General features: G+C 34.8%; 4 protein-coding genes across 4 annotated transcripts; all 4 read left to right on the top strand.

Moving 5' to 3' along the window:
- Positions 1-7,333: 7,333 nt before the first annotated feature.
- Positions 7,334-17,565, top strand: LOC130801055 (germacrene A synthase-like). The gene is made up of 7 exons (XM_057664816.1): positions 7,334-7,538; positions 7,623-7,954; positions 9,534-9,559; positions 10,062-10,280; positions 10,379-10,481; positions 16,576-16,688; positions 17,389-17,565. Exons 1-6 carry the CDS (start codon positions 7,334-7,336, stop codon positions 16,666-16,668), a joined length of 978 nt encoding a protein of 325 aa, XP_057520799.1. The 3' UTR covers positions 16,669-16,688; positions 17,389-17,565.
- A 1,356-nt stretch (positions 17,566-18,921) lies between these two features.
- On the top strand, positions 18,922-19,992 carry LOC130801054 (uncharacterized). The gene has a single exon (XM_057664814.1). It carries the CDS (start codon positions 18,922-18,924, stop codon positions 19,990-19,992), a length of 1,071 nt encoding a protein of 356 aa, XP_057520797.1.
- A 3,189-nt stretch (positions 19,993-23,181) lies between these two features.
- On the top strand, positions 23,182-34,791 carry LOC130800696 (rhodanese-like domain-containing protein 7). Its single transcript, XM_057664291.1, has 5 exons — positions 23,182-23,702; positions 32,370-32,621; positions 32,724-32,822; positions 33,645-33,932; positions 34,119-34,791. The coding sequence occupies exons 1-5, from the start codon at positions 23,274-23,276 to the stop codon at positions 34,497-34,499; spliced, it is 1,449 nt and encodes a 482-aa protein (XP_057520274.1). The 5' UTR covers positions 23,182-23,273; the 3' UTR covers positions 34,500-34,791.
- A 7,868-nt stretch (positions 34,792-42,659) lies between these two features.
- LOC130800695 (uncharacterized) lies at positions 42,660-47,261 on the top strand. Its single transcript, XM_057664290.1, has 2 exons — positions 42,660-42,992; positions 46,123-47,261. The coding sequence occupies exons 1-2, from the start codon at positions 42,940-42,942 to the stop codon at positions 46,853-46,855; spliced, it is 786 nt and encodes a 261-aa protein (XP_057520273.1). The 5' UTR covers positions 42,660-42,939; the 3' UTR covers positions 46,856-47,261.
- Positions 47,262-64,930: the final 17,669 nt, after the last annotated feature.

Here is a 64,930-nt window from a genome sequence, read left to right as displayed (position 1 = left end):
ATTAAACCTGCTTTGCTTTCTGTGTGAAGTAGAAATTCGAAAGTAGGATAGTGGCTTTTGCTGATCGAAAATAGGCTAAAAAACTGAAGAGATTTAAAAAACCTCAAAATGAAATGAGATTTATATACAATACTTATCAAATACAAGAAGATATCTTTTAGCTAATGAACAATTCTTTTAGCTTCAATCAGGTTCAAAAGGTTTGTTGCTTTTGTGTCATTATTTTTATGTTTATAAAGATTTAAGATTGAACGCAATGTTTGTGAATGATCAAGTTCTTTGGTGATTGATTGTTGATAATGTATTATTCATTTTCTATTTTTGGGATTAAGTTGGTATTCTAATGTACTTCTAGGATGTTAATTAATTATGTTCTTGGATGAGTTTAATGCTTATTTGTGTTTCGTTGGATTTGCAGATTGATAGTTTGCCATGTCGATATTTATTCGAAAGACAAAAATTCTCAACTCAAATCCACTATTCACTTTCGCAAGCTGCTTTCTATATGAAACATGTAGGATTGAATCTCAAAAACCGAGAGCTTTTGATGTGTGACACTCTTTTTGGAGTCAAGTATTCATTATTTTTATGACTAGAGTAAGTTTAAAAGTAATTGTGTCAAGTTTAAAAGCACCTTTTGATTTATTAGGACTTTAATTTGTATATGTAAATATTATTATATTATATATACGATCGAGAGTTTACAAAGAGATTATTGGTGATTATTAGAGTTAATTGGTGATTATCATTGGATTAATCATTGTTTATTACATTGTACATTATTGGATTATTTAATACTATTAAACGAAAAAAGCAAAAAAAAAAAAAGTGAAGAATAAATTTGAAGGCAGACAGACCAACCTCCGCGCCTCGCCCAAATCTCCGCGGCATGCGGAGAGCCTCCTGACCTAGCAAAAAAAAAATTAACTATTTGCTGCGGTTTTGAGGCTAACCGCAGCAAATACTCCTCTTAATTTGCTGCGGTTATGGGATGATCGCAGCAAGTAATGACCATTTTTAACCGCAGCATTTAAAATAGGTCATTTGCTGCCATCACTATTGTTTGGGGCCAAAACCGCAGCAAATAATGGCCAAAAAACCGCAGCAAATGAGATTTTTTCCACTAGTGTAAGCACTAATCTTTAATAGGTTAGGTTTGAGATACGTCTCTCAAAGAGACTAGCTGAAATTTAAACAACCCTTTTTTAAACAAAATTGAAATAAAAATAATAATCATACAATACTATAAAAATGTTGGACAATAATTCATCTTTGCTAATAATGTACTCATTAACCCCTATATTTTCTTCCCTAATCCTGCAATAGTAACCCCTCCTTCGATCTATAAAGTATATGTCTTCTAGTAAAATTTGTGCCCAAGCACGTATCATGGCAGCATGATCACCCCTTCAACAAAGAAGTGAAAACGTTTGCCAAAACTGTTACGATGCTAAGAACAATACAAACAACAATGAACAAAACAATGTTTGACAATGTAAGCTAATCAAAAGGACACAAGGATTTAAGGAGTTTCACCCAATGATGGCTACGTCCTCTGTGGTGTGTAGTTTCTGTTTATATTATATCAAAAATAAGTATAAACAACACTTCTAAATGAAGAATTACAATTGAGTAAGAGATAAAAACAAAAGGCTATGTGTTTGGCTTAGGGGTTGTGTTTGATGTGTGAGTATGAGAGCCCTATATATAGTACTAGATACTAGAATATCAATAGCTCACTTGAATACATAGTTAATATTGAGAAATGAATAATATGAAATAACTCCAAGAACTTGAAAGGTCGAAAAACAGCATCCCATGCATATCAGAAGATCCGCTCGACCGAAAGAGGGAGCTCGCTCGGTCGAGCGAACATGAGCTACATTCTGGAGCATTCTGTCTGACCGCTCGACCTACCAATATTACCCGCTCGGTCGAGCGGGTTGGTCGAGCGACCTTTCTGATCCTTCTGTTAGAATTCTGATCGAGCTACCATAAATTAAGCCCCTTCTTCTTCTTCATTAATCTTCATTAACACCCATAATTCATCATGAATACTCACCACATAATTACATCCATTTGCATTCCACAAACCAAGAGTCACACACATGATTACACACTTTAACTTGTGCACTCAAGTCACACATACCATTCATAACAAGAAGCCTAAAGCTTCTTGGTAGGATTTTGGAGATCCTCCGGCGGAACCTCCACAAAATCACGGTGTCCTTTTTAATCGGGTATGGTCACCACCATAAAAGCGTTTTGTCGCCTATTTTTCCGCTAAACGATGTTTTGTGACGACGTAAGCAACAAAAAACCTTTGTCCCCATATTGCTTTATATTTGCTGTGCATGAGTTTTCCCATCCCTTTTGGGGCGTAAATATAAGATACTCAGCATTCTCAGCCAACTCTTCTTCCATTCAAAGGATTCTTTACTTGTACCATTTTTATAAGGGAATGTTTCACACACAGCTTGAAAGAAAATTATACGATAGGATAAGTCTAAACTCCAAGAATATGTGCAGAAGCTTGAACAATCATATCCCAGTATGCGTCAAGCCAAACATGTCATGTGTAAGCTTGGCGCAAAATGTCCAAAATGGGTTAATAGCGTGTATCATGAGTCATTTGGAGCTTGAGCTTGGACCATATAATATGATATTCTCAAGCAGTCTAGGTACTACCACCTATATAAATACTGACTTGTAAGTTCGAAGACGAGTCCCAGAGATACCCTCTGAGCCCCTGAAGTTTTGTTACTTACAAAATCATCATGATCTTATGTGATACTCTGTGAAGAACGATTTAATGATTATTGTAACATCCGTTTTTTTAAAATAATAATAATAATAATAATATTAATAATAATAATAATAATAATAATAATAATAATAATAATAATAATAATAATAAATAAATAAATTTCAGAAATTAAAAAAAAAAATATAACTCTCCATTAACAAATAACTTCTCACTTCTCCCTCTAAATCTTATAACTAACCTCACTTACCTACTATAAATTAAACCAATTACCCTTAATTCATTCACATTATTACTCACACTTCATTTTTCTCCTACAAAATACTTCCTCCATCTCCCATTTTCTTAAAATTCCGTCAAAAAACGCAAAATTTCGATATTAAAGACAGCGGATTCGTAAACAGAGATTATTAGGAGCGTACGTTGTTTAGGATCGCGTGACAAGGTAATTCTCAATGTCCATCTAATTAGGACTATCCCGTTAGTATTATATGCTAAGTGATAATTAATGTGTTTAAATGAGTGCATGATTTGATATGACATATTTTGTATGATATTATGTTTTATATATTCTCAAATTATATTTACTATTATTTTTGTCAAACTTGAATTTATAATTACTATTTTTGATGAAATTTATATTATTATTTTGAAAACAAAATTAGATACGGTTAAATTTAAAGGAGAAATACTTATAATATTACTATTTTGATGAAAGTTATATTATTATTTTAATGATGTTTTTAAATGCGATTGAATTTGGGAGAAAAATATTATGATATTAATATTGCAATTGAATATTATTGAGATATATTTATTGGGAAAACCTATGATCATAAATAAAATGTATAATGTATGTTTGATTATATGTTTGTGTGCACGTGACTAATTATTAAAATATATTAAATCACGTAAAGTGTAACACGAGGGAAATGAAGCGCTTATATTTGTTGTGATCCAAGTATAAGGGTGATGAACAGGTTGTCCTGTTTGGTTAGTATAGCTGCCGACACGTATTATTATTTCTGCTACTTGATACGATGTTTGGTCTTCCTTCTATTTGTTGTGATCCAAGTAGAAGGGGTGTGCACACTAGAGTTTCCTGACACTACTCTGCTGGCCTTAAATTATTTGGAGTGACGAAATCTTGATGAAGTAGGTATAGGTGTAAAGCCTCGGCCTACTTGCGTTCTCCTTCCCTCAAATTAAAAATTGATTATGTGGTTGCCATTATTAAATATCAAATTAATAAATTGGTTTATGTGATATTATATATATTGTTTTCTCAAATTGTTTTTCTTTTAAACTCAGCAATATATTATTTTCTAAAATTATTTTCAATTTGATTATATTTTATTTTCTTAAATCATTTTCAAACTTAATCATTTTACGGGATGGAGTTGGAATTACTCAATTTCTTAATTTTGGGAGTTTTTCCCCCTGTTTTTCTTGCATTCTTATGTTGCAGGTTATTGATTGCGTGGGAATCGTGGAGTGAGGATCACCTAGAAACATAGCTTTTATTAGAGTCGTATTTCAATATAAATTTTACCTTAAGTTGTTTAAATTTTATATGGATACAGATTACGTTTCAGTCTTTTCTTATGTTGTAAGATCCTTTGTTGGATTTAAAGTTATTAAGTTATTTCTTAGTCGTTAAGCCTTACATTTATTTTATTAGAAATAGATGTGGCGGTAACACTCTCATGAGTAGGTTTTGGCTCATGTTTTTCATAAAGGGTGTTTCAAAAGTTCGACCTATTATGAGGGTGTTACAAAGTGGTATCAGAGTTTATGTTTGTTTTTGTCAAATCTTAGGGTTGTTTAGAAATTAAAGTTGCTAAAAGCGTAAATTAAAAATAGGTTAGATGGTACAAGGTAAAATCATTTTAAATAATTTAAGTAAGTTACAAAAAAAAAATTAAAACAAAATAAATTATGAGAGTGGGGACGAATGGGTTTATTGTTTTGAAGTACTTTTAAGTACTTAGTAGTAGTGTGTTATTTCTTTAATTATATTTTCATTGTCTTTCGTTTTTTTTGTTAGTTGCCTCGATTTCGTTTTTGGCGATGGATTGGTTAATGAAGTATCAGGCTAAAATCCATTGCGCTAAAAAGAGAATTATCTTTAGAGGCCCTAAGGGAAATTAACTAACCTACCAAGAAACTACTTCCGAGCCACCAAAGACCAAGCTTATCTCCGCCCTAAATCTCCAGACCCATCTTAGGAAAGGCTACCCCGTATATTTATGCTATGTAAAGGACACGAGCATGAAAGAGGACGAGTTAGGAGAGATACCTGTAGTTAAGGAGTTTGTTGATGTGTTCCCAGATAAGATTCCAAAGATGCCACCTGTGAGAGAGTTAGACTTCAAGATTGACTTAGTTTCGGGAACAAGACCCGTTTCAAAGGCACCTTATAGGATGGCACCTGCCGAGTTGCAAGATTGAAAGTACAAGTTGAGGACTTGTTGGATAAAGGATATATAAGACCAAGTGTATCACCTTGGGGAGCCCCAGTATTATTTGTTAGGAAGAAAGATGGAACATTGAGACTATGTATTGATTATAGGGATTTAAATAGTGTGATGGTAAAGAATAAGTATCCACTTCCTAGAATTAAGGATCTATTCGATCAACTTAGGGGTGCAGGAGTATTTTCAAAGATTGCTTTGAGATCAGATTATCATCAATTACGAATTGCAGAAGAGGATATAGCCAAAACAGCTTTTCGAATGAGGTATGGCCATTATGAGGTCACAGTCATGCCCTTTGGACTCACTAATGCGCCTGCTGTCTTTATGGACCTTATGAATATGACTTTTCAGCCTTACATGGATAAGTTTGTAGTTTTTTTTATTGATGATATTTTAGTATACTCTATGAATCGAGAAGAGCATGAGGCTCATTTGAGAAAAGTTTTAGAGATTTTAAGAGAGAATAAGTTATATGCCATGTTTTCAAAATGTGAATTCTGGTTGGAAAAGGTAGCATTTTTGGGGCATGTAATTACAAAGGATGGGAGTAACGGTAGATCCCTCGAAGGTTCAAGCAGTAATGAACTGGCCTACACCCACTAATGTGACAAAAGTGAGAAGTTTTTTAGGTCTAGCCGGATACTATGGGAGATTTGTGAAAAATTTCTCGAGAATCGCTCAACCTATCACAAATTTGATGAAGAAGACCACTAAGTTTCAATGGGATGAGAAGTGTGAAGCGGCATTCCGAGAGTTGAAATCAAGGCTTACCTCTGCTCCTGTGCTGACCTTACCGAATGAAAGTGGACAATATGAGGTTTATACAGACGCATCTAAGAACAAATACGTTGTGTGTTGATGCAAGATGGGAAAGTAGTAGCATATGCTTCACGACAACTTAAGCCGCATGAGAAGAATTACCCCACACATGACTTAGAATTGGGAGCTGTAGTCTTTGCATTTAAAATTTAGAGACATTATTTATTCGAAGTAAGGTGCAAGATTTATACTGATCATAAGAGTTTGAGGTTCTTGTACACTCAAAAGGAGTTGAATATGAGACAAACACGATGGTTAGAACTCATTAAGGATTATGATCTGGATTTGAAGTATTATGAGGGAAAGGCAAACAAAGTAGCTGATGCTCTGAGTAGGAAGTAAAGTCATACAATGAATGCATTAATTTTAGCAGATGAGTTGTGTGAAGAGATTCGTAGGATGAACTTAGAAGTGGTAGAGTATGGATATGTGGGTACTCAATTGAATGGAATGACGATTGAATCCGATATTTTTGAGGAAATTAGAGTGAAGCAAGTTACGGATAACAGGTTAACTAAATTGAAGAAGTTGAAGGAGAATGGTCAAGCACCTGAGTGCGAAAGTGATGAAAATGGCGTAATGAAGTATAAAGGAAGATGGTGCAAACCGTATGATGAGGAGCTTAAGACTAAGATTATGACTGAAGCCCATAATTCCCCATACTCAATACATCCTGGAGGTGATAAGATGTACAAGGATCTTAAGAAACTTTTGGTGGCCCAACATGAAGCGTGAAATTACAGGCTTCGTGGCGAAGTGTCTAACGTGTCACAAGGTGAAAATTCAAGATATGAAGCCAGGGGGAAAAATTGCAACCATTAGAAGTACCTGGATGAAAATGGGAGTCGATTTCAATGAACTTTGTAGTAGGATTGCCAAAGTCAAAAACAGGGAAGAATGCCATATGGGTGATAGTGGATTAATTAACAAAAATAGCAAGGTTCATAGCGATGAAGAATACTTAGACGATGCAACAGATGGTAGACGTGTATTTTCAGGAGATAGGGAGATTTTATGGTGTGCCTAAGGACATTGTATCAGATAGAGATTCGAGGTTGCTGTCCAAATTTTAGAGGATGTTACAAGAATCAGTGGGCACAATACTAAAGTTCAGTACTGCATTCCACCCAGCAACAGATGGTCAAACAGAGAGAACGATTCAGACTCTTGAGGATTTGTTAAGAGCATGTGTTATGGATTTTGGTGGATCTTGGGAGGATATTTGACGTATGTAGAGTTTTCTTACAATAATAGTTTTCATTATAGCAAAGGAATGGCTCCTTACGAAGCCCTATATGGGAGGAAGTGTAGGAGTCCTATATGTTGGAACTATCTTAATGAGTCGTTGGGATTAGGACCAGACATGATTGAGGAGACTACAAAGAAGGTAAGGATGATCCAAGAACGTATGAGGGGTGCGCAAGATCATCAGAAGTCGTATGCAGACAAAAGGAGGAGAGCATTAGAGTTTGAAGTAGGTGAAAAAGTTTTGCTCAAAGTGTCACCAACCAAGGGTGTCATGTGATTTGGTTGGAAGGGTAAATTGAGTCCTCGTTTTATAGGTTCTTATGAAGTATTGGAACGAATTGGGGAAGTAGCCTATAGATTAGTCCTACCTATGAACCTAGCCAAAGTCCACAATGTCTTCCATGTATCCCAACTCCGAAAATATGTCCATGACCCTTCCCATATCACACAACATGAAACCATTGAACTTGATGAAACCCTTACCTTTGAAGAAAAGCCAATAAAAATCCTTGATACCAAAACAAGATGTACCCGGAACAAGGAAATTATGTTGGTCAAGATATTATGGATGAACCAAGAAATCGAAGAAGCCACATGGAAAACCGAAGTTGACATTATAAAGCGATACCCCGAACTGTTCGAACAGGTACGTTGAGTTTCGAGGACGAAACTTTTTAAAATAGGGGGGGTGATGCGAGTCTATCAAAACCGTCCAATCTTCTTTTTCTTTTAAAACTTCAATAGTTAAACTTAAGTTCGAGGACGAAAATTTTGTTTTAAGGGGGAGTGTATGTAACATCCGTTTTTTTTAAATAATAATAATAATAATAATAATAATAATAATAATAATAATAATAATAATAATAATAATAATAATTAATAAATAAATCAATAAATAAATAAATAAATTTCAGAAATTAAAAAAATATATATAAATATAACTCTCCATTAACTAATAACTTCTCACTTCTCCCTCTAAATCTTATAACTAACCTCACTTACCTACTATAAATTAAAACAATTACCCTTAATTTATTCACATTATTATTAAAACTTCCTTTTTCTCTTACAAACTACTTCCTCCATCTCCCATTTGCTTAAAATTCCGTCAAGAAAACGCAAGATTTCGATATTAAAGACAGCGAAGTCGTAGACAGAGATTATTAGGAGCGTACGTTGTCTAGGATCGCGTGATAAGGTAATTCTCAATGTCCATCTAATTAGGACTATCCCGTTATTATTACGCGCTAAGTGATAATTAATGTGTTTAAATGAGTGCATGATTTAATATGACATTCTTTTGTATGATATTATGTTTTATATATTCTCAAATTATATTTACTATTATTTTTGTCAAACTTGAATTTATAATTACTATTTTTGATGAAATTTATATTATTATTTTGATAACGAAATTAGATACAGTTAAATTTGAAGGAGAAATACTTATAATATTACTATTTTGATGAAAGTTATATTATTATTTTAATGATGTTTTTAAATGCGATTGAATTTGGGAGAAAATTATTATGATATTAATATTGCAATTGAATGTTATTGAGATATATTTATTGGGAAAACCTATGATCATAAATAAAATGTATAATGTATGTTTGATTATATGTTTGTGTGCACGTGACTAATTATTAAAATATATTAAATCACGTAAAGTGTAACACGAGGGAAATGAAGCTCTTATATTTGTTGTGATCCAAGTATAAGGGTGATGAACATGTTGTCTTGTTCGGTTAGTATAGCTGCCGACAGATATTATCATTTCTGCTACTTGATACGATGTTTGGTCTTCCTTCTATTTTTTGTGATCCATGTAGAAGGGGTGTGCAAACTAGGGTTACCTGAGACTACTCTGCTGGCCTTGAATTATTTGGGGTGATGATCTCTTGATGAAGTAGGTATAGGGGTAAAGCCTCGGCCTACTGGCGTTGTTGTTCCCTCAAATTAAAAATTGATTATGTGGTTGCCATTATTATATATCAAATTAATAAATTGGTTTATGTGATATATATATATATATATTTTTTCTCAAATTGTTTTTCTTTTAAACTCAGCTATATATTATTTTCTAAAATTATTTTCAATTTGATTATATTTTATTTTCTTATATCATTTTCAAACTTAATCGTTTTACAGGATAGAGTTGGAATTACTCAATTTACTGATTTTGAGTGTTTTTCACTTGTTTTTCTTGCATTCTTATGTTGCAGGTTATTGATTGCGTGGGAGTCATGGAGTGAGGATTACCTAGAAATATAGCTTTTATTAGAGTCATATTTCAGTTTAAATTTTACCTTAAGTTGTTTAAATTTTATATGGATACAGATTACGTTTCAGTCTTTTCTTATGTTGTAAGACCCTTTGTTGGATTTAAAGTTATTAAATTATTTCTTAGTCGTTAAGCCTTACATTTATTTTATTAGAAATAGATGTGGCAGTAACACTCCCATGAGTAGATTTTGGCTCATGTTTTTCATAAAGGGTGTTTCAAAAGTTCGACCTATTCTGAGGGTGTTATAATTATGTAACAAATCTCTCACGAGCATTACATCCAACCCTATTTGGATTTGATTATCATTGATTTAAATTGTGTCAATCATCAAACAAGAATAAAAATAAACACATAATGATTGACAACAACCATTATATAAGAGTATAAATCACAGAATAAATGCGAATAATTGCACTTATTAAAGTTAAGAAATTTTGTATATTTAAATAAAAAAAATCTGGAGCAGGTGGACAAGAAGCCTCGAATATGAAAGAAAATTCCCCTTTGCAAGGGAAAGAGCAGCAGAGAACTACTATTGGGCATTGGGAGCGTGCTATGAACCCAAGTATTCATATGCTCGTATACTCCTAGCAAAATTCTCGATACTTATAACTGTTGTGGACAACATCTTTGATTCATATGGCACCATCGACGGATTGGATCTTTTCACTGATGCCATCCATAGGTTAGTAAAATAAAATTTGCATGAATTTAATCTTGTCTCATTTATAAGAAATTGCATATTAGTTATACGAGTATAATTTGCTATACATATAAATTCAGATGGAATAGTAGCTGTATGAATCTTGATATATTCCAAGAGCTTGAACAAGAGTTGGCTCATGAAGGAAGAACATATGCTGTTTCTTATCTTAATAAAAAGGAGGTAGGTTCATCAACTTTACCGTACCAAATAAATAGTTAAATTAAAAGTTTAAAATGATGTTTAAATTAAGAATAAGTTATATAATATATCATGTTCTTAATTTATACGAGAATCTTTCAGACTAAAAGTATAGATGCAACACATGTTCTCATCATACAAAAGGCTTAATATTTCACTTGAAATTATTGGTGAATGAGATTCAAACTCCTAACTACACTTTATATTAGTTGGAGACTAAATTCTTTGAGAGAGGTAAAGTTTCTCTGAAATAAAAAAGGAAAAATTATTTAGAATAATCTAATATTTTTATGATTTTCCTACAATAATTTCACCGATTGATTAACTATGAATAATCCCAACTTTGGGGAGTATTTGCGTTAAGTAAACTTGGTAACCGGATCACTTGCTATAGCAAGTTTTATTTTTTAAAAAAAAAGATAAATTAAAATAAAATGTCCAAAAACTATTTTTAAAATGTGAATTTTTTTTTTAATTATTCTGAGTTTTTATGTAAATTTTTATAATTTTTCTCTAATCTTACATTTAACTTTTTTTTTAAATTACCTACTATAGCAGGTCATAGGGTTACCAAAGTTTACTCAAGAAAATTACCTCTAAAATTGGGATTATTTATGGTCAATCAATAGGTGAGATGATTATAGAAAAATCATGTAAAAGTTGAATTATTTTAGGTAAATTTTACAATTAAAAAAAAAATTTGTTTATCTCCCTTTACGAATAAGATCAAATGCAATAAAAAAAATAGTTTGTTGTATAAACCAAGTTAAATTTAGTAAAAGTAAGTGTAGTTAAATGTAGTAAACACAAGTTAACTAGACAAGACTTTAGCGAATGGATAATAATTAACGAAATATTTTTTAATAACTTATATTATATAATATGATTGAGCTTTATTTTGTGTTTAGTTGCATATTCAATGCTAGGCTTATCTTCAAGAAGCTACATGGCTTCACCAAAAGTTGATTCCAACTTACGAAGAGTCCAACTTACAAAGAATATATAGAGAACGGGCGTATTTGAAGAATCAGTTTTTGGGAATTCGAATGTGCCGTGTATTCTCATTGAGCAGCCATAAATAGTTACAAAGTTATCTTCTCCTAATTTCAATCAATTTTGGCCTAAAATTAAGGAGAAGATATTGCAAAAGATATTACCTAAAATAAAGATAAATCAATTAATTAGATGTGGAATATGTCCTAAGAATATTTTCTAACAATATATTCTAACACCCCCCTCAAGTTGGAGCATGGGAAGGGACAATGCCCAACTTGCTTAATAAATTATCGAACTGCGTTTTTTCAAGAGCCTTGGTGAATATATTAGCAAGTTGCATTTGAGTAGGAATATAGGAGGGAGCGATTAGGCCATCAGTAATTGCATCACGGACAAAATGACAGTCCACTTCGATATGTTTTGTCCATTCATGGAAAACTGGATTTTTTGCAATATGTAAAGCTGACTGACTGTCACAAAATAAACTGATCGCCTTAGGGTGATGTATCCCCAAACTCAAAAGCAAGCCTTTTAACCATTTCAACTCACAAGTGATGGCAGCCATTGACCGCTACTCGGCTTCTGCGGAGCTACGGGAAACAGTATTCTTGTTTCTTTGTTTTCCATGATATAGGGGACTGACCTAGAAAAATGAGCCAACCAGTCAAAGATCTACATGTAATAGAACATGCAGCCCAATCAGAATCACACCATCCTTGAAGTGTCAATTCACTGTCTGATCGTAGCAAAATACCTTGTCCGGGAGTACCTTTCAAGTATCGTACAACCCGCAATGCTGCTTCCCAATGTTCTGTCCTGGGTTCATGCATGAACTGTGAAAGTATGTGAACAGAATAAGCCAAATCTGGCCTGGTGACTGCAAGATAGATCAACCTGCCAACAAGTCTACGATATGATTCAGGATCAACTAGTAATTCACCCGATGCTTGACCAAGTTTGTGATTTTGTTCAATCGGAAAACCAACTGGTTTAGACCCTAAGAGACCTGTATCAAAGATGATATCAAGTGTGTACTTTCTTTGACAAAGAAATAGACCGGACTCACTACGAGCTACCTCTATGCCAAGAAAATATTTCAGAGTTCCAAGATCTTTCATATGAAAACAGTCACTGAGATATGTTTTGAAAGTATGTAAAGCAGCGGAATTATTCCTAGATATGATCAAGTCATCAACATAAACAAGAACATTGATTTGCACCGAGTCACTAGTATAAGTAAACAATGAGTAGTCTGAATAGGATTGAAGAAAACCATATTCTTTCAAGGTTGATACAAGCTTGGCAAACCAACATCTAGGAGCCTGTTTTAATCCATAAAGAGATTTGCGTAGGCAACATACCTTATTTGGGTGAGTTGAATCAAACCCTGGAGGAAGTTTTATGTACACTTTCTCTTCAAGATCTCCATGTAAAAAGGCATTATGAACATCCATTTGATGCAACTCCCAGTTTTTGGATGCTGTAATTGCTAAGAAAGCCCGAATAGTGACCATTTTAGCCACATGAGCAAATGTTTCATTATAGTCAATGCCTTCCTTTTGATGATTGCCAAGCACAATAAGCCGGGATTTGAGTCGCTCCACACTTCCATCAGATTTATATTTGAGACGGTAGACCCATTGACTCCCAAGAGCACGCTTGCCACGAGGAAGATCTTCCAAGGTCCATGTACCATTATTTTCCAAGGCTCAAATTTCTTCTTGCATAGACTTTCTCCATCCTTCATCTGTCATGGCTTCCTTAAATGAACGTGGCTCTTTGTCTGAAATTATGGCTGCAATAAAAGTCTGATATCGCAAAGAAAAACTATTACAATTAATGTAATGTGCTATAGGATAAGGAGTACCTGAGGGATGCTTAGGAGACAAAGTGTTAGAAGATGTAGGAGATGGACTTCTCGTAAAGATGGTGTGTGTTACATAGTCACGATGCCGAACATTAGGAAATTTCTCCCTAAAACCACGTCCCAAATTATTATTTTGGGTCTCACTATGCTGCTGGGCTTGTTCATGATTCCAAAAAGGCTGATTTGTTGGAGTAGGAGACGTGGGAGGGCTTTGCTGGGCCTGATCCAGCCCATCTGGCGCTGTTAATCCAGGGAACAAACTAGTGGACTCCTACTGCCCAGCTGGTGCTGGCACGTTGTTGGTCTGGACCTGACGTCCAGTTGGCGCTGGCAGCCCACTTGTTTGGGCTTCTACTTGTGGGATGGTATTGTTATTTTCATTTTGATCCAAACTTTGCACCTCAATATGGTCATAAATTCCACACAAATCATCTTCACATGCAGTAAAATCATGATGAATATTATCAAACATAGGCACAATATTTTCCGGATCAATATTTGATGCAATAGGGTCAACAAACGGGTACTCGTCTTCAAAGAACTTCACATCACGGGACACCAAAAAAACATTTGAGTCCAAATCAAAAAGTTTCCACCCCTTTTGACCAAATGGGTATCCAACAAAAATACATTTACGAATTTTACTTGCAAATTTATCCCCTCCGGTTTTTTGATTTTGGGCAAAACAAAGGCAACCAAAGGTTCTGATGGTGTTGTATGAAGGTGGTTTATTAAAGAGAATTTTGTATGGACTTTTGTTTTGTAGAAGAGGTGAAGGGGTACGGTTTATTAAGTGAGCGGCTGCTAAAACACTCTCTCCCCAAAAATATATCTGTAAGTATGCTTGAAATCTCAAGGCTCTCACTACATTTAATATGTGTTTATGTTTTCGCTCAACCCTCCCATTTTGTTGTGGCGTCCCAACACAAGAGGTTTGAAACAAAATACCAGTAGCATTAAAATAATCAAGTAAACAATTGAATTCAGTCCCATTATCACTTTGAACCACCTTAATATTCTAGGAAAATTGTCTGTCAATCATAGTAACAAAAGACATAAACATTTGAAAAACTTCTGTTTTTATCATCCATCAAATAAAGCCAAACAGCTCGAGAATAATCATCAACAATGTTTAAAAAATATCTTGCACCACAAGAGGATTTATGTCTACAAGGTCCCCAAAGATCACAATGAATTTTTTCAAAAATTCTAGAAGCCTTATTCTCACTTAAAGAAAATTTATCCCTGGAATGTTTCGCACGGAAACAAATTTCACATGCTTTATTTAAACTACCCGTACTACTACTAATAGGGGGAAGAAGCTTCACTACTTTTTCAGACGGATGACCCATTCGTTTGTGCCATAACTCCAGTGTAGAAGAGCATGAACTGAAATTTGCTGATCTTGCTTGACACCATCAAAATAGAAAAGTCCATCACGTCTAACACTTGTTCCAATCAGCTCCCTCGACTGGTCCTGTATAGCACAAGATTTTGAAATGAATTGTACAGTACATTGTAAATTGTCAATCAATTGCGATACAGAAATTAAATTGCATTGTAATTTCGGAGAAAAAAGAACGTTTTTAAGAATTATTTTGCTCGATAAATAAACTGAGCCTTCTTTTGTTGCTGTCACAGTCTTCCCATTAGGAAGACATACTGGACATGAAACTTGCTGCACATCATGAAGCCACGAGTCTATACATGTGACGTGTTGTGATGCACCGGTGTCTATTATCCACATATGACAATCAAACTCACATGTTAATCTATCATCAGGTATTTTAGTGTTACCAATAAATCCAGCCAAAGCCTTCCATTGTTCGGCCGAGAATACTTGCGAATTGGACTGCCCAATTGAAGGATATGAGCCGTGGTTGTTACCTGGACTAGCTACTGCATTTGTGCGAGCCGAAACACCACGACCCCTACTGCTGCTAGCTGGCTGCGATGATGATCTCCCACGACCAGCACCCACCTGCGTCTTTGACGAACCTGGCCACCAGTCGGGATACCCAATCAATTCAAAGCAGTCAGAAACGAGATGCCCTTTCTTGTTACAATGAGTGCAAAGAAGATGGGATTTGTCTGATTTTTCCCTTTGATCAACCAGATTTTCTGATTTACCCTTTCCTGTGCAGTGCCGAAGAGCAAAACCAACAGCTTCCGGAGGTTTGTCTTCGGTCATGGACTTGGCGAGACGAACACGTTCATCCTTAATTACTAGTTGGTAAGCCCGATCAAGAGTAGGCAACGGATCATAAGAAAAAATATTAGCACGAACTTGAGCGTGATAATCGGTGTATAAACCCATAAGAAATTGATGAAGCCGTGTATTATCACGGCGTTTTTCATGCTCTAGTCCTGCTGGACATGACTCACAACAGGAACATGTAATAAGAGGTTCGTAATTATTTAACTCCTCCTATAAAGATGTCAATTTACCAAAGTATGTGGAAATCGACTTGGTTTTGGTTTGTTCACACCTAGCAATGGCAAATTTAATCTGCTGGATTCGAGGACCGTTAACAATGGAATACCTGGATTTTAGAGTATCCCATAAGCATTTGGCATCTTTGTATTTGGACAGGGTAACCTTGACTTCGGGTTCTATTGTGTTCATGAGCCATGATATCAACATGGCATGGAGAGTATTCCAATCCTCTTGTGTGTAGGGAGAAGAAGGAGATGTAATTGAACCGTTCAAGAAAACAAATTTCCTGCGAGCCTCCAACTCGGTTTGAATATCACTAGCCCACTCATCATAAATATCACCCCGAAGACGAGTCGGAGTGATAAAATCACCGGGACGATCATGTGAACTAAGGTAATAAGGGGAGGTTATGTCGATACGCAGTAGTGGTGGTGGTGGTGGAGTATTCCGATCTCCGGCCATGGTGTTCTGTTTTTTTTTTTTTTTTTTAGGTTGTATGATTTGCCTGAGCGTTTGATACCATGAAGAATCAGTTTTTGGATTTCGAATGTGCCGTGTATTCTCATTGAGCAGCCATAAATAGTTACAAAGTTATCTTCTCCCAATTACAATCAATTTTGGCCTAAAATTAAGGAGAAGATATTGCAAAAGATATTATCTAAAATAAGATAAATCAATTAATTAGATGTGGAATATGTCCTAAGAATATTTTCTAACAATATATTCTAACAGTATTTCATGTTGCTTCTCTTTATCGATTATGGCAACTCTTCAAGGCATGGGACAAATTGCAAGTAAAGAATCCTTTGAATGGTTTTCTCATAAATCAAAGGCCAAGAAAGCATCAGGTATTCTCTGCAGGATCATGAACGATATAGCTGGGCACAAGGTATGCATTTAACTTTAATACTTCACGTATGACACAAAATCCCACATCGAAAAAATAGTGAATTGATTGAGTGAGCTAATATTTCCACTATCATATGAGTTTGGGAAACAATAAACCTCACCAAGTGTACTTGCAAGTCAACGCTATTGACCCGTGGGTTTGTAGGCCCGAGCTGGGTGTCCCGTGTCTAGAAGAGTAGGCCACCGGTGAGATTATGTGATGAATTGTTACAGCCTAGACATATGAGTTTTTTAACCGGACCAAAATATAAACAAACATGACCCAATTGAAATCCAATCAATTTCGCCCATTTTTATTTTTCTATAAATGCATGTAAATGAGTTTTTTATTAAGAACTGGACAATTAAGTGAGAGAATTAAGTTTAAACAATAAGAAATTTGTAGATGAAGTAGAGAGAGAAAGATTATAAGAATGAGTTTATGGACCACAATAAATAAAGATGGTAAAAATTTTAAAAATGAAATGTTGTATAATTAATTTGAAACAAACGAAAATAACAAATGTTAATATTGCAATAACTAAAACTTGAATATTTAAGCTGATTTTATTTTACTAATTTCAGAGAGTATAATTGGTTGTTTAGACAAATTTCGGCACTTGTAAGTATTTCACCAAGAGCTGATTTAAGCTGCTAGGAAATATTCTCACCATGTTCTTCCTAATTGTGTGCATATGAAGGTTGGACACTCCTTTCTTAGTCAGTCTTGAATGGGTTTAAGCTGCATCATGTACACATTTTCTTAGCGAATAGGGCTCAGGGCTTTGCGGTGGAAGCAAGGACGGTTTTGCGGTTGTGTGTCACTAAAGGAAAAGGATTGGTGGTGGTGAGTGATGGTGTCTCCGGTGAGAGGGAGGGGTGGCAGTGGGGTTGAGTTGTTAAGGGGTTTGTATTTTTAGTTTTTGGTTTGTAATTTATCTTGTTTTTTCTATTTCAAAATGACTTGCTACAACAAGTAGTAGGTAACATCTATAACTATTAGTATAACAAAATGCTCACCTAATAACCTTTTAAATTACTTACTGTCGCTTCCTCATCATAAATTTTCCCTCTTAAAATTTAATAATGATGTTATTGTTTTTATGATTATCTTTGACTTGCTACTTTCTTATTTTGAGTATATTATTATTCTTATTTTGAGTATATTATTATTCTTATTAATTGTTTAGTACTTTTTAGGTTAAATCGCATTTAATGTATTAGAAAACTAAATATTATGTTTCATTTATTTCAATTATTTATAAAATGTTTTCAATTTTATTTATTAAATGAATACTTCCTCTGTTCTTTTTTACATGCTACATTAGCATGGGCACACATATTAAGGATTCTGATCACCTACATTATAGGTTACTGTTGATCAGGTAAAATATAATATTTTATTGTTGTTATTTTAAAAAAAAAGGAAAAATAGTTTAGATTAGATGAATAATTTCAGATTAAGATAGATTTCAGTTTCATTTCCCCCAAAAAAATATTTTCCCACCCAAATATTAGAATTCCCTCCAATATTACAAATTATCAGCAAAAGTAAAAATTTTTACACAAAAGTCAGCATTAACACATTTCATCTGTCTATAAATAGATTAAATTCTTTATAAAATTTCAACACTTCTTCATTTCAATTTCTTCATCTGCTGTCCTCCCCTTTTAAATTGTTCATAAGAATTTGGATCCAAACCTATTTCTTTCATCAACTCTACAAAACCAACAACAATCAATCAAAAACAACAAATGGCTGAGGTTCAAATTCAAGAAGAGGAATTCATTAATCCTGATATTGAGGTATTTATTTCTTTCTTTGAAAATCTTAATATAGATTGTGAATATGACATTTATAATGAGTACACAAGTGAGAATTATGGAAACATCGATGTCAGTTTGAGTTTGGAGGAACCCATAAGCCATGGTCAAACATTAACACAGGAAGAAACAGAAACAGAAACATTAAGACAGCAACCAGTAGGTAGTAAGAGGGAACTACCAGTTCAGACCAGAAAGTTAATTGTACAACAGTTAACTAGTTTGTCTACAGAATCAGATAGACGTTTGCCACGGGGTACAATTAAAACAATTGCAATGCAACATAACACATCAAGGTGGACAATAGCAAGGCTGTGGGAATCAGCCAAAACATCAATGCAAAATGGCATTGTAATTGATGTTAATAGTAGAAAAGGGGAAGAGTTGGTAGGAAACCATAAGTTTTTGACATGAATTTGCTGAATGCTGTTCCGATTGAAAAGAGGACCACAATTAGAGCAATGACCTCTGCATTAGGCATTGGTCATTCACAAGTTTATAGAATGATGAAATCCGGTATTATTAGAGCACATACGAATTCTATTAAACCAAAACTTTCTCATGACCACAAAATGAGAAGAATCAACTTCATTTTATCCCAAATAATACCACCCACTGTAGACAACATACCAAAATTTGGACTTATGTATAATGTTGTGCACATAGATGAAAAATGGTTCTACATGAGTAGGGCAACACAAAGGTATTATTTATTTCCTTGGGAAGAGGAGGAACCATATAGATGTGTGCTAAATAAAAATTTCATAGGCAAAGTGATGTTTATAGCAGCTGTTGCAAGACCTCACATTAATTCTACAGGTGAAGTGTTGTGGGATGGGAAAATAGGAATTTTTCCGTTTACAGAAACTTATTATGCAGTGAGGAGGTCAGAAAACAGACCAGCGGGTACAGCAACATTACGAGCAATAACAAGAGTTACACGCGACATTCTACGAGACAAACTAATCACTGAAGTGCTACCAGCAATAAGATCAAAATGGCCAGCAAATGGGGTGAAAGATATATGGATTCAACAAGATAACGCCAAGCCACATATTTTAATAAATGATCATGCATTCAATGAAGAAGCAAAGAAAGATGGATTTAACATAAGACTTGTTTGTCAACCAGCCTCTAGTCCAGATATGAACATCTTGGACTTGGGATTGTTTAGTGCTCTGCAATCAATTCAATTCAAGTCATTTCCCAAAGACCTCAATGATTTGATAAAGGCGGTGAATGATGCGTATGACACTTTTGAACCAAAGCTTTTAAACTACACTTGGATACAATATCAACTATGCATGATAGAGGTACTAAAAGCTAAAGGCGGTAATAACTATAAGAATCCACACATTGGAAAACAGAGACTGGACAGGCTGGGTCTGCTGCCCAGGCAATTAGAAATTCCACAAGAACTAATTGATGCAGCACGCCAATTTTTATCTCATGGTATAATTAATCTCAATGATCTTCCGTAAGATGATTGAAATTAATTATCAATATGTAGACATTTTGTAAAGGAAACAGTATGTATGACAACATTTTGTAACTATACAATTATGCATACCTCTCCATTTAGTCATTGAGGTAGTTATGTCACAAAAAAAAACTAAGCAAGTTAAACATCATTCATCATTCCAATTTTCACTTGTGTACGTTTATTTAACTCTCAGATTTAACGATTAACATCATTTGAAATTGTGCAAATGTAGGTATCTCAGCCTCATCTTAGTGCTTGAAACGACAATGAGACAAAACACATTAACCATGTGTTAATATCTCCTGCTCATGTCCAATAATCTAAGGTGGCAATGAAACACACTACTATCTACACATTTCATCAAGCAAATAACAATCATCATTGAGATATTAACAAAAAAAAACATTTTCAATAAATATAAACATCATCAATAATAATTAAATAAGTTAGAATGCTCATGAGTTAAGACCACGAATTGTCGTCTTGTGTGGCCTCTTTTGCTTAGGTTGCACCTTATCGATTAATGCATAATCCTCCTCATCTGGTAAACCGTAGTACCAAGGTGGGGGTTCTTGATCAGGATCTTCAACACAATTTAATTCCCAACATTTCAAATAATAATGATCATACCACGAACCAAAGATATTATCGTATTTTTTACATTCTCTTTGGGATTCAGTTAATGAGTCGCACGCTTTTTCCTTTGTGTCCATCTCCTTAATAATCTTATGTAGCAACAAAAACATAACAGAGGAAGTACACATAATAAAAATCTTATCATTAGTAATAGACATTAAAAAAAAACAGGTTAGATCAAAGTTTAAAAAAATCAGAATAAGAACATGGATGAGAATCATTAATCAAAACAGATCTCATCAACTACTAGAACCAGATCATCGTTTTCGTAATTTAAAACAAACCAAAAACAGAATCAAAAAACAGAATCAAAATCATAATCAAATTAAAATAAACATGAGAAAACAAAAAAAGAGATCAGATCCAACATTAAATAAATCGAAATAAGAACAACATGCAACAACATCATATTTCAAACCAGATCTGGTGAAGGACTAAAACCAGATCATGATTTTGGGATTAAAAACAGCTCAAAAACATAATCAAAAAAATAACAAAATCAATATCATAAACGTATTAAAATAAACATTAAATAAAAAAAAACATAGCAGATCAAAGTTTAAAAATATCAAAAAATGAACATGCAAGAGAATCATTAATCAAAACAGATCTCATCGACTGCTACAACCACATCATCGTTTTCGTAATTTAAAACAAACCAAAACCATAATCAAAAAAATAACAGAATCAAAATCATAATCAAATTAAAATAAACATGAGAAAACAAAAAAAGAGATCAGATCCAACGTATAAACATAAACATGAAATAAAAAGAAAACAGAGCAGATCAAAGTTTTAAAAAAATCAAAATACGAAGAACATGCAAGAGAATCATGATTTTAGGATCAAAGCATACTAGATGACGATTAAAGCAAAGTGTATAAAAAATATACCAGAAGAACTAGAGAATTTTCGGAAAACCCAGATGTAAAGCTTTAAGAGTTACAAAACCAAAGATCAGAAATAAAACCAGATCTAATCCACCCTTTCGCCAGAAATAGTGAAAGAAAACCAAAGAAATGAAATCAGAAACGAAGCCAAAGAATTGAAATCACAAACAAAGCCAAAGATGTTTAGGGTTAGAAGTTTCCAGAGAGAATGAGAGAGAAAGAGAGGGGGAAACGGCAAAGGAAGACAAATGTGATTAGGGTTAGGAAAGCACAATGCCGTCAATTTATATAAAGAAAAATCAAGGGTCAGATCTTGGGCAAACAAAATCGAACGGCTGATATTAATCCCACCATTAATATTAAGAAGTTGGGAAGGTTGGTTTAAATGGGAGAAATAAGTAATTAAGATAGTGTATTTAAATAGAGGAAATAATTAATTGGGATGGTGGGTTATGGGAGATTAGTTGAGTTTTTAATGAGAATAATAAATATGGAGGGAAAATTAATTTTAATTGGAAATAAATAAAGATTAAATAATGGTAGGTAAAAAGTTAGAGAGGTATAGAGTAGGATAAAAGTAGGGGTAGGTAGAATTTTAAATGATTGTTTTATTACCAAAAATAGAAATGTAGCAAGTAATATGAAATTGCCAAAAATGGAATATGTAGTAAGTATTATGGAACGGAGGAAGTATTATTTAGTGTATGGGATATTTGAATTTTACTTATTAAATGAATATTAGAAAACTATATACTCCCTCCGAACCAATTTAGATGTCCCATTTGCTTGGGCACGGTTATTAAGGATGGTATGGGGTCCATTAAAAAGGGTAAGTAGTGAAGGGTAGTTGGGTAAGTAAGGTATATGGGGGTATATTCGTAATTACTTGTGTGAACTAAGGATATTTAGGTAAAAAAAGATTAACAAAAATAGAAATGGGACAACTAAAAAGACTTTGCCAAATAAGGAAATGGGACAACTAAATTGGTTCGGAGGGAGTATAATATACTTATGTTAGGATTTGTTTTTGTTATTTATACTCTTGGTTACTTAAATGCAATGCTTAATTCTAATATAATTTAGGTTGTGACTATCTTTATATAAGTCACTTATATTTTTTATGATAAAAAATTATCTTTATCGTTTAGACTAATAAAATATTTTTGCATATTTCTATGTATTTATATTGGATTTTAAAGTGTGTTATTAATAGTAATAAATATTTAATACTTCTATAAAGTGATGTAATAGTTATTTTTGTTAGCAAAAATTGGTATGTTATTTTTTATTTAAAAAATTCATAATTTTGTGTTATACTCAGAAAACGAACCATTTGCTCTTTTATTCAAAATAAAAAAAATAAAAGTATAAATATAATTATATTGCGCACAATGCGAAATATGATATAATGTACATAATAAATACAACTGTTGAGAGTGAAACGAAATATAACCATAATGTACGATTTATTTCTTAAAATTTTAATTTCTTAACTTATATAAATATGTTAGAAAATTTGATAAAAACCTGTATCAAATGAGCACTATCTATTGAGTGTACTCAAAACAAAGACGCCCTTAAATTTGGATTGTTAAAGATTAACTTAAAAGGTAAAATTATCATAAAAAAGTTTAAAAAAAATTAAATCGTTCATGATAATTTTTCAAAAACAAATCATAATCCCCAATCCATAGTCCGAAATTGCAGCATTTGAGTATATAGAAAGAGGAGAACGAAAAAAAAATAAAATTATATGGCGTTAGAATGTAGAATGTTGAATTCATCAATGCAAATGCAATCCACTCGAACAGCAACAATAGCAGCAGCAGCTTTGCTGCCTTTGAATCCTCTTAAATACTCATTTCTATCAACCCCAATTTTTTCTTATTCAAATCCCAAATCTTCCATTTTTTCTTCTTCCAATCCTTCTACTCTACAACTGCAACTGGCCGCCATGAAACCCACTTCACATTTCTCCCAAAATCCCTCTCCTTTCGTCTATCTCCCCTCTGCCGCAACATCCACATTCTTTTCTACTGCTTATTCCCTTAACTCGGAATTCGCTGATTGTAACTCGGCTGAACCCGCCTCCCAACTCGTTGTTGTCTCCTTTTACAAGTTCGCTGATTTACCTGACCATGCCGATTTTCGTAACCCTATCAAGCTTCTTTGCCAGGAATTGGTAATTTTAGTTCTTAAAATCCTCTTTTTTTTTTATTATTTTTTTTATAATTGTATGTCACTAATTTCACTATTTTAGTGTCCTGTTGATTTGATTTCAGTATAATAAATTAGTTTGTAATAGCAAATTGGAGCAAAATGTTGATATTGTTTTAGTGTATTTCGATTGATTATTTGGGCAAACGATAAATAAATCATGTCCCATATCTATGTGAAAGTTTAAATGATATTTGCTAAAAAGCAATTGCTGATGGAATTGGTAGAATGATTGGTTTGCCATTTCATTTCAAAATAAGAGAATAAATACAAGAGTAATCTTGGAGATTAAAAAAACTACCTACAAGGGTAATTTTGGAGAGTAAGGAAACTAGCTAATTACAAAATAATTACCAAAATATAAAGATTTACAAGATATGCACAATATTCTATTCTATTACACCCCCGCAGTCGAATCGGGAGGTTTGCGAACGCTGAGACTGGATCAAAAATTATCAAAAAGAACTTGAGGCAGACCCTTGGTAAAGATATCGGCAATTTGATATCGAGATGGAATATGAAGAACCCGAACATCATCACGCTGAACCTTTTCACGTACAAAATGAATGTCCATTTCGATATGCTTAGTGCATTGATGATGAACAGGGTTGCCTGACAAATAAACAGTACTAACATTGTCACAAAAAACAAGAGTGGCCGTGGAAATAGGACAATGAAGCTCAAGAAGCAAGTTACGAACCCAACAAGTTTTAGAAACAACATTAGCAACACCACGATACTCAGCTTCGATACGAGATTTAGAGACCATAGGTTGGCGCTTAGCAGACCAAGAGATCAAATTGTCACTGAGAAAAACACAGTAACCGAAAGTGGAACAACGGGTGTCAGGACAACCACCCCAATCAGCATCAGTATAGGATAAGAGAGAAGAACAGGGATTATATAGCTGTAGTCCACGGTCTAGAGTCCCTTGAATGTACCGAAGAATTTCCATGAAGAGCAGCCACATGTTCAACTCGAGGATCATGCATAAATAACCACACTTGTTGAATGGCATAAGAAATATCCGGATGGGTGAAAGTAAGGTTCTATAAGGCCCCAGCATAGCTGCGATACAAGGTAGGATTATCATATGGAGACCCAGCATTAGCACAAAGTTTGCTGGATGTAGTAATAGGAATAGGAGCAAGTTTGCATTGAGACATGCCAGCTTTATCCAAAATTTCAACAGCATATTTGGTTTGAGAGAGAAATACACCTGCAGGAGTACGAGAAACAGCAATACCCAAGAAGTAACTAAGAGGACCCAAGTCCTTCATAGCGAATTCCGAACTTAATTTAGACATGATAGACTGACGGAGAAGATCAGAAGAAGCAGTGAGTATAATATCATCCACATACAAAAGAAGATAAGCAATATTGGACACATGATAATGAACAAACAAAGAGTTATCAGAAATGCTATTATGAAAACCAATGGTAGTCACAAAATCAGCAAATCGTTGATACCAAGCTCGAGGGGCCTGCTTTAGACCATAAAGAGACTTTCGGAGAAGACACACATGATCGGGTCGAGTGGGATTACGGAAACCCAAAGGTTGATGCATGTACACAGTTTCATTCAAGTGACCATGGAGGAAAGTATTTTTAACATCCAATTGATGAATGGACCAAGATTTAGACAGAGCAATACTCAAAACAATGCGAATAGAAGCAGGTTTGACCACAAGGCTAAAAGTCTCATCACAGTCAATGCCATCTCTTCGAGATTTGCCATCACCAACAAGATGTGCCTTATAGCGCTCAAAAGAACCATCGAACATAGTTTTCACTCGGAAAATCCACAAGGAACGAATAACATTAACATTTGGAGGCGGCGGCATAAGATCCCAAGTATTATTCTCAATTAAAGCATCAAATTCATCCTTCATAGCTTGTTTCCAGTTAGGGTCACAGAGGGCATGAATAGAATTTTTTTGGGAATAGGAGAGAAGGAGACGGAAAGGCCGTGAGAAGTGTATTTGGGATTGGGTTTGAAAATGCCATGCTTACTACGCGTAGTCATTCCGGGCGGAGAAGGAGGATTTGGTGATGATGGGCGATTCATGGAAGAAAGTGGACTAGAGGATGGGATCTGTGATGGGTTGTGTGAGGCAGGCCCATGAGCAAAGGAAATCGGAGCTGGAGGGTGGGTAACTGGGCTAGGCCCAGTGTTCTGAGTTGGTGGGGGAGGGTTTGTATTTTGGGAAACTGTTGTTGGGACACTAGGGAGATGAGGCCCAGTAGATAAGGGTAGGGGGTTAGGAGATGGGTTGCTGCTGTTGCGCTGAAATTGATGGAGGAAAAAATAAGGATTGGGATCATCTAAAAAATCATATTCTCTAGGAGAGGATAGTGAAGACCGAGAAATAGGAAATGAGGCTTCGTCAAAAAGGACATGGCGGGAGAGAATAATCTTATGAGAGGAGAGATCATATCACTTGTAACCACGATGCGAAGATGGATATACCAAAAAGACACATGGAGATGAGCGAGGTTGTAATTTATGAATTTTTATGGAAGAATTCAGAGGAAAACAAAAATACCCAAAAACCCGAAGATGCGTATAGGTGGGAGATTTTGGTAAAGAAAGTGAGTAGGAGTTAATTGACCAAGTAACTTGGAGGGGAGAATGTTTAAGAGATAAGTAGCGGTATTCAAGGCGTAAGGCCAAAAATAAGAAGGAAGGGATGCATGACACAATATTGTACGAATGATATTATTTATTGTGCAAATTTTTCTTTTGGATTTTCCATTTTGGGATGAAGTTTGGGGGCAAGAGAAACGAAGAGAGTTACCTCGAGTAGCGCAAAAATGGTGAAAATTTTTATTATCAAATTCACCCCATGATCACATTGAAAAGATTTGATATTTAGCTCAAATTGAGAAATGACAAAGGTTTTAAATTGCACAAAAATATCATAACTTGAGACTTGCGAAATAACGGAAAAGTCCATAAAAAATTTGTATAATGATCAAGAAAGAGGACATAGTATTTATATCCTGAAGGGCTTGAAACGAGAGAAGACCATACATCACTATGAATAATATTGAGAATTAAACAAAAGGTAATCTAACATGTTTACCCAAAGGACAAGAATGACACACAAAAGATGGAGTTTTATTAAATTGGATAGAATTAGAAGAATATAAGGAATGCAAAATGTCATTTCTCGGGTGACCTAAACGGGAATGCCAAATACTAGAAGATAGATTGGCTGAATGTGGAGAGGACGGGATGATAGCTTCATGTGTCGAATGGAAAGTATAAAGATTACCAGTGCTATTAGACCGTAAGAGGATATTCCCGGTGCCCAATTCTTTCACAGAAAAACCAAAAGGATCAAATTCAACTGAAACTTTATGATCACGAGTAAACTTATGAACAGAGATAAGATTTTTAATGAGTTTAGGGGCATGTAAGACATTTTTCAGAGTAAGGGAAGGATTAGAGGGAGAAATGGGTAAATCACCGTGACCTTGAACCGAAATTATATTATCATTACCAACAATTATGTGATTATTATGATGATGCTTCAATGGAAAATACTTAAGAAAATTAATTTGAGAGTGAGTCATATGGGAAGTAGCACCGGTATCCATGTAGAAATGTTCATCTGGAGAGGATAAAGAGAGAGTATGCATAGCCTGATTAATATTCGTCGGAAAGTAGTCTGGCGAGAAAGATGACCCAGTAAAGAAATTATGGGCTGGACAAGGCTCAAGGATACAACGGAGAGGAGTTGGTGGTGGGATGAATTTTAGGAGAAGCCGTGGAAGAAGCTGGGGGGCGGTAAGGATGGGGAATGATTGTCTTGGGGAGCAAGGAAGAAAATAAAAAGGATTGAAGGGAGGAAAAAGAACCTAAGCTCTTGATACCATGATAGAATTAGTTTAATGATTGGTTTGCCGTTTAATTTCAAAATAAGAGAATAAATATAAGAGTAATCTTGGAGAGTAAGAAAACTAGCTACAAGGGTAATCTTGGAGAGTAAAGAAACTTGTTAATTATAAAATAATTACCAAAATATAAAGATTTACAAGATATGCACAATATTCTATTATATTAATTGCATGTAACCTCAATGTTATATCTAATAAGGGTAATGTTGCTTACATCAGATCCCCAAACCTCCTTTAGATGGGAGCCGCTTAATGATATTGGGTTAATGGAATTTTCTATAAACTAGGAGTAGTTCATTGCCTTGCAATGCATGAGTTGGGAACTGGAGTATTATATTTAGGTTTTATTTTGAAAGCAAATTCATGGTTGTATTGTGTCACACATAGTATTTTGTGCAAGTATGCTCTATTCTCACTTTCCAGCAACTAGTATGAATTGTCTTCTTATGCTGAGCCATCATCTCCAAATGGGATAAGCTATGTCATTCATTAAATAAAAGGATGTGGGATTGTTTTATGATGGTTGCCACTGCCATGCAGCAATTCCTTCCTTGATCAGGCTTGCAACAGTTAATGAAGGCCAAACTAACACTCACTAGCTAAGGATATACTTTGTCATGAGATTTTACATTAGATGTTACCAACCAACTTTTTTCTCCTTTATCTAAGTTTGGGACCAGTAATCTGCTTAGCAGCACTAGTTTGTAGAGTTAAAAAGTATGCATTGTTGTGTTGAATTATTGGTTTTAACCATGAGCTCTACTATTGTATTGGATGAGAGATTCAAGGTATCTTAATGCTTACATGCAGATGAATGGATGAGCATTGTGTTCATCTAAATCTCAAACTTTTATCAAGTTTTTAAATAAAATCGTTAATTTGAATAATGGGCGACAAAAATGATTAACCAGTCTGATTTAAGCCAATTGTTTGTGATTTTGTAATTTAAGGACTTTGAATTGGAATAAAGATTTTGAATATATGTTGTAATTAAATGACCTATAGTTGGAGAAGTTGTCTTGTTTTTGCTGTACACGTGATTGTGCAATCAAAGATAAGAAGCAACAACTGTCTTAGTGAAATGTTTCATTTTAAACGCTAATATTTTAGAACACAAAGTTGGGATGGAAATTGTTTGCAAGGTTCATTAAGATGGACAATAGTGCATAATAATTTTCGTACCACCACATCACTACTGTATTGTACTCCCTCGGTCCCATGGGATTTGCACCATATTATTTTTTGGTCCATCTCATGTGTTTTGCTATAATTTAATATTGCTTGTTACCTACACTTTTTTTTCTTTTTTAAATTCATCAATACATTTAACTTATTTTTTCATCTCATCGACGTATTTCTCTCACTTTCTCATAAAGTATATTATTTCATAAAAGAAATGCATATGTGAGAATGGAAAAAAGGAAGTGGATTATTTAAATAAGGATAGGAGGAGTATAAAATTTTATGGAACATTTTTTGTGAATGTATGTTGATTTTGTTTTTATTCACAAAGTAGCTATTACAGAGGAAATGGGTGGAAACCATGATGTTTGGTCGTTGCCTTCATTTTGATATAAACTTTTCATTTTAATGATATAGTTTTTTGGGTTGTGTCATGTTGGCTTGTCAAATTCACAAAAAAAGTTGAAAGATAAAAAGATATTGTATATATTGAAATTTGCAAATTGATAAACAAATATGGTGGTGAAACTGAATTAACATAATTGCATTAATTATTTTGTACACCACTTTGAACTTGGCTAACTTTTTACTTATTTTATTAAAATCTTGGGACTTTCTACCTTGTAAATTGGTGATCTGCTGATCTTGTTATAAGGAAATTGGTTGCCAGAAAATATAAGGGCAAAAGGAAGATATGAGCATAAAAAAGGAAGAAGGATTGCTTCAAATAACCACTATAGGCTGTCGCAAACATGAATGGTGTTGAAATAGACAATTTTCGTTTATAGCTCTTTTGTAGACTTTAAATGCAAATTTTTATTTTCCACTAACTACTAAAGAATAGGAAAAGGGTATACTATTTCAAAATCCCAGTATCTATATGGATTTCTCTCATTAAAATTTCTGTCTATATCTGGCAGCACTGTTCATCCAGGTTACTTAAAATTTTTGTGACCGTATACTGTTCATTCTACAGTTCTCAAAATTAACAAAACAATTTTTTTTGATACTTTGATTGCGGCGGAATAGTTGGTCAATTGGATAGGAACTTTTGAGTAGCTTCGGATAAATTTTCTTCAATTTGTTAATAGTGCGTGAAAGAGGATAATTTTTTTGAGGGATCTCCAGTTAGTATGTTATTTAACAAACTATGTGTTGTTAGTTAGTTGTGTTTTATTGGCTCAAGATCTAAGAGCTTGATAGTAAGTGTTAAGTGAGTGATTTCTCAACTTATTAGAGTGAAAGTTTGAATGCCTCTGACCCTTTTTCTTTTAAAGAAACTTCATTTGGTTGTTTAATGTGAGAAATCCTTCATCTACCTTGAGATTGGCCATGGTTATCTTTGCAACTTTGATGGCTTATGTTTCTTCATCACTTCTCGAATTATCATGACCAGGTTGTTTTTAGGGCCCTCAAGAATCAAGATGAGTGAATCTAATAACACTATCAAACCCTAATGCTAAAGCTAAACTCACGTTTTGGAAATCGCTTTTGGAAGAAGCTTTAAGATCACATTAGGTGCTCGACATGCTCGGTTTTTTAGAATTAAGTAGCCGGGGGCGAGATAAAAATTAGGGAGCCCTAATAAACATTATGAAAAAGGAGGATTTATGGGCTAGAAAAGTAAATAATCATAATGATGTATTATCAACATAAACATGCGTTTGTACATAAGGAATATCAGTTATCAAAAATGAATAACCACTAGACTGAACCATTTTATGGAAGGTCTTTAAATATTTTATATGGCTTCAAAGAAAACTTTTTTTCCGCCAAATAACCTAGCTATTTCATTGAATCCGTTTAATCTTTCAAAATTCCTTGATTTAGTGGATAAAACAAATAAATCATGTAGACCATAATAATTATGTATGTATAGGATATACATAGCATGAACATGTTTGTTTCACTTATTACTCAATAGCAAACACATGAGAATTACATCTCATGACGGAAATGTGGTGTTGCATCAATTTCTTTTGGGACCCCTTTAGCTTATAGATCTAACATGTGGTCTATATCATCAATCAACATTCAAAGCAGTTGTAGCTCGGCAACCACCTTCTGCGTTGCGTCTGTGACGGAGAAGAATTCCCTCTTAGCTTTGTTATTCCTCCACTTTTTTCCTCCGTTCTTTCTTTCCGTTGCCAACCACAAACCTATGTTTTAGAGAAAAACTAGAGAAAACATTGCAGAGAGAAAAAGTTGTTCATAGCTAATTAGTTTCCCATACACTTTAGTTTCTCAGCCCCAACTCTATCCTTTCACGCACACTGGTCATTTGCTTTTTAAAATTATTTATGATTTTTATCGTATAAAATACTAAAATTTACCTTGACAATTTTTTTGTGGTATGAGCCTAATGCTCAAGTAGAAGCATAGTGCAAAAAAGCGGTAACGGCCACAGTTGCAGTTTTAGAAACGATGATGCGGTAATGGAAACAATAATGCGGTAACTGAGATGATATGGTTGTCGTACAGCCAAATAGCATCCTAAACCATAACATATCGCTTCGTGATGTATAAAAAATGCAGTTTTTTTAACAGCTTTACAATGCAACTAATATTGGTCCGAAATATTTGAAGCCTTGTTTTTCCACTTTGAGTACATACACTTAAACTCTTATTGGTGGTGAGTCATGTAGGATTATAAATGACTTTAGAGTTTAGACTAATTTATGTTTATCAAAATCAAGGTTCCTGCTCTCCATATGTCATAGTCAGAGTTTATTTTGTGTTTACTTTGTCAAATATTTAGCATACCTTTGTAGTGTGTCAAAATGATGTACTTTAATCTATTGCCATGTGTGATTCCCTTGGTATCAATCTCATGTTTAGGCTTGTACTTGCTTGACCTTTCCTTCTGACAAATTTGATCTTAAAAACAATACTCCCCCCAGGCCCCCACCCAACTCAATTTGCTAAACTTGATTTTCACTAGGACAGCAATTGTTGCTAAGTGACTGATGGGGAGCCGGGGAGATAGTACGTTTGTTGATGACTAACAAGTTTCAGTCATAATTTATAACAAATTACTAAGTTCATACACATTTAGATATTTACGAATTGGTCCAAGTAAGTCCCAATATGAAGAATTTATCTGATTTAATTTTTATCTGATTTTTTTCATAGGCTTGCTTGAATAGACCATTTCCATCTTGCCTGTTTTTGTTATATTTCATTAATTGATTTTCTTGTTTGGTTTACCTTTCCCCAGACCTTCATTTACTTTAGGTGCTAAATATGGATTTAGTTTTTATCTGATTTCTTTTAGAGGCTTACTTGAATTGACCATCTGCCACCTTGTCTGTTTTTGTTATATTTACATTAAATGACGACTTTCATTTCGTCCAAGATAGAAACTTGATAGGCGGCATGGCTCATATAAATCTAGTGTATCACTTAATAGTCACGGAAAGTTTTTTTATGCTATGATTGTTAATTTCTCTTTATTAGTAGATGTTGAAGTGCCTTCCTTAATTGTATCTTTTCATTTTAGTGTAAGAAGTTTCACACTATTCTGTCTCACCCGTCTGATACTGTTCAGCGTGTTTCAGGTGGTATTATTCTTGCACCCGAAGGAATAAATGGGAGCATATGTGGTACCCGTGAAGCAGTGGAGCGTGTCCTGGAATTTATTCAATCTGATGATCGTCTGAAGGGTTTAAGGCAGATAGAGTCTCCTGTAAATCCGGAAGATGAAGAGATACACCATGGACATACCAGCAAATCTCCTGTTGGAGCTGGAGAAGATGCACCCTTCCGTTGGGATCATGTTAGGGTCAAGCTCAAGAACGAGGTAATCAGTAATTCTGGATTCTTATGAAGTGAATTGTTCATCACGAAATTGTTATTTGTTACTATATTTTGTTGTTTTACATATAATTTCATATATTAACAGATAGTCTCTCTTGGAATGCCTAACGTTTCTCCTACTGAGAAAGTTGGAACTTACGTAAGTCCTGAAGAGTGGAATATATTGATCAGTGACCCAAACACGGTAAGAAAGTTGTACGAGCAAGTTCTAGTTTTTCATGTATGTGGATGATATACTATCGGTCTTTATTATAATTATGTGGATATGAAGTTCTCTTTTCCTATTAATACATTTTGGAATAATGAAAATGGTGCTCTGCATCTGCCTTCAGAATGGTTAATGTTTATGATTAGGATTTACTGCAGGCATTCCATTTTTAACCTGCTAAATATTAGGACTCTTAATAGGTTTCAGATGAGGAAGCGTCTTATCGAGTGTACTTATTTAGAGAGGTGGGATAGGAACTTTGTGGAAGCTTTTATTAGACAAATATTACCTTAACAGTCCGTTTGGTTAGTGGTATTAAGTGGTAGTAATGGGAATAATGTTTAGTGTAAAATCTCATCAAAAGTTCCATATCATTTCCATGGTAATGAAACTCTGATCGCAAAAAAGTTTTTTTTGTTTACAAATTTCCATTACCACCTAATAGCACCTCTCCTAATGGTAATGCATTAGAATGAATTTTATGAAGAAATAAGATGATTGAAGTTAGACAAGCATGATCATCAAGGTAATCAAGAGATTTTTCAACCAAAGTTACACTAGTTTTTCATTCCAATTACCATTGTTTATTACCACTTACCAAAGGGTTGTAAGAGTTTCCATGGATATCTTACCCTTTTTAGGCTAGATTGTGCTATAAATAATAAATAGTACCCTTTTTAGGCTAGATTGTGCATTAAATAATAAATAGTTTGCTCTATTTTAATTTTCCTTAATCGAGGTTTAAATAATGTTATGTTAGCATGTCAGACTTGCATCAAGTTTTTATTTTCATCTTAGGTGGTAATAGACGTGCGCAATACCTATGAAATTAGAATTGGAAAATTCAAAGGAGCTGTTGATCCGCGTACAACTGCATTCAGGGAGTTCCCTTCTTGGGTAGAAAATAGTTTGGAACTGGCAGGTTCAGACAGCCTGCCATCCCAGGAGGTTCAGGAAAACAAAAGAAGCGGAAGTGAGGAGGATCCAGAAGCATGTAAATCACCACCTCGGGTTGCCATGTACTGCACTGGTGGAATACGGTGTGAGAAAGCTTCGAGCTATCTCTTAAGCAAAGGCTTTAAAGAGGTAATGACTTTTTCATGAAACTTTCATGCTCGTCTTTGCGTTAGAAACTTAATTTGAAGCTTTATTTGGGCAATGCATTAGTGAAAAACATAGGTGGTTTAGCCAAATACTTGAATAAGCAAATTTTATCAATGTCATTTCTTGGTTTCTTTGTTCTTGTCATTAAACTATTTGATAATTTAACAGGTCTATCATTTGAAAGGGGGCATTTTAAAGTATTTAGAGGAAGTTCCCAAATCTAAAAGTCTTTGGGAGGGAGAATGTTTTGTATTCGACAAGCGGGTCTCTGTCGATCATGGGTTAGCTCAGGGAACTTACAAATTGTGTTACGGCTGTAAGCAGCCGATAAGTGATGCTGACATGGAGTCTGCTGAATACGAGTGTGGGGTTTGTTGTCCTTATTGTTTCTCAAAAAAATCTGAGGAAGAAAAAGAAAGAGCACGGGCTCGACAAAGACAATTTGAGGCTTGGGGAGTAATCGGTGGACCAGACAAGGGCCGTCGACCAACACAAAGTACAACAAATGATTCACACAATAATAGTTCTCAGCTCTCAGAATCAGCCTAGCATTTCTAGAAATGTGGAGTGTCAACTATGAAGCAAGTTGAGTCTACTTGAAAGAGTAAGGAACTAATTTTCTGATTATTGTATGCGACATAAAAAACAAAGTATAACTATCAAGCTTAGAGGACATTACTTTTGCAAAGAGAAGCTTATTTGACGCGGATTTTGATCTAAAATTTTCAAAAACATACGAGCAATTTGGATCATGGTAGAATTGCAATGACGATAGAATCTTACAATTTTAATTGGAATAAAATTTTGACCATTAGCATTATAACATGATTTTATATTCCTACGATCCGTTCTTAGGTCTGTTTCTGAACTTTCGGTGGCCTAGAGGCGAGATTAGAAATAGGGCCCTTATGCTAAAAAAAATTTCATTACTATCCTCATAATGTTTCTTATTGGATCTACGAAAAGCTAAATTATATTATGATTTTATTATTTATTGAATTCGTTTTCTTTTTTTTTTTCTTTTTTCACAACAAGATGTATATTTTCGTGGCAACATTATTATAATACGTAAATCACAAATTCTTGTATGAGACGGTCTTACCGTTAGACATGCCTTATACTTACGTTATATAGCCTAATAATACAAACTTTTAGCTTATGCGCTTCTTGTTTTGAAATTTGTATCACCGTGAGACGATCTCGTATAAGATGGAGTGTTAATAATATAAGTAAAATTAAGATGGAGCAATATAACTCGATTCTTAAATACCAATACCAGGCTCTTACAAATTGTAATCCCTTTAGTTAAATGAATCTTGAACATTACATGTCAATGATATTTCACAATTACTCTTAATTCTCTAATATTTTTTTTTATTTTTTTTACATTATAATATAAATTTAAACCTACCTAATTTCTAAAATACGAGGCCCTGGGGTGCCCCACTCGGCCCAATTCAAATACAACTCTGTCCGTTTCAGTAGAGTTTGTTTCAGTACTAATTTTTTAATGCATTATTTTTCCTTATTTCTTTACGGTTCACATATACTTTTGTTTAAAAATATTATAATCATAATCAAAAAATTAAAAAGTCTTGATATTGAGATTTAAACTTATTTTGAATGGTTTTCTCTTTTATTCCATAAAAACAAAGTCATTCTAATTTTATATCCCAATAATAAACTTTCAAATGACTAATTGTATCCAAGAATGAAATATTTTAGTATATTTATGTTTATTTGTAGGATTATACAATCCCATGATTTCACATTCATTCTTACCAATTTGACCCTACTCCCTCTTGTACAAAATCTTGGTGTGCTGATTTCAATTTTGTCAATTTCAAGTAAAATTTTGCTTCTAATAATCTTGGTTTACAATCAACATGTTTCATTTTGACTCTTCCACAGGATAGACTAATAATTTTTTTAATCTTCTAGTAACCTGAAACTTTCAACTTTTCCATGTGGTAGACAAAACATGAAGTTTTTTGTTAAATTAAATACTAATTTCAAACAAATTTTTGAAACTCGTGCTCCATAAAGGTGATCGCGACGTTTGGATTTATGAAAAAGTCGTTATGATCGGTAATAATAACGTAAATTCAGCAAACACCTAAACCTTTTTACCTTCCAAGTAAAAATGTTAGAAGCTTATTATTACCACGCGAATTAAAAAAAATATTTGTTCACCACACGAAAAAGCCTAAAACTTAGGGCCACCACAAATAATTTCCTAAAAAAATTATTCTCTCCAATTCAGAGGAATTGTCTTACTTGATTTTTTTTTATACTATTTATCATTCACTCTTAATTTGTATTTTATTCTTAATTTAAATGCCAAAATATAGTCAACTGACATCTTATTTGATTCATCTCAATATAAATTTTATTAATATTAAATTTTTGTAATTTTTAATTAAGCATAATTAGAGATATTTAAGATTGATTAGTGCATCGATAAAGTCTAAAAATCAAATGGGACAATTGGTGAATATTGAAGGGAGTATTAAGCAATTTTCGTTTATTCATATAAAATTATTTAAACATTTTTCAATTACAATTTATACTTATTAAGAGATCAACTATATAAAATTTTCCAACATTCAAGCTCTTAAAACGAAATATTCATCAAGTTTTTCGATCTTCAAATTACAAATACAACCACCATATTTCAAATTGCACAAACTAACAAAGTTTTAAGGAAAAATTACCTTGAATAATACAATCTTTCAACTTTTTTCCTACAATAATACAAATTATTAATTGATCATGAATAATACGAACTTTGAGGTGAGTTTTCCACCAATATTCACGACCTATTAGCAACCTACTAAAGCATGTCATTTTGCCAAAAAAACTTAAAAATTAAAATAAAATTTAAAACAACCCCCCCCTAACCTGTCCACCACAGCCACTCCTTTCCCTTCCATACTGTCAAGCTGTCAGCCTCCCCCACCCTTCCCCTATCCCATCTGTTGTCGCCACCCTCTCCCCATTCATCCATTCAACTATGAAACTCGACCCTTCCCCACCCCTTATTTGAAGACCATCTAATCCCTACGCCTAGGGGTGTTCAAAGAAATTCGGTTTGCAAAACCCGACCTGGAATATCCGGTATCCGTTTGTTAAAACCGGATAATTAACCCGAATTGCCAAAAGCGGATATTCTGGACAGGGTACCCGGTTTATAAACCGGATATTCCGGACCAGGTACCCGGTTTATAAACCAGATATTCGGGTCGGATCCGGAAACCATTTTTATAAATCCGGATACCCAGTATCCTTTTTTTTTTTTTTTTTAATTTAAGTGCTTCTCCCACTCACAGGCAGAAACTTGGGATTTCTTATTTCTAAACCTAATTCATATTGTATTCATGTATTGGGCCTTTAGATTCTTCCCTTCTTCAATCTTCATCATCATTAGTGCCATCCTTCATCAGTTCATCACCATCTTCGTTCTTCATCTTCGTCCTTCATCACCGTCTTCAGTAATCAATCTTCATCACCAAACGACAGTGTCAGTCGACTTCTTCATCTTCTTCACAGGTTTTTTACTTAAATTTTAAGTCTTATTCCTAATTTTAGTTGGTTTTATCTTTATTTTGAATATTTTGAATTCAAATTCTGATATTTGTTTGTTCAATTTAATTTCAGACCCTCTTTATAATTTTAAGTTAAAGATCTACATGGATTCTTACCCACCCCCATCTGGATTTTCGGTAGCTCTTTATCATTTTTATTTTGCTATTTATCTTTGATATTTGTTTCTGATATTTGTTTGACGTAAATGCTAATTTAATATTTTGAATTCAAATTCTGATATTTGTTCAACTTGTTCAATTTGTTCAATGTTTTTGATGTTTTTAGTGAGGAAAATCAATGTTTTTGATGTTTTAAATTGATTGTGATGATGGTAGGCTTTAATATATGTTTATATATAACTGAATTCTGCTTGTATATGATGATGGTAGATTATGATGATAATTGATAATTGATAATCTCCTTTCAATTGTTTGTGATTATGGTAGATTGGTAGGCATTATAATGGTTTTGATGAGGAAAATCAATGTTTTTGATGAGGAAAATCAATGTTTTTGATAATTGATAATTGATAATTGTGATGATTGTAGGCTTTAATATTCTGTTTTATATATAACTTGTACATTATGATGATAATTGATAATATCTTTTCAATTGATTGTGATGATGGTAGATTGGTAGGCTTTATTTAACTTTAAAATAATGGTTACTTAATGTAGTACCAATTAACTTGTATTTTTAAAGTTTATCTAATAAGTAAAAGTGTGAAATAAAGATGTCCTAATTTAAGCTAATGGAAATTCTTTAATATATGTTTTGTATACAAGATGGGGTCGTCTTTTAATGATAATAAAAATTCATTACCGAATGAAGGAACTCAATTTGAAGAGAGTGTTGATCGCTTGTTTGATGAGGATAAAGATACAAGACCACCAATTAAAAAACAGAAAAATCAACGTCGTGCAACTAATGGTACGAGGAGTGATAGGTCAAAATGGTGGGATCATTATGCAGTTGATGAATTGAATTCAACAATTGCTCATTGTAAGTATTGCAAAACTTCTATTAGTTGTCCTAGGAAAAATGGAACAACTCAATCATACTAAAATATGAAAAAAATATCCTCCAAATTTGGATATAAAGCAAAAGAAAATTGAATTTGATATTGCTAGAAGAGTCAATGAGGATAGTAGTGTTGATAGTGTTGGTGTTCCGAAATTGAGGGAATTTGATTATGATTTGTGTAGGAAAAAACTTGCTACAATGCTTATTGTGGATGAATTGCCTTTTGCTTTTGTTGAATGTGAAGGATTTCGTGAGTATTGTAGGGCTTTGAATCCTTTACTTAAGATTCTTTCTCGTAGCACTGCCATTAGAGATTGTTATAGTCTTTTCATTGAAAAAAGAAATGAGTTGAAATCGTTTTTTCAAAACTTTAAGTCACAAATTTGTCTAACAACAGACAATTGGACATCGGGAAAAAACTTAAGTTGTATGTGTTTGACTTCACATTTTATTGATGATAACTGGAATTTGCAAAAGAAAATCATAAACTTTTGTCCTATTGCTGGTCACAAGGGAATAATTATTAGCAGAGCTGTTGAAAAATGCTTGATTGATTGGGTTTGAAAAATATCATGACATGACCGTAGACAATGCAAGTTCAAATGACATAGCCGCCAATTACCTTAAGAAAAGACTTAACATTTGGGATACTGGTTTGTAGGAGGGTCAAGACCTACATATGAGATGTGCATCACATATTTTGAATTTGATTGTGAAAGATGGTTTGAATGAAGTTAATTTGTCTGTTTTGAAAGTTCGTGCTCTTGTGTATTATGTAAGGTCTTCTCCTGCTAAGCTTAAAAGGTTTAAAGAATGGATAAAAGAGGAGAAAGAAGAGAGCAAAAGCCTTATTGTTTTGGATATTGAAACTAGATGGAATTCAACTTATCTAATGCTTGAATCGTCTGCTATCAAATTTAAAAAGTCATTTGGTTCTTTATGCATGAAAGATTCTGCTTTAGTTATGGTACTTAGGAAGTTTAGTGGTGCTCCTACTGAAGAGGATTGGAAGAAATTGTCTACGTTCTTACCTTTCTTGAGTGTTTTTTATGATGCAACTTTGAGATTTTCTGCTTCTCGTTATGTAACTTGCAACTCTTATGCACATGAGATTTTTGGGACTAGATTATTGCTTGCCAACAACATGAGTGCCGATGATGAGGGTATGAGGAAAATGGCTACCAATATGATGGCGAAATATGACAAATATTATGGAAACATTGATAATATCAATATTTTAGTGTCTGTAGTTGTTCTCCTTGACCCTAGGCATAAGTAGAATTATGTTGATTGGATTGTGCGTGCTTCATAGGATGCCACAAAAGCTACTCTCTTGTCACTAAAGATTAAAATGGTTTTTCAAAATTTGTTTGATTCTTATACTTCTTCTATGCCTCCACCAAAGACAAATAGGGCTACTTCCTCCACTTCCACCTCTTCAACCACTTCCATTTTTACTCAAAGTGGGACTCAAGGAATGGGGACGGTGGACCTTATTGAACTAATGAATTCAAGATATCAAATGGAGACAGGTTTTTCATTAACCAATGTAAAAAAAAGTGAGTTAGATAGGTATTTAGAAGATGCATGTAACCTCATGATTCTAACTTTGAGATTTTAGTATGGTGAAAAGATCAAACAAAAAGGTATCGTATTCTTCAAAAGATGGCTAAAGATGGGCTTGCTATACCTATTTCTACAGTTGCTTCTAAATCTGCTTTCTGTACTGGTGGTCATATTCTTGATGATTTTTGAACATCATTGACTCCAAAGATGGTCGCAGTCCTTATTTGCGCACAAGATTGGCTTCGTATGTCTAGAACTCCTTTAGAAATAGAGGAGAGTTTGCTTGCACTTGAAGAAATTGAGGAAGGTTAGTATAACTATTTTAATTATTTTTCAATTGATTATTTAATATTTAAGAGTAAAAATATTTTTCCTTTAACCTTATATTGTTTATGCTCTTGATTTAGGTAATGCATTAACTTTGGAGCATCCAGAGGTCATAACCGATGAAACCCTTGACGTCGTTGAAGATGATTAATGGAGCTTGAAGTTTCAACTTATAAATTTTAATCACTTGCTTTTAATTTTTTAATTGTTAGATGTGTAACTTTATGAGTTTATGGAATTATGGTTGCATTATTTCAATTAACTAATGGTTGTATTTTAACTTCTTATGACTAATTAAGTTAAGTATTTATAGAGATTTATTATTTGAAATATATATAAAAATGTTAAAATAAATAAGGAAAAAAAACATGTTTTTGGAAAATAAGCAAAATCGGATCGAAACCGGGTCACAATTTTAGGTATCCGAAAAAGCGGGTACCCGGATCTTCGGATCCGGGTCGACCCAGTATCCAGTTTTGAACACTGCTACCTACGGCTACCCATTTTCAGGGACACCTCGTCCCCCTACCCATTCACAGCCCTATCAACAAACCTATCTCGACCCTCACCCAGAAAACGCCTATCCACATCGATATTGAAACCCGGGTTCTTTGATGGTAGTGTTAGGGATAGGTGTGCAGCACTGCAGCTGTATTGTTGGTGGTTTGATGTGTGTGGTTGTGTGGTGGAAGTTTGAAGTGCAATTGTCAAGTGATAAATGTTGGGCAATTGAGTGGTGGTTAGTGGTGGGTGAGTGAGGGGGCTCCGGGAGGTTTGGTGTTGGGTAGAGAGCAAGGGAGGGGATGGAGGTGGAGTTGGGTGGGGCTGTAGCAATATTTTTTAAATTAATTTTTAAAAATATTTGCCTAAATAACCTATTGAAGAGGTCACTTTGTATATTCTTAATAACAACTTCTTAAGTTCATATTATTCGTGATTATCAATAATTTGTATTATTGTTAGGAAAAAGTTAAAAGGTTGTATTATACACGGTAATTTCTAAGTTGCAAATCAAACAAATAAATACATATTAGAAAAAGTTTATTATATCAATTTTAAAAACATAAATGCAAAAGGGTCTATTAGTCAGATCTTAAATGGAGCCGAGTCTCAAAAGTGTGGACCCAACCCAAAAGTTTGGACACAACCCCCAACTCGGATTCTCAGATCATGAATACATATTCGACTTAGGGTCTAAATGTAAGTTGATCCAAATATGGATAGCCCACAAGTCAAGTTAAGCCAAGCCAAGACAAACCAAGGAGGATACATGGCTGAGCAACCTACTGATTGGATGCTCACTGACTTACCCGCTGACCTTGCTGATTTGGACGTGACAATTAAGGAAGGACAATCCCAAGCTAGACCAAACATGAGTATCCAAGCATGGCAAAGCCAAGAGGAATCAATGAGAAACCTCACAGCAACACTCAAGCCAGACAAAGACATGCATTCTGGTCAGCAGACAACAGAGCAGCCATCTGACGACCAGCCTACCTTGCGCACAATAGAACGCCTGGTCTCGTGCACGTATCAACATGGAAACTCAAGGGATGGCATCTTTGGACATGGAAAAAAAATCCAAGACTCAGAAATAGAACGGAGAGCCCTCACAGAGCCCAGAAGATTAACGCCAAGGTCGTGTGCTCGCCTGATATTTGATAATGGCTGATCCAGAACTGCCAGCCATCACCTGCTGAGCAGCAGACCTTCGAGCCCTTCCACGGAGTCAACCTGAGCATCCTAGGATACACCGAGGGTAGTTTTGGAATCTCTATACATGGACCTTTCCATCAACACCTTAAGTGCCTCCTAACGATGACAGTAAGACACCAAGAAAGGGAGCTGAAGGTCCCCTGTCAGACAGAGCGGAAGAGATGGAAGAATACTTAACATTTTGTTTTCTGATTTTTGTTGTTTAAAACGTGTACATAATAGCCACGTGTTACTTTTTAGTCGTTATTATGGTTTGGCTTAAGCTTAGCTCTTGTAGAAGGTCTCATAGCTCTATAAATATGAGGCCTAATCCCTTGTAATGGACAAGTTTAGATTAATCAATTGAGTTTTTCTTCAAAGTAATTGTTGTCTCAATTACTCGTCTGTGAGGAGCCTTTGTGAGTCAAAGCAAAGTGATCTTCCCAGGTTAATTCCACAAAGATTGAGAGAGTGCCTTTCAATTGGAGTGTGAGTACGAGGCCAATCAATCCAGTGCGGGTTATTTGTCTCCATCCACGGCATTAGGGCCACTCTTTAGAGTTGTCCTGGCCAAGCTTCTTGTTTGTTGTTCAAATAGAAGGATTATCGTGTGTGTGCCACTGTGAGTGAATCAGTCTTGGCATGGTTTCTTGGTTGAGTTTATTGTCTTCTTGAAGTATTCAAGCCCATACACGCATCAACGTGGTATCAGAGCTTAAGTTCTGAGTACGGACAAGAATAAAGGGGCGTAAAGAAAGCAGGTAACAAGCCATTTTACACATTCTGTAAAGGAATGATCAGAGAGAAAGGTATAGTGCGATTTTTGTTTCAATTTCGCCAATACAGGTACGTTCCAATTTCTCTTTGTTAATAATTCATTTACAATTAAGGATTATAGAATATATTTGATCATTATACGCATTTGGTTGTGGAATGAAAAAAATTCTGAAAATCTGATTGTTGAATGAATGATTGTGCATCAAATTGATTTCTGAAATTCTGTTCTGGGTCACTATACATATCAAAATTTGTCAATTAATTCATTTACATTCGATTCTTGAACGTCTTAAGTGAATGTTTGTTGAAATTTGATAACAATTGCGATTTAACTGTTCGAACATTGAGTTTTTGCTGAAGAAATTTGTAAATTCGATTTTAATTCTTGTAATTCGATTCTTTGGTTGCTGTGGATGTAATATCTGTTAGGAATTAGATAGATTTGTATATGAATCATTGGATATCACATTTGTTTTGGGAAAGATTGATTGTAACAATCTGAATTGCGAAAATCACTTGAGAAACTAGGGTTTACATTTGTTGCTGCATTAGTTATCTGAAGCACTTAATATCATTAGGCTATTCTCTAAATTCATGTACGAAATTTGTAATCCATGATATTACATTGCTTAATAATCATTGCATAAAGAAATTCAGAAAACAAAAGATTGAAGAACCAACCAGCAGTCATTCATTTTCATTCAACCAGAAATCTTTGAACATTGATTTGTTTGCAACAAATTTGTTCTACTTCCTGTATGATTGGCTAAATTTGATCATAATCAAAAGATTTTGGGGTAACAATTCTAAAATCCAAGTATTACTTGTTGAATCCTTATTGCTGCCAGAAGGTATTGTACCTTTATGTGCGTTTCTGATTTGTTGTGAATCTGAAGTTCTTACTCATTGTTTGCTGCATTTGATTCTCTATAGATAATTGAGCGCATTAGATTGTTTGATTTTTGCTTAGGTTTTAATTTTGTATCATATTCATCCCATATTCATCTCATACTTGCATCATATTCTTCATATTCATCAACCATCATCATACTTGCATCATCATCATTGTATGTGCATAAATTGGTATTATTCTGTATTGTCTAAAAAATCTTAATTACAATAGGTTGTTCTTTGAATTCATGTGTAAGTTTGTAATTCCTTATAGTCATTGCATGAAACGAAGAAAATCAGTCATTCATTTGCCCTGAAATCTGTAAGCATTGACTAACAGTGTGACAAATTTGTTTCTGTTTTCTGTGTGCCTTGTTAAAAATTGATCCTTATTAGAAATCTTGGTGCAAAAAATCCAAGAAATCTGAAATCTAAGTCATTGTTTGCTGTTTCTCTTGCTGCTGTCAGAAGACCAACCCATCTGTGCTGTGCTCCTGATTTGTGCATCTGAAATCATCACCTTACCTGCTGATTCAGAAAGAATAAATTCATTGTTGTGCATCTTAATTGTGCATCTGAAAAAATCCGTTTCCTTTGCTGCTATCAGAAGATAGCCATCATCTGTACCGTATTATTGTTGCTGCTGAATTCTTGCTTCATTTGTTGCTGTCAGGAAGTGTACATTCATTTGTATATTGTCTCGGTACTGTTTTACAATTGAGATATCACATTATTTGCTGCTGTTAGAAAGTGTCAAATTATTTGTGCTTATTTTTGAACATTAACAGTAAAAACACATTGTTGAAACCTCTGAGTAATTTGCGTTTCTTGCTACTGCCAACAAGTGTAATTGGCTTCCTGCTGTGTTTTTAATACTACCTGTGCACCTAAGTAATTACATGATCTATTGCTGTCAGAAAAATTCAATTCAGTTATGCTTGTTCTTGGAAACTAACAGTGAGTGCATATTGATTGTACAGCCAAAATTTTTGCATTTCTTGATTACTGACAGAATGTATTAGTTGCATTCCTACTGTGTTTGCTATTGTTTGTACATTCATCTTCGTTTCTGAAAAATTACTGTTTGAGGATTCTTGAATTGTGGCTCTGAGAATATCATGAATATGGATGAAATGTTTGATGAGATGACCCTTGCCATCCAACAACTCACACATACAGTGATGAAAATTGAAATGAACCAACGGGAAAGGGTAGTACCCCCACGCAATCATGAAAGAACCACAGAGAATAAAACACTTAGATTAGATGTTGCTGATTTTGGAGGAACAACACACGACCCTGAGGATTACTTGGAATGGGAGGCCGGATTAGAGAGGTACTTTGAATTCAACAAAACCTCTGAAAAACAACAATACAAACTAGCCAAAATCAAGTTAAACCAATTAGCTGCCTTATGGCTTGAGGGAATTCAAAGGCAAAGAAGGAGGGAGAACAGGGAGAAGATTAATACTTGGGCTAAACTGAAGAAACACCTCAGGAAGAAATACGTGCCCTCCTCCGCAGTAACCAGATTTATTCAACATGAGAGCAAAATAAAAGATCTTACACCTCTACCTCCATATAAGATCATTTCTACTCCTGCAAAACAGAAGAAGGTAAGCCATGACCTGAATAAAAGTAACTGCCACGAAGGAGTTCAGAATGGGAGAGAATCCATACATTTGATCATGAAGAGAACTAGTAAGGATCAAACCCAACAGCAAAGCAAAGCATTGAAATCATTAGAGGATGAAGCATTCCATCACATATTAGACACTGAGTTGATTAAAACTATACCTATCGATGATGGTGAATTAAATAAATTGCATTTTAAAAATCCATCTGCATACTGTGATGTGAATGGTGTTCATTCCATGGTAGATAAGAAAGCAAACGATGTCTTGAATAAGAGTGAATGCTATAAAGGGTTTCAGGATGAGAGGAAATCTATGCATATGTCCACCAAAGAAATTAGTGAGAACCAAGCCCAACAGCAGACCAAAACCTTGAAAACAGCAGAGGATGAAGCAGTAGATTTTGAGTTGATTCAGCCTATGAATATTGATGATATTGAAATAAACAAAATGCATATGGAAAACTCATCTACACACTGTGATCAAGTCAAATAGCAAACCAACACATTGAATTCATCAGAGGATCAAGCATTAGACACTGAATTAATCAAAATTATACTTATTGATGATGTTGAGATAAACAAACTGCACTTACAAGATTCAATTACATGCTGTGATAAAAGTGGTTTTTATTTCGTAGAAGACACAATTGCTGACATTCATCCTGTTTGCAGGTACTTTACAAATGCTGAACAAAGGACTATAAAGGTGTTGCAACCACAAAACAAACACAAAAAGCAAATCATAATAGAAGAGGAACAGTGCAGTACCAAAGGAGAAGATGACAACAAGCCACGGGAACTGCAAGAAGGGACTTTTACTTGGATGCATTTGGACCTCCTGGACACCTATGGTATGTCAAAGGCTTTCAACTTAGATGACTTCAAACAACATGAGTGCAACGCAGAATTGAGGACAATTCTGTTTAAAGAAGGAGGGAATGATCCAAATATGGATAGCCCACAAGTCAAGATAAGCCAAGCCAAGACAAACCAAGGAGGATACATGGCTGAGCAACCTACTGATTGGATGCTCACTGACTTACCCGCTGACCTTGCTGATTTGGACGTGACAATTCAGGAAGGACAGTCCCAAGCTAGACCAAACATGAGTATCCAAGCATGGCAAAGCCAAGAGGAATCAATGAGAAACCTCACAGCAACACTCAAGCCAGACAAAGACATGCATTCTGGTCAGCAGACCACAGAGCAGCCATCTGACGACCAGCCTACCTTGCGCACAATAGAACGCCTGGTCTCGTGCACATATCAACATGGAAACTCAAGTGATGGCATCTTTGGACATGGAAGAAAAAGCCAAGACTCAGAAATAGCACAGAGAGCCCTCACAGAGCCCAGAAGATTAACGCCAAGGTCGTGTGCTCGCCTGATATTTGATAATGGCTGATCCAGAACTGCCAGCCATCACCTGCTGAGCAGCAGACCTTCGAGCCCTTCCACGGAGTCAACCTGAGCATCCTAGGATACACCAAGGGTAGTTTTGGAATCTCTATACATGGACCTTTCCATCAACACCTTAAGTGCCTCCTAACGATCACAGTAAGACACCAAGAAAAGGAGCTGAAGGTCCCCTGTCAGACAGATCAGAGCGGAAGAGATGGAAGAATACTTAACATTCTGTTTTCTGATTTTTGTTGTTTAAAACGTGTACATAATAGCCACGTGTTACTTTTTAGCCGTTATTATGGTTTGGCTTAGGCTTAGCTCTTGTAGAAGGTCTCATAGCTCTATAAATAAGAGGCCTAATCCCTTGTAATGGACAAGTTCAGATTAATCAATTGAGTTTTTCTTCAAAGTAATTGTTGTCTCAATTACTCGTCTGTGAGGAGCCTTTGTGAGTCAAAGCAAAGTGATCTTCCCAGGTTAATTCCACAAAGATTGAGAGAGTGCCTTTCAATTGGAGTGTGAGGACGAGGCCAATCAATCCAGTGCAGGTTATTTGTCTCCATCCACGGCATTAGGGCCACTCATTAGAGTTGTCCTGGCCAACCTTCTTGTTTGTTGTTCAAACAGAAGGATTATCGTGTGTGTGCCACTGTGAGTGAATCAGTCTTGGCATGGTTTCTTGGTTGAGTTTATTGTCTTCTTGAAGTATTCAAGCCCATGCACGCATCATAAGTGAATTCACACTCTTAAATTAATGTTGAAGTTGGACACATAGGGATTTAATAATTATTTATCCTTGTATGATTAAGTACACTTTGCAATTATTTGTATTTGGTATAGAGCAAATGAGAGTTTAGGTTTAGTTTGCTAGTGTCAAAACACAAATGCAAGTCTATTTTAGTTTGTAGATGCTAGCTCTCACTTAAAAGGTAAAATTCTATTGAGATAACCAAAGAATGAATTCAAGTATAAAAAAAGAACCATTGCTTTAGGATGCCTCTTATTAGGTACATTATCACCAAGTCTTTACTTTTTATTGGTTTAATAAAAAATAGTGGTGTTATTTAGAATGGGATTGTGTCTCAATTGGAGTAAGTTCACTTTTTCAATGTAAGGTCTAGAAAGGGATGAAAGATGACAAAAAATAACAAAAAAATAAGAATACAACAAAAGAGTCCATTGGCCTAGAAAAACATTCTAGACAAGACAAATAACTAGACAAGGCAAGATAATATGAGTACTAAGACTAATGATATAAATAATGAAATATAAAAATAATCATAAAGGGTTTAAGACAGGAATTCAGCGTCTGCAGTTGACTTTTTCCCTAGTCAGGTCCTCAAAGATGTGCTACTCGTTCATATCGTTCCTAATTTGCATCTCCCACATTTTTTTAGGCATACCTCAATTTCGCGTGCCATTAATCATGATGTTTACAACCCTTCTCATTGGCACATCGGTGCAACTACTAGCCTATTCTCTCAATATCGTGTTACTATTCTTATCTATCCCGATGTATCCACACATCCATACTAACATTCTCATCTATATTACTTTTATTTATGTTCATATATCTTCTAAATTAGAGTTAACCCAAATCTTTTGAGAGTAAGGCTCTAGCATTGTTTTATATTTACTTAACTGGTATGTCTATACAATAAGGTAGGTTAAACTATAACTTGATAAAATGTACCTTTTAATATATTCAAAAATCTTGAAACACACATCACCTTAATTGTTGTTTTCCATTTGAACCATCAAACTTGAATTCGATGCATTACATCTTCGTTAGTCTCCCCATGACTCTGGATTATTGATCCCCATATATTTGAATTCGGTCTTTTGCACAACCACATCTCTTTCAACAATTACTTGAGGTTCTCCCACTTGCATTTCCCCACTAAAATTGCATTGTAAGTATTTAGTTTTTAAACGACTAATTTGCAACCCTTTCCTTTAAGGTTGCCTATAATCCTTGAGTGTTTCATTGACTTCATCACTGGTTTCCAACACATCCACAATATTAGCAGCAAACAATATGCGCCAAGAAATACTTTCATAAATAGATGTTGACAGCTCATCAAGTACTACAGCGAATAGAAAAGGGCTTAGGGTCAATTCCTGAATGCAATATTCAAATTGTTCTTTCTTTTGTTATACTTCTCCATCAACGTCCCCAATATGTCAATAGCCTCAGTAGTGAACAGCCTTAGCATGAACCCAAATTGATTATCTATGACTAATATCTCTTGCTTGAGTCTCATCTCAATGATTCTCTCCAACAATTTCAGCGAATGACTGAGAAGTTTAATTCCCTTAGAATTTCACATAATAAGCATTTACTTTGTTTTAATACCATAGAGTAAGTGTGCTTCCCTTCTATTTTTCTGGTATCCTACTTGTCTTCAAACTATTGTTAAAAAGGTTTGTTGATAAAGGGTTTTTCTCGTCCTTTATACTAGAGTCGAATCAAAAAATATTTATAACGACCTACGCACTACACAAGTATAATGGGTAGGGAATCAAACCACGAGGATAAAGCATAATATTAATAAACTCTATGTCTAAATATAATAAGGTTTTAGGGGATGAAGAGGTTCTAAAACTCATGACAAGAAAAATTAAATAACGATGTAAATTAGAGGAAAGAAAATTGGGTTAAGATTAAATTCACCCTAGGAAGGTGATTTTAAAAGAAGGTATATTAGGCAGAGGAAATCAAATAATAACTAGTCTTCATACCTAAGAATACGAGAGGAATTTGGGGATTCCACAAATTACAACGAACGACTTATAATCGTCCTATGTCTCCAAAGGAGTTGCAAGACAAGATTTTAGTTGTTAAATATTGCCACCATTTCTCTAACCCTAAACAATGAAGAACATAGCCATTCCTTGGGTTTCACTAATCAAACCCCCCAAAAGAACGACTCAGACATGATTGAAGAATATAAAGCAAAGATAATCAATGAACCAACAACCATAGACATAATGAGCATTAAAGCCAATAAGAACAAAAGATTATGTAGTAACTATTCTAGATAAGCAATAAATATAAAATAAGAGAGAAAATGTAATAAATGAACTCAAAAGTAAACATGAGATCAATACTCACAAACCAAAGTTGATACTACAATAAGGAGGTAGTGGAGATTCACAAACCAAGATTGAAATTCAATGCTAAAAAGTAGAAACTTGAAAATACAAAGATTAAAAACATAAACTATGAAAACTAGGGTTTAATGATTTAAGGAAAGCATAAGAGCAAAATAAAACTACACTAGAGAATCTATTAGGGTTAAGATGGATGATAGATGAGGGTTTTTACAGAAAATTGGGTATATATACCCTCTAAAATAAAGGTGCTTTGAAATCCCAAAATTAGTCCTTGAGTCTTGATTGAAAAGAAACTTAATTTACGCAAGTTTAGGCTATTCAGCCGAATGGGTAAGGAATTCGGTCGAATATCAAGAAGGCTTAAAGTTTTGCTTTAAGAATCATTCGGTCAAATGTACCACATTCGGCTGAATCCTACTTTATTCGCCCAAAACAAAAGAAATGTGGGGAAACTTGGCAACAGCTCCATTCGGCCGAATGGATTGACCATTCGGTCAAGTCCACTCCATTCAGTCAAATCTTTGTGAATTTGCCTATTCCAGCAACAATTGAAGTTCAGCTTTGGTGTACAGAGCTTCATTCGACTGAAAAGGTGGTGCATGCGGTCAAATCAGGGTTATTCCTCATGTTCTTGAGTCTTTTGAGTTAAAAAGGGGCTTCCAATAATGCGAGGTCTTCGGGAAAAGTTTTGATATGCGTGCCAAAGCTTCAAACACATGGAATTTGAACTTGATGCCTCCAAAAACACCTGAAACAACGACAAACAAACCCAAAGCCAAGAACAAGGTAAAATGACGCGTAACGTGCATAAAAACGACTGAAATGCGTAAAATTTGGCACAGCACATAGGTATATTTGTGCTCATAAATGAGCACATCATTTGTCAACCATAAAATATCCTTTTTGCCTTGGATCTCCCCATTTTCATGAGAGCTTCATTCCCCTATTCGATTATTATCTCCTTGCAAAGACAATGTTCATAAACGCTTGATTAGTTGGTACTTTGTCATATTACGTCCTCCAAATCTTTACCTTTATTGAACAGTTTAGATAGATATTCTCCCATCTCATCTTAATGTTCTCATGCTTCTACAAAACTTGCACATTCTCATCCTTATTGTACTTTGTTGTGTTGATGTCTTGTTTGTTCTTAGACCCAACCTTACAAGCTTATAACTATCTCTCTCTATCTTTTACGTCTAAGATTTTACGATTTTACTATCCAAAAATAGACAAGCGATTTAGATCATGGCAGGATTGTAATGATGATAAAATCTAATTTTAACTGGAATAAAAATTTTGATTGTTATGATTAAAGAATTTTAGAATTTTATTTGGAATAAAAATTTAACCGTTAGAATTATATCACGATTCTATGATATTACGATCCAATCCAAAAAAGTTTGTTTTAATTATAATTGATTTTTCTAATGCGCTATTTTTGTTTTTTTTTTTTACATACTCACTTGTGTTTGAAAATATTTTAAAAGTAAGATCCAATCCAAAAAAGTTTGTTAAAAAGTCTTTACTGAAATTAAGATTCAAACCAATTATTAAATGGTTTTCTCTTATATTCCATTAAAACAAAGTGACATCAATTTTATATCCCAATAATAAACTTTTATGTAATGGAATAATTGGGCTTCCTTTCAATTCTTTTGGCATCCTATTCGTCAATTACACCTCTATAAGAATATTATTTGGACCATTGCCTTAGAGTTCCCCATTATTCCGAGAGCTTCTTTCACCCCTTCGATTATTATCTCCTTGCAAAGACCAAGTTCATGAGGACTTGATAAGTTGGTAATTTCTCATCCTACCTCCTCTAAGTGTAACACCCCTAAACTTCCGATCCTTTCTACGGAACCAAAACCGCAAGAGAATAGAGGAAATTCGGGTTTTACATTAAAAATATAAAATGAAATACAAATAATGAAAAGAAAAAGACAAAGTTGAATGGTTTAGTTAAAGGAGTAGGAAATCCCCCAAACTACATTCTGCGTAAATTTCGGCAGCATCTGCCCTAAAGTTGGACGCACTAAACAAACAATGATGAACAAAACATAATAAAGAAGAGGCATCATCGCCCTTGTAACAAAATATCACCGCGAAAAGTTCATTGCCTAATTCTCGGTCAACATGCTAAGCATGGATCGTGGTTCCAAAGTAAACGCTTGAGTTTGAAGATAGAATGAAATGATAAACTATTTAAATCATACAAACCATAAAAACAACGCAGCGGAGATAACTTAAACAAAGAAGGATGTGTACCTCAAACTCAAAACAGTAGACAACTTAATTTAAAGGAAAATACATGTAGACAATAAGATTATTGTATACTTCTAGATTCTCACTCATTTCCCCCCGTATGCAATGCAAAGAAGGTCCATCACATGTAATGTCTATCTATGATAACCCCGCTGCTCAAAGTAAGATCATATAGACCAACATGTCATAGCAGGGCCATCAACGACAAGCCATCAACAATGAAAACAAATAGTACACGTCAGTAATCAACGAATTTATGGTAGTTAGAACCACAGAACAAGTTAATAGAACAATAACATTGCATGACAACAAGGGTTTTACTCCTGTACCTAACACTTCCTATTTACTTCAAAATTTTGCTTTCACAAATTCTAATCCCTCGAAGAATATTCAAGAGTAGTGGATCTTTTCTCTACTTTATGGCATAGTGACAAGGCCAAGGGCGTTATCGGTCATCCGGCGCCCATGGCAAAGTATGAGCTCATATCCCCTCTAGCTGACCCTCTCGGATCCTACCTTTGGGAAAAAAAAACACACAGGGGTACCAATCCAGTGAAGAGGCCACCATATTGGGGTTTGCAAAGCCCGCATGGTAACACCTCGGTCAAGGGGCGGTATCGGCCATCAGGAGCCCAATGAAAAAAGTATGCTCATACCCCCCATACAGTGATCTAAGTGACTATTAAATCAACCGGACATAATCCAGTTGAGTCACGCCAACTAATCATAATATAATGCTTTATCAAATGGGAATAACTCTCGCTTTCTACTATTAATGAGTGTCCGGGGATAGCAGAACGCCAAAACGCACTGAGCAACTGAAACAAAAGACGAAATTCACCTATAAAGGAGTTATTCTATCTCCATGTAAGACATAATTCAATTCTTAAACAAATAAGGGGATGGTCCCCAACTTCTATAAACACTCTTATTCTCTAAACTATTCTAAATTCAAGGATTTCATAATCGATAGCTCTTAATATAAAATTTGCTCACAAGGACCTCATAGTTTCGATACAATGCATATTATCAGAATAAACAATAATGTCTTAAGGGAAATTGCATATAAGGGTTAGTTACTGCGTGTACGTAACTATAAGCGTCACTGCAAGACAAAAATCACAATAATCACCCAACTAGAGTTCTACCTTCCTCTTATGAATTGGGAACCTATACATGTTTGAAGTACAACTAATAAGCCTATTTGTCTCTACTTAAGAGCATCTAAAAGCAGAACAAACTATCATTCACCCATTCAAAGTAACTTTCACTTATTCTAACGCATACTAAACCAATTCACATTACTCAATCTATACTTGTTCATAAGTCATGACATCAACTCAACAATCAAATAAGCTTTCACATCAACAATAATAACAATGCTTTCTTTCTACTTCAACGATGATAATATCTTACTCTAATAACTAAGACTAGACCTGTAGCACCCCTGGATTTCCAACCCCTCAAACGAAACCAAAAATCGTAAAGGACAGGAGAAAATTCGGGTGTTACATAAAAGAAAAAGAAAAGAAAAAGAATATACGTATGTGTTAAAGGTTAACTTAAAGAGGTGAGTGAGTGGAAATTTCGGCAACATCTCTACTAAAATTGATGATATGACAAGGGTATATAGATAGATAACATAACTAAACTAATCTGAGGCCTTTAATGCCTTTCCAAAAATATAACGACGGGATGAATTATCGTCGGATACTCAAATCATCAACTCTAACGCGAATCATGGTTCCAGTGAATGCATCGGTTTTGACGAATACTAAAGATGTATTCTTACTGCCATATATCCAAAAAACTATGCAGCGAAACTATGGATCATACAAGAAGTCATATGGCTCCATACAAAAGACTTATACAACCCAAAAAAAAAAAAAACTTTACAAGTAATGTAAAAACTACAAATCATTAGACAACTTGTATAACAATTGCTACGATCGTACTCCACATTTTCCCCCAATGCAATGCAAAAGAAGCGCTTTTACCTGTTATGTCAAACTATGATCCTGCTGCTGCTCAACATAATGAACATAGCCAAATGTATAGTAGCAGGAACATCAAAGAGAGTCATGAGCAAACAACAACAAACACATACACGTCAGTAATCAATGAACTTATAACAATTAGAAACATAGAACAAGGGGCTAGACGACGACATAGCACAACAATAACGAATCTACTCATCTGACTAAACACTTATATTTACCCATAGTTTCTCTTTTAACTACTAATCCCTGGAAGTATATTCAAAAGTAGTGGATCTTTTCTCTATTCACGGCATAGTGACACGACCAAGGGCGTTATCGGCCACCCGGCGGCCATGGCAAAGTATGAGCTAATACCCCTCCAGATGTCCCTCTCGAGTCCTATCTTCGGGAAAAACTAACACACTGGGATACCAATCTAGTGAAAAGGCCACCATATTGGGATTTGCAAGGCCCGTATGGTAACACCTCAGTCAAGAGGCGGTACCGGCCACCCGGCGTCCAATGACAAAAGGATGCTCATGCACCCCTTACGGTGATCCCCTCGGATCTCACCTAGGGGACTACTAAATCAACTAGGCATAAATCCAGTTGAGTCACGCCGACTAATCAAAATCGAGGCTCAATAACCAAGGAATCACTTCGATACACACACAACCATAGTGCTTTCTCTACTATTTAGGAATTTGTTCTCATAGTCTTCTAATGCTTTCATTCTACATGCCTATACCACTATTCTAACTATCCGATATCATAGTTTACTTTCCGACGCTCTATAATTCTAATACGTGATAACACTTTGAAACAATAACTATGATAGTTAATTACTATGTGTACGTATCTGTAAGCGTCAGTGCACGATCAAAAAGTCACTAAAAATCACCCAATTAAAGTTCTACCTTCCTCTTATGAAATGGACATCTATATAGTTAGGAATAGAACTAATAAGTCCCCTTAACTACTTTGTCATACCAACTAAATACTAAATTAAACCACTATCACTCATTCAACATGTGTTTTTGATTACTCTAGCATGCACACAACTTATTCAATACAAGTCAAAATCATTAAGTCAACACAACATAAGTCTTTTCATCAATTTAAAAGTAAAAGTATATGTGAATCATTCCTTTTCATCAACTAATTTTGAGTATATCGGTTCGCGTTACCCAAAAATAACTAATCACAACTAAGCCTTACAATTTTTAATATAACACTAATATAACGATAAAGCAAATCTTAGAGTTATCGAATTGCGATATCAGTTTGTTACATTCTCCAAGCTAGAAAGAACTATAATCAAAACAACATGACGAGTAACTTTAGCAACCCTCGACGATAAGTTGACATTATGCTCTTGGCTTCACTAAATTTATGCATTTATAACTTCAATGACGACCTACTAAGAGTACTTGTAATCCACAACAATCAAGTCACAACAATTAGTAACTATTACTCCCAATTAACGATCAAAACCATAACTATAGTCAACTATAATTAAAACCATTACAAATTATCCAACAATAATTAGCGAAGTCTTAAAACAACTTATAAGGCTATTCAATCAATCACCACACCACCAAAGTAGCATACAACACACACACTACTAGTAATCTCATTTCTAAATCAAACCCTAATTATTTCATGCTCAAAGATAATACCATTTCTATTACCCATGATAAGATTAAACCAAATTAATACATAATCAACACACAATCCATAATTTTGAATCACACTTCAAACCCTAAATCATAAATATATTCAATTCATCCATCAAATTCTTTTCCAAAAAAGGATTCAATGAAATTAACACAAAACCAACATCAAATAAACTCATACGTTTAATAAAACTGCAATTAAATACTAGAAAATTAATTAGAGAAAAGAGGAGATGGCTCACAATGAGGGACTAGAAAAGGGTAAGAATATAGGTAGCTATTGTGGTAATGGTAGAGCACAGTGATAGTGGAGGGTGGACAGCCGGTTGCACCAGCTGCTGGTGGTGGAGAAGCCCAGAATTGGTGCGCCTGCTATTGCTAAGGGGGAGAAGGGAGACACGACCTACTGCTGGTGTCTGGGCTGCTGCTTGCTGCTCGTGGGAGAAGGGAGACACGACCTAGTGGTGCTGGTGGTTGCTCGTGGGCGGCTGGTTGGAGCCAGCTGCTTGCGGCACAACAAAGGGAAAGGGAGAAGAGAGAGAGAGAGGGAATAAGGGAGATAGTGAGGCGTGATTTTTTTTGTAAGGTAGTGAGTGTTACTACTTAAAACCCTAACCCCTCTTTTTATTTTGTTTATTTATTTATTTATTTATCTAGATTCATCTTCTTGCGAGGGACCTTCGTGCACTCACAAATTTAATAAATAAAAATTTTAATTCGAACCGCTTTATTTAGTAATCGCATATCTATATTTTTTCTAATATAATTGTGTTAATATTTAAATTCGAGTATGAAAGAAATTTATTAAAACTAATTCAAAAATGATTTAGTATAATTATAAAATCACCAAAAGTTATTAAAATATATTAAATAATAACGTCAAAAAATCTCGGGGTGTTACAACACCACAATTAAAAAACAATAATACTCAATAATATAAACAACATCTACCATAATCTTTATAATATAAGTGAAAATTAACAACCACTTTTTGTGACTAATAATCTCAAACATTTATAACTACTATCATCATTCACAATATAATCATATATCCAAAGCTTATACAAATTTATTCCATTTATAAAACATCCTCAAAACACAAAAGTAGTACACTACCATCATTTTCATTCTTACTTTAAACCCTAATTTGTAAATACATTTTATTCACAATTCAAACCCTTACCCATAACAAGTTTTAACAAATTCATGTTCAATTCACAATTAACTTCACTCCCAACTCAAACCCTACACTAAAACATGCTTGAATCACCGTTTTAATTTTTACCCACAACAAAATCCAACACATTTAACTCAAATTCAAGAAGTATGAAATTAATGACACAAATCAAAGGAATCACAACAGTGAAGAAGGTGAATAGGAGTAGCTTACAAAACAAATAGAGAAGAGAGAGTAGAGGCGTGTGGATAGGGAGCCGCTGCGACCAGCAGCTCCGGCTGCAACCTGGCAGCGTGGGAGACTGTGGCTGGCTACTAAATACCCATTTAATTGGCTCCGGGTTTGTGATCTGGCGGTTGCTGGTTGTGGTACCAGTGAGTAGGGGTGTCAAACAGATCGGGTTGCGTCATTTTCAGGTTCGAGTCATATATAAATGGATCAATAGACCCTTAACCTGAACCTGACCTGTTTAATTAAATGGGTAAAAAAATTAAAACCCCGACCTGATCTGTAGCAGGTCGGGTCAACCTGCTAAATACCCATTTAACCTGCTTTTTTTTGTTTGATTATATTCGATTGTTTCAGGTCATTGAACCCATATATTTCAGGTCATTTGACCCATTTGACCTATATATTATATTCACATTTCATAATAAACATGCTTCAAAGTTCAACTATCATCATTCATCATATTCATAACAAGCAAAATATCACAACAAATTGTTAAGTTGACAAGCCAAAACCAAAAGCATCATAATTAGTTTCTACAAATCATCATAATCTAAAATATAGTGTTTGAGGAAGATGCTTTTGAGCTGAATTCATGTTGATCGAAACTTGGACTTGGACTAGGGAAAGATATGTCTTGTTGTTCTTCAACTTTAATCTTCATTACCAACCCACAAAGCTTATCGAAAAAATCGAACACAAAAAAAAGACAAACACGAACCAAAAATCATTATGAAGAATTAAAGATGGCAGTAAGAATTAAGAACAATGAAAATAATAGTAAGAGCAATGAATAGTAAAATTGAACACAAAAACAATCGAAAAAATTGAACGCAAAAAAAATCAGAAAAAATCGAAGACAAAAAAAATCAAAAAAATCAAACTACAAAAATAAAAGAATGAGAAAAGGAAATAATTCTTACCTTGGCTTTTGGAATTCAAGACTTGATGGTAGTAAGAACGAAGAAGAGTGAAGAAGGTAGAAAGAGCAGACACATAAGAACTCAAGAAGCCAAGAAGGCAGAAGAAGAGCTTCTGAAGAAGAGCTGCACGCTGGGTTCAACAAATTTTTAAGGTTTATTTGTGAGAATGAGTTATATACTTGAGCCCAACAAATTTTTTTTTATATATTTTTTATGTGAGAATGAGTTTTAGGTTAAATATTAATGGGTTAATATCAGATAATATGGGTCGACCTGACCTGACTGATCCATTTAATAAATGGGTTAAATAGCTTTTTTCGGGTTTAAATCATCAACCTGAACCTAACCCGTTTAATAAACAGATCAGGTCGGGTTGACCTATTTAATTAATTGGGTCAAAAATCTAAACCCAAACTAGCTAATTTCAGGTCGGTTTCAGATCACGTTAGCAGGTCGGGTCAGCTTTTGCCAGCCCTACTAGTGAGGAGTGGGAGATGAAGGAAGCAGGGAGAGAGCAAAAGGGAGATTAAAGAAGAAGAGAAAAATGTGAAATGGTGAGTGAGATACATAAATCATGGTTGTTATGGTGAGCAAAGAGTAGATTAATCAACTTTTATAAAAAAAAAAAAAAAAAAAAAAAAAAGCACCTAACCCATATTTTACTGAAAATTTGAAAAAAGTAAGATTATTTAACAACTTAATTCCAAAAATAAGCTTCGTGAAAACTTATTTTCCAAAATAAGCGTCCGTACATCCAAGCCTAGCCTCGGGTTAAATCGCTGTTACTAACAGCAAAAGATCCCAAAAAAAATATAAATAAAAGGCTAAAGTCGCTGTTACTAACAGCGACTTAAGGAGTTGACAGTCAACTCCTTAAGTCGCTGTTAGTAACAGCGACTTTAGCCAAATTTTTTTTTTTGTGAACTAAAGTAGCCGTTGTTAATTAGAAAATTAGTCGTTAGGAACTTGAAAATAGCCGTTGTAATGATGTTCTATAAATAGCTCCATCATTTCCCATACTTCATTATATCCATTCTACATCATTCTTCTTCTTTTCAATCAATATTTAAAGGTAACATAAGGTATTATGTTAGTTTTACTCTCAATTTATAAATGTTAATATTATTTTTGAAAGTTCACTTACGTTACTATATTATATGTATTATGTACATGTCAAAGGAGCATTGTATTGAAGAGCTTTGTGATTGTGGTTATGAAGTTGAGATTAATACAGATTGGAGCGACTTCGATCCAGAGCGTGAATTTGTTGCTTGCTCTTTCTACTTGGTTGACGGATTAGGATGCACATACTTTAGATGCATTGCTCCGGAGGGTACAAAATGGCAGAGAGACTTAATAATACGGCTTGAAAAGGAAAAAAAGAGATTAAAGATGAGGTATTTAATCTAAAGAGACAAATGAATGATATGGCACATAGGAAAGAAGAGACTGAAAGGATTATGAGAAAGTTTAAGAAGCCTTTTTAGTTAGCGACGGTAGTTTAACTTAACAAATGAAGTATGTAATTTGATATGGATTTGTTGAACATGAATGAAATTGTGTTGAATGTTCGATAGCAACATCCTTATTTGAATATGATTGTCTGTTTGTTTTTAATTAAATTCATACTGCATTCTTGGCAGAATGATTCATCGCCGAAAAGTCTGAGTACTTAACATCATTTTATTCATAATAAACGTGTGATAATACGATAAAAATATATACATCTACATATATGTTACAATTTACACACAAAAGACCAAATGTTACAAATATTGAGTATGTACAAATGTTCAATATATACAAACAGTATTCTAATGCTAATCCTCCTCCTGTACCCTGTCTAACTGTGACGGTTTACGACGCCTCCTACGATAGTAAGAGGTCGTCGCATGACGCTCGGGTAGGGGAGGTGATTGATAATGTGATGATGTGGCACCCTGTGAGGACCCGGCACCGTAGTCCAGGCATGTTAAGTCAACCTCCTCAAGATGAACGTCGGGGTGATGAGGAGATGACTCGTACTCGTACGTAGTGGTGTGGGGCGCAGTCACTTCCAGAATGAAGTGTTGAAACTGCGTACGGGCTCCTCTTGGGAGGAGCTGATGATTGATGCAATGCCTTGTGCCTGCAGTAAGACTTACGTATTAATGAAATGTATAACGTGTAAGTTCTATGGATAATAATCAATGTTGAAAAATACTTACAAAGTGTGTCATCGTCGGTGCTATGGGAGCGTACTGAGCTGTCGCCATGATACATCGTGGTGTCATCCATCGACAAGTGATGGAGAGGAACAACGACATGTAATCCGTCGTAGTAGGTGCGCCTGCAGCGTCGATGGGCGCACCTTGGGCCAGCAGCTCTAGCCTGTGCTCCCAACAAGCGACATGGCGCCAGTTGGCCTCCAGCCAATTCTTGGGATCCCGACCCTTGCGACAGTGGTGGAGCTCCGCCACTGTGTCACAATGTTGAAGAATATTTATTTGTTTGATAATCTTTACGTTTATATACTCAAATACAGGTACTGTTTACCTTGACGTGCAAGTTCTAGTGTTGTGACCGTCACTACCACACCGTCGACAAGCGTTGCGTCTCCGCGATCGTTCGTCCATTTCGTGATCCTCCTGGTCTTAGGTCTTCCTAATCCACAAATGTGATCTGGATCGTGTAGCACCTCAACACCGGTGTATTGAGGCCATGACCTCTTATCAATCAACGACAAGAATATGGATTCATATGTGTTAACATAGCTCTAAGTCGTGTAGCAGGAGTCCACAAAACACTCGTAGGATAAGTGTCATTTAATACATACGGCAAGAACATGAGAACAAGGTAAGTGATATATGGAGGGTTGTTACAAGTGCATTTCATCTCTCTCATATCTACACTTTGTATTTTACCACCCTTGGCGGATCCTCTATTTCCACGTCCAGTCTTAACTTGGAAAAGGCCTCGTCTGTAGTCAAATGCGACGATCTCATGGTAGTTTGCCTTCTCGGTGTTATGGGTGATAATCCTAGTGGCGTGTGAAGTATATTTATTTCCCCCAATTAGCCACGCGTTCGCATTCTCGCGTCTTTTAACGAAGTAATCATTTACACGATAGAAGGTGAATTCCACAAGAGTAATTATGGGCAAGAAACGTACACCCTTCATCACGTTATTGAACACTTCGGCTAAGTTGGTATTAGTAACACCATACCTATACCCTCCATCATGACATATTGACCATTTACACATATCATCAACTTGATCAATCCAAAAAAGAGCCTCTCGATTAGCAACACCAATGGCCTTCAATCCCTCGATCACCTTATGTGGTTGTCTTTGCTCTGCAGTCCGTCCAAACATCTTTTTCAACTTCACATTACCCATTTGACTGTTGAAGTTACTTAACAAATGCCGCAAGCAAAACCTATGATGGGCGTTCGGAGGTCGCCATTCCGGCTCCTCCATGGTTGCTAGAATGCCTGCATGTCTATCGAAAATAAAGCATAACCCTGGACTATGCATCACATGCTTACGAACACACGCCATAAACCAAGAGCACGCGGCTCGACCAAAGCAAAGGCAAGCGGGAAGATTCCCTTGTTCCCATCTTGGGCAATCGCAGTCAACAACGTATGGCGATACTTACCATACAAATGTGTTCCGTCAATGGCAATAACGGGTTTGCAATACTTGAATCCCTCAATACTAGGTTGGAAAGCCCAAAACACGCGTTGGAAAGTTTTAATACTAGGACGGACATACACACCGACATCATTATCTTCCTTAAAGAACCACTCAACTACGGTCCCGGGGTTTGAAACTTGCAGTGCCTTCAAGAATCGTGGAAGAAGAGGATAAGATTCTTCCCATGTACCATAGATGGAGAGAAGGGCTTCCTGTTTAGCACACCATGCCCTCTTATAGGTCACTTCGACACCAAATTGGTCTTTTACCATTTGACGCACGACAGAGACCTTAATTGATGGGTCTTGAGCAACACAACTTCTAATAAGACTGTTAATCACGGAAGATGTCAAATGAATGTGTCCAGCTGACACATTTTTAGTACTTAATACACAACCCGATGCTTCCCTTTATATGTAACAATCTCCCATGATGATAAATAGGAGCCCTTCCTAGCCCTAAGCCTTCAACCACACCCTCTCTTACACTTCAACGTGAGCATGGTTTGATTCGAAGTCTCAGTTCGGTACTCAACGTTCCTACAAATATGATACAATCTAACCGCGTCCAACAAGGCATCCTTGTTATCAAACATCATACCCTTTTGAAACTCTCCTTCGTCGGCGTAGGTTGTATCACAATCCCAAGACCTCCAAGAGTTGTCCTCAATGTGTTCATCTAAACGGGGAACCAGTGCATAGGGTGTAGGAGCTACGATTGTTGGAATGTTTCCAAATGTCATGTCATTAGCTAGAGCCTCCTCGTCAACACCCACATCGTCCTCAGAAGGAGCTTCAACGAATTCATTACTCTCACTATTAACATCATCCCAAGGCTCATTTGTATCTTCTAAGTTAAAAGTATCATCATTTGAGACTTGAAATTGAAGTTGATAGCGTTCATTAGAAGGATAAGAGGAAGATGGCATAAAGGAATTTTGGGTTTCTTGGGTAGGGAAGGGCATATGAGAAGGAGCAGAAGAAGTTATATTCATGAATGCATTTGTTTCCACAAAATTGATATCTTCATTCCCTAGGGGTACCTCTTCTACATATAACTCTAAAGAAGGACTAGGGGTAGACCTTGAATATTCCCACATTGCATCTATAGCCTCCTCATCCTCAATCGGAAAAGCTAAAAAATCTCCACTTAGATTGTACTTAAAACTTAAATTAACAGTACTTCTTGTAGTGTCAATGCCAATCTTAGAGCATATAAAATGTTTAAATTCATTCAAATCCATGTATGAGTTGCATGCAAACAGTTTACGTCTTCCCCCAACATTCTTAACATTGTTACTAGTTGATCGAATTGAACCATTCCAAAAGCATACAACAGTCACACGAAATGAATCCATTTCTACAACAACACATACAAAATCAACATCACCATCATGTTCATAAATAGATGACCACTATACATTTTCAATTCAACAAAAAATTCACGAACAAATTTTTAATTATGAAAATCAAGGTAAATAAAAACTACATTCTACATATTCGTAGAGTTAAAGTGTAAATGACCACTATACATGACATACATTTTAAAATCAACACCAAATAAAAAATTTTATAATAAAAATGTACCTCAATTAGCTGTAGATCAACAAGAGTTAGTAAATTGCAAGTTTGTGAACCTACATTAATGTGAAAGATGATTAAAATTCAACAAACCCTAATATTCCGAAAATGGAAAAAAAAAACAAAAAAAAATACCTTAGATCGATGTAGGAAGATGACAGAACTAATTAGTGTTACAAACTTGGAGTTTGATGAGTTTAGTTGAAGAATTGAAGTTGATAACAAAAGTGGAATGAAGAAGGAGAACTCGTAAGTATTGCAAATAAAAAAACAAATCGTGAACTGAAATGAGGAAGAAGAAAGCTGAAAAAATAAAAGGGCTTAAGTCGCTGTTAGTAACAGCGACTTAAGGTGTTGACCAGTCAACTCCTTAAGTCGCTGTTACTAACAGCGACTTTAGCCTTTTACTTTTTCATTTTTTTTCTCTTTCGCTGTTACTAACAGCGACTTTTACCACACCTAGGTTTGGATGTACGGACGCTTATTTTGGGAATTAAGTTTTCACGGAGCTTATTTTGGGAAAAAAGTTGTTCAATTGTCTTATTTTTTTCAAATTATCTATTTTACTTGGGTATTTTATCTACAAGGCCCAATAAATTTAACCCAAAAGGTTGTAAATATCCTGTTTTTCTTGGTTTGAAAGCGAGACATCTATTATTATTATTATTATTATTATTATTATTATTATTATTATTATTATTATTATTATTATTATTATTATTATTATTATTTAAATTTATTAAAAAAATTAAGTGACCACTAAAAATATACATGATTGTTATTCAAAAATGAATTAAAATATATTACTGATGTCGTATAAATGTGAGTTGTTACACTAAGTCTCTACCTCTATAGAAAAGTTGAGATAAATATTCTTGAAATCTCATTTAATGTTCTCATATTTCAGTAGAAGTTTGCACCAAATATGGTGAGGGTTGATCCAAGAAACCGTTTATCCCCTTCAAGAACGTTGCCAAGAACACCTTTGTCACAATGAAACACACGAACAACCTTCTGTTTTGTATGAAACAAAAGGGTGACAAGAACAATTCGGATGAATGGTTCTATGTCGTGGATGGAGACAATGAACCTTCACTCAGTCCCTGGCCTCCTCCTCGCACTCAAGTTAAGATTCACTCTCTTAACCCTCGCGGAAATGAATGAATACCCTCTTTGCTTCACTCACAAAGAACACACTCAGGTTTGTAATTGCACACAATTACTTTGAATGAAAATTCATTAATCAACAAAAACTGAATATGATACAATGAGTTTGCTCCTTTATATAGAGCTATAACGGCTATAATGGGGTGTCTAACAATCATACTAACCCCGTGCCATATTATTAGAACACGTGCAAAATAAGAAAATTAAAACAGAAACATAAAATAGGCTAAGTATTCTGAAATCAGTCATTATCAAATATCTGGCGAACACGCGACCTTGGAGC

Source organism: Amaranthus tricolor, chromosome 15 (genome assembly GCF_026212465.1).
Source record: "Amaranthus tricolor cultivar Red isolate AtriRed21 chromosome 15, ASM2621246v1, whole genome shotgun sequence".
Classification (NCBI taxonomy): domain Eukaryota; kingdom Viridiplantae; phylum Streptophyta; class Magnoliopsida; order Caryophyllales; family Amaranthaceae; genus Amaranthus; species Amaranthus tricolor.
This window is presented reverse-complemented; position numbering and strand designations above follow the sequence as displayed.

Coding starts and splice junctions, on each gene's coding strand:
- LOC130801055 (XM_057664816.1), top strand. CDS start 7,334: ATGGCTCCTTACGAAGCCCTATATGGGAGGAAGTGTAGGAGTCCTATA. Junction 9,560..10,061: donor GATTGCGTGGGAGTCATGGA/GTGAGGATTACC, acceptor AATCTGGAGCAG/GTGGACAAGAAGCCTCGAAT. Junction 10,281..10,378: donor TTCACTGATGCCATCCATAG/GTTAGTAAAATA, acceptor ATATAAATTCAG/ATGGAATAGTAGCTGTATGA.
- LOC130801054 (XM_057664814.1), top strand. CDS start 18,922: ATGAATTTGCTGAATGCTGTTCCGATTGAAAAGAGGACCACAATTAGA.
- LOC130800696 (XM_057664291.1), top strand. CDS start 23,274: ATGGCGTTAGAATGTAGAATGTTGAATTCATCAATGCAAATGCAATCC. Junction 23,703..32,369: donor AGCTTCTTTGCCAGGAATTG/GTAATTTTAGTT, acceptor GATACTGTTCAG/CGTGTTTCAGGTGGTATTAT. Junction 32,622..32,723: donor GGGTCAAGCTCAAGAACGAG/GTAATCAGTAAT, acceptor ATATATTAACAG/ATAGTCTCTCTTGGAATGCC.
- LOC130800695 (XM_057664290.1), top strand. CDS start 42,940: ATGATCAGAGAGAAAGGTATAGTGCGATTTTTGTTTCAATTTCGCCAA. Junction 42,993..46,122: donor TTTCAATTTCGCCAATACAG/GTACGTTCCAAT, acceptor TCCTGTTTGCAG/GTACTTTACAAATGCTGAAC.